This window comes from Apium graveolens, chromosome 7, assembly GCF_009905375.1.
Source record: "Apium graveolens cultivar Ventura chromosome 7, ASM990537v1, whole genome shotgun sequence".
Taxonomy (NCBI): Eukaryota; Viridiplantae; Streptophyta; class Magnoliopsida; order Apiales; family Apiaceae; genus Apium; species Apium graveolens.
The window spans coordinates 8,719,714-8,791,802 of NC_133653.1; the positions used below are offsets into that span (position 1 = coordinate 8,719,714).

Sequence of the window (72,089 nt, forward strand, 5' to 3'; positions counted from 1 at the left end):
TCTCCATCCTACATATAAATCAGATAGCTTCTGAAGACATTTAGTAAGTACCTTCTGAAGTAGATTATTTTTGAAGTACTTACCCTCTCCCCCCATTCTTCCCCCACACCTCATAATCTAAAAAGCATTCTTGATAGAAGTTGCTATTTGATTAAGCATTCTCCCCTGTGGTCATTTAAGACAAAGTGTTAGAAAAATGGAGTTTTAGATCATAGGTTTTATTATGTTCTTGATGTTAATTTCAAAATATAATGATTGGAAGTTGTTCCTTGATATGGGAACTTAAACTTTCATGTATGGGTTTAAGAATTTTTCTTAATGAAATCCATAGAGAAATAGAGTTGAAGTTAGTGGCTTGAAAGGGCTTGAAACGAGTATGTGTTATTTTGTGCCACGTTGAAATAAATAAAGGGGGTGTTGGCTTTATATTGTATCACACACATGGGTAGTGTACAACTACTAAGGTGTGTGATGGTGCATGGTGTTCTTGCGTGCTTCATGCGCCCCGCCGCCGCCCCGCCCCGTCCCGGGTCGAAGGGCGATTTGCGCGAATGTCTCGCCGTCTTGCGTACGCGAGATGACCTGGAAGAGGATTTTATTTATATGTGATTTAATTTTTTTAATTAGTATTAATTTATCAGTTGGGCTGGGTTATTGTTTCTGCTCGGCTCGATTTCAGATACATGTAATATATATTCAAAATTGTGGATTAAATATACAAGTTGTTATATTTTATTTAAATTCAAAATCAACAGTTTTGATTTATTTATTAAATGAGCAGTTTTGATTCTAATATTAATGCAGGGTGGATCAGTTACACTTAGCCTCTAGTATACCACACCTTACATTCTCTTCTTTTCCTCTCTACTTTCTCTGCTCTCCCAAACACAGTCAGTGATTTTTCCGGCGCCTGAGGTACTAGTCAAAGCTGAATTTGTTACTGTGAACACCAATCTCGGGGTTATTTTATCCTGGATGAGTTATTGCAAGCATTCCAACACAGCAAATGAGGGTAATTATCTCTTCAAGAGTAGTCAGCATCTTTGACGAGTCCTGGCAACTCAGCTGTTCTATTTATTTCTTTTTAATTTGTACATGTTAAACTGGATCATTTGTAGTCGTTTTAAATACTAATATGCACCCGCATATTTATAAAAAAGGAAAAATTCTAGAGTTTAAGAAATTAAATGAAGGGATAGACCTTGAACAAAGGAAGTACGTCTTCAGTGGTGTAATAAGAAGTAATAGTCTTAACACTATTGTTTCTTCAACTAATAATCTTAACCAGATTACAGGAAGATGTTTACTAGGAATCTACAACTTACTGTCCTATTTCAGACTAAGTAAAGATCCCAGTGAAAATTTTTCAAAATCACCTAATATATCTTCAACAGATATTTTACTTCTTTTAGAGGGGGAGTAATGTGGAAATAGAAATTCTAAGAGATATAAAAAAGCTCTTAGTAAAACAAAACGCTAATATTGAAAAATTAGAAGTTCAGTTGTCACAACTTAGAAACACTAAGTATGATACTGAAGTTATCGACTGCAAATTCAAAGAAATCATAGAATACCTTAAGAAAATCTTAGGATGAGCACTAAGGAACTACTAGATGATTTCGATAAGAATATTAAGCCACAAATAGGAGAAATCCTTAGGTTGCTTAAAAATCAACATGTTAATCATGTTACAGATAACATTGAGGCAGCAGCAGCAAAGTTTATTACTGAATTGAAAGCAACAATTCAAGAATGTCCTTGCAACCATGAAATCCTTTAAGCCCTCAAAGAAAGGCAGCAGAAAGGAAAAGAAATCATCACAACAAATGAAGATCCAGAGCACAAATCAAGAATCTGGAAATATAGTTACCCCAACTATAACGTCGGTAACGAAGAGCTAGGAACACGAAAAAATACTGGCAGTCTGACATGGCCATTCGGTGTTGATAAGAAATTAACATGAATTATATAAAAATGGTTGAAAAATTCTTCTGGGATAACATAGAAGAAGAAGAATTGCAGGTTAACGATGACAACAATAAAGTCCTCGAATAAGCAATCAGGATTAATGGAGTTAGATGATGAATCTAAAGCCAACCAAGAAATAGAAGACAGTAACGAATTAAAATCTTTATTTGGTTTTAATGATTACAACATTCTTAACACAATTGAAAGTTTAAGTTCTGAAGAACAGGAGGACCTTCAAGAAACAAAAGTTTATGAAACAGAAGTTGATAGTTCTGAAGATGAGGAAATCGAAAACCTCAGGATGGACACTCATCAAACTTCAGCACCTCCTTCACCAAAAAGAGAATTAGGAGAAACATCAGGTACAAAGAAACCTGAAGGAAACAGAAAAAGGAAAGGTAATTTCAATCATTTTAATAATTCTGAGGCTAAAGGAAATTCTAATATTTTTTGTAATAATATCTTAAATATTGATGGAAAGCCAAACAGGAAAGAGCTCATATACGCTTGGGCAAAAGAAATTAGTCTTATTATTCAAACTAACAAAGACGCTTATGATGATCAAAACATAGTTTTATTATTAATCGAACATAAGACTTTAGGTGTTGTTAATACTTTTATTAAAAATACCACTTGGGAGCCAGTCATGAGCCCCGCTACAGCCTTTGAAAATGTATTAGATGGCATCTATACAATATTCTTAGGAATTAATCAAGCATCAGATAAGCTGCAGGAGTTATTAAGGATAAAAGAAAAAGCAAGAACTAGGATCACTAATATGCAACTTTGCGATATATGTTTCCTAGATCAATTTTTCTGTGATTATGAAAAATATCTATACCAGTTAGATGACCAAGCGGAATATGTGAAGTATGTAAAATACTATCTCCTCAAAATTCCACTGGTGGGATTAAAAGCTCTAGAAAGATTTAATCTAGAAGCTACAGGTCCAGTAGAGTATAGTTTAGCTTATGCTCAAAGAATCGTTAAAGAGGAAATCTCAAAAATTTGTGATTTAACAAAGAAACAAAAGCAGTTGAAATCTTTTAACAAACAATGTTGTGAAAAGATTATTGAAAAACCATTTGAGTATGGATGTAGGAAATCTTCTTACAAAAAGCCCTACAGGAAGAAGTCTTATAAACATAAGACTAATTACAAGTTTATCAAGAAGAAAAAGACTTATAAATCAGGTAAGTATTTCAAGAAAAAATCTTCCAAGAAATTTTCTAATGATAAACAAAAGTATTGCCCAAAAGGCTAGAAAAATTGCAGGTGTTGGATCTGTAACGAAGAAGGACATTACGCGAATGAATGCCCTAATATGAAGAAGCATGACGGCAAGGTCCAAATGCTAGAACAAGTTTATTCTTTAGGATATATTCCTATTGAAGACCCTTATGAAGATACTCAAGAAGTATATTCAATTGAAGAATTGGACCCTGGACCAATAGAGTCAGATTCTAATGAATCAACTTCCTCAGAATCCGATTGAAGAAGAAGTGATGACCAACATCACTACTCCAAACTCTATTTATATCTCAGGTAAATTAAAATTTACAGGATATAAACAAATTGAATTACATTGTTATATTGATACAGGCTCCAGCCTTTGCATAGCAAGTAAGCATGTTATTCCACCAGAACATTGGATTAACGCAGAAAGACCTATACAAGCTAAAATTGTTAATGGCAGCACCATTACAATCAGCAAGGTATGTAAAGACCTTAATATACTAATAGCAGGTGAAATATTTCATATTCCTACTGTTTACCAACAGGAAGCTGGAATAGATTTTTTAATTGGTAATAATTTTTGCCAATTATATGAACCATTCACTCAGTATACAAAAATGATTATACTAACCCTTTCAGGTCAAGAAGTATATATCAGAAAAATAACAACAGCTCGTAAAGTTGGAGTTCCAGGTTTTTTGAAATCAATGAAAAAGAATTCTAATACCAAGAAACATGATGCTATTAATATCAGCACTAATAAAAATTTTCTTTTACAAAGGGGGAATGATGCTATTAAAAAATTCAAAGAATTAAATGATTGTAAAAATTTAGTTCTTGACATAGAAAAGAAGGCAATAATCGAAGGATTATTAGACTCTGTCTGCTCAGAAAATCCACTGGATCCGACAAAGACCAAGAAATGGATGAAAGCAGCAATCAAGCTCAAAGATCCTAAAACTGTAATCAAGGTTCGACCTATGAAATACAACCCACAAGATCGTAAAGAATTTGGCATACAAATTCAAGAGCTTCTGGATATGAAGATCATCATACCCAGCAAATCACCTCATATGTCTCCAGCATTTCTTATAGAAAATGAAGCTGAAAAGAGAAGAGGAAAAAAGAGAATGGTAGTCAACTATAAAGAAATCAATGATGCTACAATAGGAGACAGCCATAACCTACCAAATAAGGATGAACTTCTCACCCTTATCCTAGGTAAGAAAATGTTCAGTTCATTAGACTGTAAATCTGGTTTTTGGCAGGTATTGCTAGACGAAGAATCACATTTACTGACAGCATTTACATGTCCCCAAGGACATTACCAATGGAGCGTGGTGTCATTTGGTCTTAAACAGGCTCCTTCCATTTTTCAAAGACACATGCATGACACATTTAGGCCATTTGAAACATTTTGTTGCGCTTATGTTGATGATATCCTAATCTTTAGTGATAATGAACATGATCATTTAAGGCATTTAGCAGTAGTTCTAAAGAGATGTCAACATCTTGGCATAATTTTATCCAAGAAGAAAGCACAACTTCTTAAAATAAAGATTAATTTCTTAGGATTAGAAATTGATCAAGGAACGCACTGTTCTCAAGCTCATGTTCTGGAACATATTAATAAATTTCCGAACAAACTTGGAGACATAAAACAGTTGCAAAGGTTTTTAGGTATATTAACTTATGCATCTGATTATACTCCAAAACTTGCAGCCATTCGTGCACCTTTGCAGGTTAAGCTCAAGAAAGATATTCCATGGGAATGGAAAGATTCAGAGACTGATTACATTTGTAAGGTAAAAAAGAATCTCAAGGGTTTTCCAAAACTCTATCATCCGAAGCCGGATCACAAGCTTATCATTGAGACGGACGCTTAAAGCGAATACTGGAGAGGAGTTCTCAAAGCAGTTAATTCTGATAAAGAATTAATATGTAGATATGCTCCAGGAAGCTTTAAAGATGCCGAGAAAAATTATCATTCAAATGAAAAAGAATATCTGGCAGTCATTAGAGTCATTAACAAATTTTCTATTTATCTAACTCCAGTCAAATTTTTGGTTAGGACTGATAATAGAAACTTCACTTATTTTCTTCGTATTAAGTTACAGGGAAATAATAAGCAAGGAAGATTAGTAAGATGGCAGCAATGGTTATCTCGCTACAGTTTTGATGTAGAGCACATCGAAGGAGTTAAAAACTGCTTAGCATATTTTTTAACAAGAGAATTCTAGAAGGAACAGGTATAAAAAGCTAGTACTGTTCATACAGGAATCCAAGGTCACTTTTTTGGCTATAAATACAGAAGGAACTGAAAAACAAATCATAAAACATTTGTAAACACCTTCCTTCTTCATAAGTTTCTCTCAAAAGAAACAAATACCATTGCAGTTATAAAAACAATCTTCTTTCTTTGAAGATCTCATAAGCTAGTAGCTATGGAGAAGTTGCTTCTGGAAGAAACAATTCTTTTAAAAGAATGGTCAATTATCCAGGAAAGACTACACTTGGTGAGAGCCAAGATAGAGTTCGAAAAGAAATTCAATACTCCTCAAGAATAAAAGGTTATTTGTTCACCTTCCTCAACTCTGAGTGAAGAACAAACTAGCCCGGAGCAAACGGCTACCGGTAAAGGCTCAACAAATCCGTTGACACTTGTGAATTCGGTAAAAATTCAAACTGAGGAAATTACCTCACAACAAATGGTTACTTCATCACCATCTTCAGAAATGAACAAAGTTGATGTTAGTCCAGTGCAAACGGTTGCTGGTAAAGACATGTCAAATCCGTTCAAGGTTGTGAATTTACCAAAAATTCAGACTGAGGTACAAACCTCCACAACGTTGATTAGTCCTACGGATATAAATCTTAGGCCCAACGGGGGAATTAAAATCCCTAAAAAGACTGAAAGTCTAGATTCAGCAACCTCTTACGAGGAATTAGGTATTCAAAAGCCTAAAAATTACTATGTTATTTTTAATGGTCCTAATCCCGGAATCTACACAACATGGGAAATTGCGGAACAAGCGATGAAGCATGTTCCCGGAATCAAGCATAAGAAGTAAGAAGTACAAGTCTCTTCTAGAAGCCCAGATGGCCGGAAAGATTTTTACTACTTCTCAGATGACCCTACCTCTTGAGCTCATCAAAACGTCGGACTGTATAAAGCCAACTTATCAGTCTGTTCTAGCAAAAGCAAAGAACATAAAGACAGTCCTAGGTCACATTCCAGTTCAACAAACTCTTGAAGGAGAAGAAAACTTGGTATATGAACCTGAGTTTACCTCCTTTGACTACATCTACAAGCTGGGAAGAAGAGCCGCGGAGCAGACCTTCATTGAAGAAAGTTTTTCATCACTGATAAGAAAAACATTAGTTACTTCAACTGCTACCCTAATTCTCATCCAGAATTAGTGTACGAAGCTTTCAATTATGGATTATTATCCTTAGTTTATCCATCTAGTAATCTCCTGGAAATTTCAAAATTCTCAGAAAATTTCAGAAATGCCATAAAGACATACAGGACCAGGTATGCAAATGGAAAATAAATTTTCCTAAAATTCCAGAGTAGCATCATCTCCTGGAACGAGAAAGACGAGACTACACACCTAATTACCTTAATCCAGCTCGGAATTATTACGAAAAAAGATTATAGTCCAAGTCAGGCTAGTCCATGTTCAGTCGAGAAGCAAGATTTGCAAGAATTGGTTGTTCAGAAATTGATCATAATAGCAGAAAAGCTATTTGCGATTAACGAAGAGGCACACATTAAAGTTAATTACTGCTCCAGTAATTGCTTAATGACCTCCCACTTCCATCAAAAGATTAGTACTGAAGATCTCAACAAGATTCTTATCTTCAGAAGACCTTTTCTTAATGGAAAGATTGACGACATCCACTCAGACAGATTGTGCAATCAATTAAAGAAAATCGTGCCAAAGTCAGGGTATATGTTCAATTATCTTATCTGCTCTCACAAGCCAAAAGATAATGACAAAGCTAGCTCCAGCAAAAATAAAGAAATAGACATAGTGGATGATCCCACAACTACAGCTGAAGTACTTAAAATAGGGGAACTACTCAGAGCAAAACCGGGACATCATTTTTTAATGGAGCATCTTACCTTTTTGAAAAAAGGTAAGGAATCTAATTTAGGAAAAGCAGAAGGCATCTACTTTATGAAAAGTAGAAGGCATCTTCTAATAAAGCAGATGTCTTCTGCTTTTCATAAAGTAGATGCCTTCTGCTTTTCATAAAGAAGATGCCTTCTGCTTTTCATAAAGTAGATGCCTTCTGCTTTTCCTAAAGTAGATTCCTTCCCTTTTTTCAAAAAGGTAAGATGCTCCATTAAAAATGATGTCCCGGTTTTGCTCTGAGTAGTTCCCCTGTTTTAAGTACTTTAGTTGTAGTTGTGGGATCCTCCACTATGTCTGTTTCTTTATTTTTGTCGGAGCTAGCTTTGTCATTATTTTTTGGCTTGTGAGAGCAAATAAGAAAATTGAACATATACCCTGACTTTGGTACGATTTTCTTTAATCAATTACACAATCTGTCTGAGTGGATGTCGTCAATATTTCCATAAAGAAAAGGTCTTCTGAAGATAAGAATCTTGTTGAGATCTTCAGTACTAATCTTTTGATGGAAGTGGGAGGTCATTAAGCAATTACTAGAGCAGTAATTATTTTTAATGTGTGCCACTTCGTTGATCGCAAATAGCTTTTCTGCTATTATGATCAATTTCTGAACAACCAATTCTTGCAAATCTTGCTTCTCGACTGAACATGGACTAGCCTGACTTGGACTATAATCTTTTTCCTTAATAATTCTGAGTTGGATTAAGGTAATTGTGTGTATAGTCTCGTCTTTCTCGTTCCAGGTGATGATGCTACTCTGGAATTTTAGGAAAATTTCTTTTCCATTTGCATACCTGGTCCTGTATGTCTTTATGGCCTTTCTGTAATTTTCTGAGAATTTTGAAATTTCCAGAAGATTACTAGATGGATAAACTAAGGATTGAAAGGAATATGTCCTAAGTCCAATCATGTATTAAGATTTAGGAATAACTTTTATGTAATCTGTTTTGATTTCATTGATATTATTAAAAGACTTGTTTTGTTTTTATTACGGGCTCTATCTATTTAAGTGTTTAAATAAGATATACCATAGTTTAGAGTAAAGCTTTTTATGGATTATGATGAGATCATAATAGTGAGACCTAAAAGATGATAACTCTAAATTTAAATAGTTCCTGATCATAGGATTACTAACTGGTAATTAATAATCCGCAAAGATCGGTACATACTATGCTTGCTTCATTATGAAGGATGTCTGTTCTCATAGACATTTGTGTGGTGACACTATAGCTAGTATGTAGGTGCTTATTATAGAATAAGTTCACTGAACATGACTCGCACAGCTGAACAACTGATGGAGTTCACTCACGTGTCAGCAGTTGTTCACATAGTGATAGTTGTACAAGTATCCTTAGACTTGAGGTCATCATAGTCATCTTGAGTACACTGAACTATACTTTGGTTTAGTTCTTAGTCTTCAGGGACAATTATTAGGGCTCTACTGGGTATAGGAATTTGTACACGAAGATAGTGTATGATCAATAAAGGATCTACCTCTTTCAGTGAAGGAAGCGAATGTTCAAGGCTGATCCACTTATGCTAGTTCAGGAATCTCTGGCCAGAGTAAATGAAATTAGAAAGGAGTTTCTAATTTGCATAGAACTAAGCATAGTAAATGGTAAGCAAGTGATTAAATTAGATAGGCTTGACACGAGATCCATGCCTTGTATTTAATCGGGACATTGTAGGGTATAAGGAGTTTATTGTACGGTAACTATTCACTGAATATATTCTTGGTATTCTAAGCAGTGAATTCGTATTATCCAGATAGTCGCGATATGCTGAGAAGTATCCCTCACGATGTAGAATAAATGTGATTAATTAATTAATCATATTTAATAAATTAGAGAATTTATATAAATAATGATAAAATAGTTTTATTATTATTTATTTCTACTACCGGCTTAATATTGAACCTACAGAGTCACACCATAAAAAGAGAATGATTTAATGGTGGAGGAATTAATTAATAATGGCTAATAATTATTTATTTATGAAATAAATAATTAATTGGCAAATTTAATAATTGATTAAATGAGATTTAATTGATTATAAATTAATTAAGAAAAGTTCATAATATTATTAATTAAGGATTTAATTTTTGGAAATTAAATCAAGAGAGAGAATTATTTCTAAAGTGTTTAGAAAAAGGATTAATAATTAAAAGGTGTTTTAATTATTAATGAGAATAATAAATGGGATAATAATAATAATATTTATGGGAAAATTTCAGCTGAAAATTTTGCCTATAAATATACTATTATAAACCCTATTTTTATTCTAACCCGGAACCCCAAAATTTTATAAAACCTAATTCTCTCCACCTCCTCCTCCTCCTTAACGTCGTTTTCTTGGTGGATACCGGTGGAGTGTTTCACGTTTGAGGAGCAGCTGCTAAGGATCTCCGATCGTTACTTTTGGATCGCATATTAAAGGTTAGTAATCGATCCCTATGTTTTTACCACTATTTATATGCTTTTATTTGGATTTTGTATGTGTAAAAGTGTTTTACCATGCCTCCGCTGCGATTAAAATCCAACAATGGTATCAGAGTATAGGTTGTATGCATATAGATCTGTGGTAAAAATTTCAGAATTTTATGTGCTTGTATGAATTAATTATGATTTTTACAAGTTATATTATGGATTAATTATGTCTGATGAAAAATCATTTCTCAGAATAATTTTGAATGTTGATCTGGGTTCTACAAGTGTTGTAGATCGTCTGGGTATTTTTTTCATAATTTTATGATGTATAGATTTTTTATTATGAATTTTTGAAGATCTTGCAATTAAATTCGTAATTAAATAATCATATATATATATATATGAAATTGTAAGTATGTATATATATTTGTACATCTGTTGTGCTGCTGCTATTACCTGTTGACTGCTGCACGGAAATTAAAGAAGATAGACAGATACGGCGACACGGTGACCAAGAAAAAAAAACGGCGACTGACTGAAAAAGGAGGGAGGACCGCACGTCGACCATGCGCGCGTGGGGCTCACGCGCTCGTGCCACGCGTCAGATGACGTCATGTTGACGTCAGCATAGGGGGTTAGGCGCGTGACACGCGTGTGCGCGTGGGGGCGCGTGGGAGACCTTCTTTCGGCGCGTGCGGGCGCGTGGCAGCTCGGAATTGGGCGATTTTGGTGCCGTTGGATTCGTCTTTTCGAGACGCTTCTAATGGTATATTATATGATATTTTATGAAATTGTTTCGAACTGTTTATAGCTAACAGAAGTGTTTTTAAGCTATTTTTAACTGTTTTAATTGCTTTTAAATGCTTCATGTGATACATAGAGATGTATAATGCTTAAACTAATGTGCTAGATGATATAACATGCCTACCTTGATGTTTATTCATGTTTATATATGTGATATATGCTTAGTTTATCATGCGATGATAGATTTAGGTGAACTTTAATGAACATAAGGCGTTTGTTAGACAACCTAGTATAGTGGAATTGTTTCATAACCATAATAATAATATTATGAATACAATCATGAGATTCTTGTGTTTATGAAACACGTAATTGAATATGAATTTTCGATATGAGAGAAAGGATGATTCTGTCAACAACAGATTTCTATCTGTAAGAAAGGGTTATTAAGTGACGCCTCTTGACAATGCTCCACCCGATCTGGGAATCATCTGATTATTGATTATTGATTTGAAATATTTAATTTAAAAGGAAGAATCTCTTTATAATATGATTATGATTGTAACGTAATATAATCCCTCTAAAATTAAATAATATTAAGTAGTAATTGGCCAATGACACAACGGGCTTGTGTTGGTCATAGCCTTCCAACATGATAGAAAGTAGTTCTTATTTTTAAATCATTGTCGTTTCGTGCCACAGCCGAGGGCTTTGATTTCGAAATAAGAAATACTTGTCTATTACATAGAGATGTGTACATTGAATAAGAATCTAAAGGGCGTTACGTGCCACAGCCGTGGGCCTTTGGGGACTGATTCAATTGTACTGAATATTGGGTTATACTTGACTTAGAATATTGAGTTTGTCGTGCCACAGCCGTGACTCAATAATTCAAGAGGCTAAAGTTTGATTAGGGAATAACATTAGATGTAATTGACAAGAGTTGTCTGCCTATTGAACATTACATGGCGTTTCGTGCCACAGCCGGGGTTGTGTAATGGAATGTAGGAGCCCTATTCCCACTAGCATTATGAATGCTTAATTTTTCACGTAGGGGGTTGAATAAATTAGATAAACTAGTGGGAGCCACTTATGAATAAAGACCCGATTCATATAGTCTTTTAAAATGAAATCGAATATTTGCTAAGTGTTGTTATGTGTTTATCATTTACAGATTTACAATATACATTATGTCTTCTGCACTATCACTCAGGAGCATACTGGATGCTCACAAATTGACTGGTCCTAATTATGCTGACTGGCTTCGAAACTTGAGAATTGTTCTCAGGATTGAGAAGCTGGAATACGTGATTGACTCACCTAAGCCTACTGAACCTGCTAGTGATGCACATAATGATGAACATGTTGTGTATCGTAAGTGGATAGATGATGCAAATGTTGCTCAATGCATCATGCTAGCTTCCATGAACATTGAGCTACAGAAGCAACATGAGCATATGGATGCTCACACTATCCTCATGCATCTACAAGAGTTGTATGATGTGGCAGGGAGGACAGCTCAATATGAGATATCGAAGGAGCTGTTTGGTTGTAGGATGTCTGAGGGATCATCTGTGAATGACCATGTACTTAAGATGATCAATTTGATTGAATGTCTTGGACAACTTGGTTTTGCCATGGATGGGGAGCTGAGCCAAGACTTGGTCTTGCAATCACTTCCGAGTTCGTTCTCGCAGTTTGTTGTGAACTTTCACATGAATAAGTTGGATGTCAGCCTGCCTGAACTCCGCAACATGTTGAAGACTGCGGAATCGAATTTCCCCCCTAAGAAGAGTTATGTTCTTCTAATTGGTGAAGGTTCCAATCCTAAGAAAAGGAAGAGGAACCCTTCCAAGAAGAAGAAAGTAGGTGAAGAAAAGCCGGTTCCACCAAAAGCTGAAGACCCCAAGAGCAAAGTTATTTGCTTTCACTGTAACAAGGTGGGGCACTGGAAGAGGAACTGCAAGGTTTACCTTGCAGAATTAAAGAAGAAGAAGGGTAGTGAGACTACCGCTTCTGATTCAGGTATGTTCATGATAGAAGTGAATATGTCATTAAATCAAATTTCTACTTGGGTATTAGATACCGCTTGTGGTTCTCAAATCTGCAATTTGTTGCAGGGACTAAGGAGAAGTAGGACTCTTAAAGAAGAGGAGGTGATTCTACTGATGGGAAATGGAGCAAGAGTTGCTGCTAAAGATGTAGAATCATTTCATTTACATATGCCTACGGGCAAGACTATTGTTTTAAATAATTGTTATTTTGTTCCCTCGATTGTGAGGAATATTATTTCTATTCCCATGTTAGACTTGGCTGGATTTTCATTTATTATTGAGAATAATGAATGTTCTATTCTTAGAGATAATATTCTTTATGGACGTGGTACTTTAAATAATGGTTTGTATAAATGTGACATAATTTACTTCAGATTGAACAAACTAATAAAAGAAAAGGGATGATGAAAATCTCACTTAATAGTGGCACTGCAGTCTCCATTTAGTAGACATGGAGAGAGGACTGCAAATTTGCTAGGAATGGTACACACAGATGTATGTGGACCAATGTCCAAGCAAGCCATGGGTGGATTTTCATACTTCATTACTTTCATAGATGATAGATCTAGATTCGGATATGTGTTTGATGAAACACAAGTCTGAAGCCTTTGAAAAGTTCAAAGAGTATAAGTATGAAGTGGAGAAACAAACCAAACATAGTATTATAATTCTTCGATTAGATCGAGGTGGTGAATACTTGAATGGAGAGTTTCTGGATTATCTCAAAGTAAATGGTATAGTCTCCCAGTGGACGCCTCCAGATTGGTATCTGAAAGGAGAAATCGAACTTTGTTAGACATAGTTCGGTCCATGATGAGCTATGCAAATCTTCCAGTATTCCTATGGAGTTACGCATTGGAAACCTCAGCAAATTTACTGAATAAGGTGCTTTCCAAATCCGTTCCTCAGACTCCGTATGAGATATGGAAAGAAAGGAAACCAAGTCTTAAACACGTTAAGATTTGGGGATGTCTAGCTTATGTCAAGTAAGTTGACCCAGATAAGCTGGAATATCGATCCGTAAAATGTAGTTTTGTAGGATATCCTAAAGAGACTTTAGGGTATTACTTTTACACCGATCATCGGGTGTTTGTCTCCAGACATGCTACCTTCTTGGAAAAGGAGTTTATCCTTGAAGGAAACAGTGGGAGCAAAATTTGAACTTGATGAAGTTCAAGAAGCACAAACTACTACGGATCAAGTGGAAACACCTGTTCTGACTGAATAACCTTTTGTGGAACAGCCCATTCATAGAACAGGGAGAGTGTCTCGCCAACCTGAGAGGTAATATGGCCTTGTCATTAAGAATGACAATGAGTTGTCGATCATTGATGATGACGACCCTGTGACCTATAATGAGGCTATGAGTAGTGTTGACTCAGAGAAATGGCATAGTGCCATGAAATCCGAAAAGGAATCTATGTATACGGTATACGAAAGAATGATTAGAGCAGATGGCCAGGTGGAGACCTATAAGGCCAGGCTTGTGGCAAAAGGATTCAAACAAAGGCAATGGATTGACTTTGATGAAACCTTTTACCTGTAGCCCTGTTAAAATCAGTTCGGATTTTGCTTGCGATTGCTGCTTACTACGACTATGAGATCTGGCAAATGGCCAGATGGTTTTCTTTCCAAGGGAAATGAAAACCTAGTGTGTAAACTGCTGCGAACCATATGTGGTTTAAAGCAAGCTTCTCGTAAATGGAACATCCATTTTGATGAGACAATCAAAGAGTTTGGTTTTATCAAAAACGTAGATGAACCATGTGTCTACAAAAGGGTTAGTGGAAGCGCGATAACATTTCTTGTATTGTATTGAATTAGAGTTGACACACATAACAACATAGCAGACCCACTCACAAAGCTACTTTATGAAAGTCACTTTGATCGTCATAAAGACAAGATGGGTATTAGATACCAGAGTGATTGGCTTTAGTACAAGTGGGAGATTGAAAGGAATATGTCCTAAGTCCAATCATGTATTAGGATTTAGGAATAACTTTTATGTAATCTGTTTTGATTTCATTGATATTAATAAAAGACTTGTTTTGTTTTTATTACGGGCTCTATCTATTTAAGTGTTTAAATAAGATATACCATAGTTTAGAGTAAAGCTTTTTATGGATTATGATGAGATTATAATAGTGAGACCTAAAAGATGATAACTCTAAACTTAAATAGTTCCTGATCATAGGATTACTAACTGGTAATTAATAATCCGCAAAGATCGGTACATACTATGCTTGCTTCATTATGAAGGATGTCTGTTCTCATAGACATTTAAGTGGTGACACTATAGCTAGTATGTAGGTGCTTATTATAGAATAAGTTCACTGAACATGACTCACACAGCTGAACAACTGATGGAGTTCACTCACGTGTCAGCAGTTGTTCATATAGTGATAGTTGTACAAGTATCCTTAGACTTGAGGTCATCATAGTCATCTTGTGTACACTGAACTATGCTTTGGTTTAGTTCTTAGTCTCCAGGGACAATTATTAGGGCTCTACTGGGTATAGGAATTTGTACACGAAGATAGTGTATGATCAATAAAGGATCTACCCCTTCCATTGAAGGAAGCGAATGTTCAAGGCTGATCCACTTATGCTAGTTCAGGAATCTCTGGCCAGAGTAAATGAAATTAGAAAGGAGTTTCTAATTTGCATAGAACTAAGCATAGTAAATGGTAAGCAAGTGATTAAATTAGATAGGCTTGACACGAGATCCATGCCTTGTATTTAATCGGGACATTGCAGGGTAGAAGGAGTTTATTGTACGGTAACTATTCACTGAATAGGTTCTTGGTATTCTAAGCAGTGAATTCGTATTATCCGGATAGTCGCGATATGCTGAGAAGTATCCCTCATGATGTAGAATAAATGTGATTAATTAATTAATCATATTTAATAAATTAGAGAATTTATATAAATAATGATAAAATAGTTTTATTATTATTTATTTCTACTACCGGCTTAATATTGAACCTACAGAGTCACACCATAAAAAGAGAATGATTTAATGGTGGAGGAATTAATTAATAATGGCTAATAATTATTTATTTATGAAATAAATAATTAATTGGAAAATTTAATAATTGATTAAATGAGATTTAATTGATTATAAATTAATTAAGAAAAGTTCTTAATATTATTAATTAAGGATTTAATTTTTGGAAATTAAATCAAGAGAGATAATTATTTCTAAAGTGTTTAGAAAAAGGATTAATAATTAAAAGGTGTTTTAATTATTAATGAGAATAATAAATGGGATAATAATAATAATATTTATGGGAAAATTTCAGCTGAAAATTTTGCCTATAAATATACTATTATAAACCCTATTTTTATTCTAACCCGGAACCCCAAAATTTTATAAAACCTAATTCTCTCCACCTCCTCCTCCTCCTTAACGTCGTTTTCTTGGTGGATATCGGTGGAGTGCTTCACGTTTGAGGAGCAGCTGCTAAGGATCTCCAATCGTTACTTTTGGATCGCATATTAAAGGTTAGTAATCGATCCCTATGTTTTTACCACGATTTATATGCTTTTATTTGGATTTTGTATGTGTAAAAGTGTTTTACCATGCCTCCGTTGTGATTAAAATCCAACAAGGATAATAATCCGTAATTAAAAGCTTCGTACACTAATTCTGGATGAGAATTAGGGTAGCAGTTGAAGTAACTAATATTTTCCTTATCAGTGGTTGGGAACTTTTCTTCAACGAAGGTCTGCTCCGTGGCTCTTCTTCCCAGCTTGTAGATGTAGTCAAAGGAGGTAAACTCAGGTTCATATACCAAGTTCTCTTCTCCTTCAAGAGTTTGTTGAACTGGAATGTGACCTAGGACTGTCTTTATGTCCTTTGCTTTTGCTAGAACAGACTGATAAGTTGGCTTTATACAGTCTGACGTTTTGAGGAGCTCAAGAGGTGGGGTCATCTGAGAAGTAGCAAAAATCTTTCCGGCCATCTGGGCTTCTACAAGAGACTTGTACTTCTTACTTCTTATGCTTGATTCCTGGAACATGCTTCATCGCTTGTTCCGTAATTTCCCATGTTGTGTAGATTCCGGGATTAAGACCATTAAAAATAACATAGTAATTTTTAGGCTTTTGAATACCTAATTCCTCGTGAGAGGTTGCTGAAGCTAGACTTTCAGTCTTTTTAGGGATTTGTATTCCCCCGTTGGGCCTAAGGTTTATATCCATCGGACTAATCAACGTTGTGGAGGTTTGTACCTCAGTCTGAATTTTTGGTAAATTCACAACCTTGAACGCATTTGGCATGTCTTTACCAGCAACCGTTTGCACTGGACTAGCATCAACTTTGTTCATTTCTGAAGATGGTGATGAAGTAACCATTTGTTGTGAGTTAATTTTCTCAGTTTGAATTTTTACCAAATTCACAGGTGTCAACGAATTTGTTGAGCCTTTACCGGTAGCCGTTTGCTCCGGGCTAGTTTGTTCTTCACTTAGAGTTGAGGAAGGTGAACAAATAACCTTTTATTCTTGAGGAGTATTGAATTTCCTTTCGAACTCTATCTTGACTCTCACCAAGTGTAGTCTTTCCTGGATAATTGACCATTCTTTTAAAAGAATTATTTCTTCCAGAAACAACTTCTCCATAGCTACTAGCTTATGGGATCTTCAAAGAAAGAAGATTGTCTTTATACCCGCAATGGTATTTGTTTCTTTTGAGAGAAACTTATGAAGAAGGAAGGTGTTTACAAATGTTTTATGAATTGTTTTTCAGTTCCTTCTGTATTTATAGCCAAAAAAGTGACCTTGGATTCCTGTATGAACAATATTAGCTTTTTATACCTGTTCCTTCTAGAATTCTCTTGTTAAAAAATATGCTAAGCAGTTTTTAACTCCTTCGATGTGCTCTACATCAATACTGTAGCGAGATAACCATTGTTGCCATCTTACTAATCTTCCTTGCTTATTATCTCCCTGTAACTTAATACGAAGAAAATAAGTGAAGTTTCTATTATCAGTCCTAACCAAAAATTTGACTGGAGTTAGATAAATAGAAAATTTGTTAATGACTCTAATGACTGCCATATATTCTTTTTCATTTGAATGATAATTTTTCTCCGCATCTTTAAAGCTTCCTGAGGCATATCTACATATTAATTCTTTATCAGAATTATCTGCTTTGAGAACTCCTCTCCAGTATTCGCTTTAAGCGTTCATCTCAATGATAAGCTTGTCATCCGGCTTCGGATGATAGAGTTTTGGAAAACTCTTGAGATTCTTTTTTACCTTACAAATGTAATCAGTCTCTGAATCTTTCCATTCCCATGGAATATCTTTCTTGAGCTTAACCTGTAAAGGTGCACGAATGGCTGCAAGATTTGGAGTATAATCAGATGCATAAGTTAATATACCTAAAAACCTTTACAACTGTTTTATGTCTTCAAGTTTGTTCGGAAATTTATTAATATGTTCCAGAATATGAGCTTGAGAACAGTGTATTCCTTGATCAATTTCTAATCCTAAGAAATTAATCTTTGTTTTAAAAAGTTGTGCTTTCTTCTTGGATAAAATTATGCCAAGATGTTGACATCTCTTTAGAACTACTGCTAAATGCCTTAAATGATCCTGTTCATTATCACTAAAGATTAGGATATCATCAACATAAACGCAACAAAATGTTTCAAATGGCCTAAATGTGTCATGCATGTGTCTTTGAAAAATGGAAGGAGCCTGTTTAAGACCAAATGACACCACGCTCCATTGGTAATGTCCTTGGGGACATGTAAATACTGTCAGTAAATGTGATTCTTCTTCTAGCAATACCTGCCAAAAAACAGATTTACAGTCTAATGAACTGAACATTTTCTTACCTAGGATAAGGGTGAAAAGTTCATCCTTATTTGGTAGGTTATGGCTGTCTCCTATTGTAGCATCATTGATTTCTTTATAGTTGACTACCATTCTCTTTTTTCCTCTTCTCTTTTCAGCTTCATTTTCTACAAGAAATGCTGGAGACATATGAGGTGATTTGCTGGGTATGATGATCTTCATATCCAGAAGCTCTTGAATTTGTATGCCAAATTCTTTACGATCTTGTGGGTTGTATTTCATAGGTCGAACCTTGATTACAGTTTTAGGATCTTTGAGCTTGATTGCTGCTTTCATCCATTTCTTGGTCTTTGTCGGATCCAGTGGATTTTCTGAGCAGACAGAGTCTAATAATCCTTCGATTATTGCCTTCTTTTCTATGTCAAGAACTAAATTTTTACAATCATTTAATTCTTTGAATTTTTTAATAGCTTCCTTCACCCTTTGTAAAAGAAAAATTTTATTAGTGCTGATATTAATAGCATCAGATTTCTTGGTATTAGAATTCTTTTTCATTGATTTTAAAAAACCCGGAACTCCAACTTTATGAGCTGTTGTTATTTTTCTGATATATACTTCTTGACCTGAAAGGGTTAGTATAATCATTTTTGTATACTGAGTGAATGGTTCATATAATTGGCAAAAATAAAAATCTATTCCAGCTTCCTGTTGGTAAACAGTAGGAATATGAAATATTTCACCTGCTATTAGTATATTAAGGTCTTTACATACCTTGCTGATTGTAATGGTGCTCCCATTAGCAATTTTAGCTTGTATAGGTCTTTTTGCATTAATCCAATATTCTGGTGGAATAACATGCTTACTTACTATGCAAAGGCTAGAGCCTGTATCAATCTAACAATGTAATTCAATTTGTTTATATCCTGTAAATTTTAATTTACCTGAGATATAAATAGAGTTTGGATTAGTGATGTTGGTCATCACTTCTTCTTCTTCAATCGGATTCTGAGGAAGTTGATTCATTAGAATCTGACTCTATTGGTCCAGGGTCCAATTCTTCAATTGAATATACTTCTTGAGTATCTTCATAAGGGTCTTCAATAGGAATATATCCTAAAGAATAAACTTGTTCTAGCATTTGGACCTTGCCATCATGCTTCTTCCTATTAGGGCATTCATTCGCGTAATGTCCTTCTTCGTTACAGATCCAACACTTGCAATTTTTCTTGCTTTTTGGGAAATACTTTTGTTTATCATTAGAAAATTTCTTGGAAGATTTTTTTCTTGAAATACTTACCTGGTTTATAAGTCTTCTTCTTCTTGATAAACTTGTAATTAGTCTTATGTTTATCAGACTTCTTCCTGTAGGGCTTTTTGTAAGAAGATTTCCTACATCCATACACAAATGGTTTTTCAATGATCTTTTCACAACATTATTTACTAAAAGATTTCAACTGCTTTTGTTTCTTTGTTAAATCGTAAATTTTTGAGATTTCCTCTTTAACAATTCTTTGAGCATAAGCTAAACTATACTCTGCTGGACCTGTAGCTTCTAGATTAAATCTTTCTAGAGCTTTTAATCTCACCAGTGGAATTTTGAGGAGATAGTATTTTACATACTTCACATATTCCGCTTGGTCATCTAACTGGTATAGATATTTTTCATAATCACAGAAAAATTGATCTATGGAACATATATCGCAAAGCTGCATATTAGTGATCCTAGTTCTTGCTTTTTCTTTTATCCTTAATAACTCCTGCAGCTTATCTGATGCTTGATTAATTCCTAAGAACTTTGTATAGATGACATCTAATATATTTTCAAAGGCTGTAACGGGGCTCATGACTGGCTCCCAAGTGGTGTTTTTAATAAAAGTATTAACAACACCTAAAGTCTTATGTTCGATTAATAATAAAACTGTGTTTTGATCATTATAAGCGTCTTTGTTAGTCTGAATAATAAGACTAATTTCTTTTGCCCAAGCGTCTATGAGCTCTTTCCTGTTTGACTTTCCATCAATATTTAAGATATTATTACAAAAAATATTAGAATTTCCTTTAGCCTCAGAATTATTAAAAGGATAGAAATTACCTTTTCTTTTTCTGTTTCCTTCAGGTTTCTTTGTACCTGATGTTTCTCCTAATTCTCTTTTTGGTAAAGGACGTGCTGAAGTTTGATGAGTGCCCATCCTGAGGTTTTCCATTTCCTCATCTTCAGAACTATCAACTTCTGTTTCATAAACTTCTGTTTCTTGAAGGTCCTCCAGTTCTTCAGAACTGAAACTTTCAATTGTGTTAAGAATGTTGTAATCTTTAAAACCAAATAAAGATTTTAATTCGTTACTGTCTTCTATTTCTTGGTTGGCTTTAGATTCATCATCTAACTCCATTAGCCTGATTTCTTGTTCGAGGACTTTATAGTTGTCATCGTTAACCTGCAATTCTTCTTCTTCTATGTTATCCCAGAAGAATTTTTCTACCATTTTTATGTAATTCATGTTGATTTCTTATCAACACCGAATGGCCATGTCAGACTGCCAAGATTTTTTCGTGTTCCTAGCTCTTCGTTACCGACGCTATAGTTGGGGTAACTATATTTCCAGATTCTTGATTTGTGCTCTGGATCCTCATCTGTTGTGATGATTTCTTTTCCTTTCTGCTGCCTTTCTTTGAGGGCTTCAAAGATTTCATGGTTGCAAGGATATTCTTGAACTGTTGCTTTCAATTCAGTAATAATCTTTGATGCTGCTGCCTCAATGTTATCTGTAACAAGATTAACATTCTGATTTTTAAGCAACCTTAGGATTTCTCCTATTTGTGGCTTAATATTCTTATCGAAATCCTCTAGTAGTTCCTTAATGCTCATCCTAAGATTTTCTTAAGATATTCTATGATTTCTTTTAATTTGCAGTCGATAACTTCAGTATCATACTTAGTGTTTCTAAGTTGTGACAACTGAACTTCTAATTTTTCAATATTAACATTTTGTTTCACTAAGAGCTTTTTTATGTCTCTTAGAATTTCTATTTACACATTACTCCCCCCTCTAAAAGAAGTAGAATATCTGTTGAAGATACTAGGTGATTTTAAAAAATTTTCACTGGGATCTTTACTTAGTCCGAAATAGGACAGTAAGTTGTAGATTCCTAGTAAACATCTTCCTGTAATCTGGTTAAGATAATTAGTTGAAGAAACAATAGTGTTAAGACTATTACTTCCTATTACACCACTGAAGACGTACTTCCTTGGTTCAAGGTCTATCCCTTCATTTAATTTCTCAAACTCTAGAATTTTTCCTTTTTTATAAATATGCGGGTGCATATTAGTATTTAAAACGACTACAGATGATCCAGTTTATGACATAAATCATCAACTCTTGTGGACATGCTATGAAGTAATTCTTTATTATAGGTATTAGAAGATTCACCAACCTTTAAGGTTCTTCCTCTAAAACTCATTCTAGGTTTTTGTCCTAGAATTGGATTATTCTTTGCAATATCAATTGCCCAAGAATTATCTAAAGGACTGATATCCGAAAATTGTTTTTTCTTCCACATATCCTATTTCTGAGAATACATCGTCCAATTCGATATATTCATTTTTCTTATAGTCGATGGTATGATGACTATTGGTTAAAGCATAAGCAACAACATAAGTTAAGCTAAATACTTTATCACCTGCATTCATCAGATTATGTCTCTCAAAGTCGTGCACGAAAAATAATATCTGATCAATATTGTTAGTTTCTAAACTAAAACCAAATTTAGGATATACAGTAAACATGAATTTTTGGTATGCTAAATTACCTTTAGCAGCACCTAAAATACAATCTCTTCGGTCATTGATTCTATTATCTATTAAAGCCATTTTAATAGGAGAATCTATTCCTTCTTGAAATTTTGCTTTAAGCAAAATTTTTATAGCACCTAAGTGAACTACACTGAGGGGGCGTTTGGTTCATTTCGGGGAAACGGAATGGAATCGAGAAAGGGAAAGGAGAAGAAAGGAAAGTAAAGACCAAGAATTGTTTTACGTGTTTGGTTCAGATCCGGAAACGGAATGAAAATTTACATGATTACATTTATTTTTATTTTTTAATATTAAACAATCTCAATATAGTCAAATATATTTATATTATAATAGTATAATATATTAATATTATAATAGATAAACAAATTTAATTATTTAATAGCACAATTAACTTTTTTAATAAATTAACATATAAATTTATATCAAAATTATTTTTAATTTATAAAAACTAAATCATAAATCATTTTTAATTTTTAAAATTAATTTTTCATACTGATATATTTTTTGGTCCAAGATTTAAATTATAATTGAAATAAGAAAATAAAAGTGGGAAATGGTACCTAGTGGGAGGTGGGGAATGGAGTTTGAGGAATAAGGGGTAAACCTACAACTAAAAAAGGGGAAAGGGAATGATTGTTTTTACTAAACAAACATCAACAAAGAGAATGACCCCAATTCTTTCCCTTTCCCTTTATTGAATACCTTGTACCAAATGCCCCCTCAGAGTAGATCTTATCTTAGAGTCTATTTTCAACAAATTTTTGCGTATCTCTTCCTTAGTGATTAAAGGCAGATAAACTAAACCTGTAGTATCTTTTATATCTACATGCATTTCTTTGGTAGAGATATAATAAAAGATACTGTTTTCCCTTTTAAAACGATTTAACATAGGAATGTTAAATATTTTTTCTTTTCTTAAATCGAGTCTGCTACTTTTGATTTTAGAAAGAATTTCTTGCTTTATCAAAAAGCTTGCTTGAAAACCTTTTTCATTTTCTGAAAACTCGATTTCCAAATTGTTTTCATCTTGAGTTTCCTCGGGAAATTTTTATATTATAAAACTCATTTACAGATTCTTAATAAGATCATAACTGAGAATTCTTTTAAGAGAAGATATCTCTATTTCTATTTGCATAGAATATCTATTATAAAATCGAATTTCTTCAGTTTTAAATTCTTCTAGATCCTAGATAAGAAATCTAATCCTTCTATTGTCTTTGTTACTGACAATCTTTCTAGAAACCTGTAAAAGGTGTTCTAAGTATTGATGGTTATTCATGGAAATCATGGCATTTTCAGATATATTTACTAACCACGGATGATGATTATTGCTACTCATGAAATGAGAAGATTTTAAAAAGATTTAAAACTTATTAAAAATACAGAATTCTAAGCATTTGTATTTGTAGTAAGGTTCAATAATATTATACCTAATTTTGACATACCTGAGTCTCTGTAAGATATGATCCGAGCATTCATTCAATTCTGTAGTTAACCTGGGTGTTGATTACTCCAAGAATGCACCTGCTTTTTCCCTCAACGACCACATGCCTAAACGGTACTTCACTATGACTTACTCCCTCCAGGATATAATCAAACCTTGATACTGAAGAATTAAATAAACAACAAGGCTCTGATACCAAAACGCGGAACACCAAATAAGTATTGTCAAAAAGTCAAATATTATTTATTTTTCAAACCCTTACATAATACATAGCTTAAAACCTCGTTGGGGTTACTACTCACAAGACATTACAGGTTCTCTCTCGATTTAAGAAAGTGTCTTCGTTGTAAAATATAAGATGATCTTTCCTAAAATTTAGCTCCCCTTTTATAGAGTAAGGAAGAGATTCTATTATAAGACTAGTCGTCTTCTAATTATTCATAAAATAGATGTCTTATGCTTTTCATAAAGTAGATGTCTTCTGCTTTTCATATGTAAAACAGTCCAGATGCGGAAATTTCTTACATTGGTAATCAAATTAAAGTTTCCCTCCTTTAGTACCTCCTTCAAATTACAGTGATCCGCTCCGCCTTGGGGGCAAGATTGCATCTCCTAGTATCACAAAATAAAAGTAACTTTACTGAAGTCCAGCCCAAAGAGCAACCAGAAATAAATCAAGTTGAGCAAACAAACTCAACAGACTCCAAGAAAGAACATATATACATGATGAACGTGTGCCGCGAGCGCGCAGTGCAAACAATTTTCCTAAGCAAGCAATACTTCGTTTAAATCTTTGTGGATAATGACAAAGAGAGTTAGTAATACACAGTTACAACTTACAAAACAGAAAAAAATTTACTGGTTGTAAATGAGCTTAGATATTATCACCTGGATCGGAACGACGAGAGTGCAAAATATGGAGAAACTGAGATCAGAACTTATCTGCGTCAATGGCTTCAAACTCCTCCATTTTTGTGTTTTGACAGCAACAGTGAAGACACCACTTCAACTGTAAAGTCTGCTGGCTGATATAGAGAGGTGGCCTGTAAGGCCATTCTGCTTAAAATAGTAAATTAAACCCATCTGGTGTCATTTAGATTTTTACATGAATTTGTTCTGTAACTTGCACATTCTCGCCATTTTTTTGATTCTTTTACAGTCTTTACGCATACATAATGTTTACATATTTTTATATAAAGTATGAAATATCATGCTGACTCTAAATTGAACATAAAGACCATATACAATCGTCAATGTTCATAAAATTTGACAAAAGCAACATTAAAATAATCAGTTCATTTTTTTAATATAGCTGATAAATCTCGGGTGAGTGGAAATCGAACCCGAACCTGGGCTGACAAAAGCTTAACTCTTATCACTTGAGCAAATACAGATACAAATAATAATAAGCAGTTCGAATTTACAATGCAGACATAACACACAACTTGAATAAAATACAAAGTTCCTCATATGCTATACTTTAAGCGTGAAGTTACAATCTAAAATACAATAACTGAATCAAGGGAACAACATAAAATTCTAAGAACACGACAGTATTCACACAATGTCGAGAAAAAGACTAAACTTTGAGATACTTGTCAAACCAATCACTAGCTTCTTTTACCATCAAAGCTGTCATTTGGTGCCCAATTCCTGGTTCTGCTATTAACTGCAGATTAAAGCAGAAAGCAAACAATAATAGTTGAGAGATACTGCAAGGTTTAAAAAAGAAGGATTTTATTGACTAAACTTGGAATATTAGACCAATATAAAGAGTGGGTGAATAACTTTGTAAAATATTAGTTAGTGTTGCACATGTATTATATGGAGCAGTTCAATTATTGTGCTAGCGGATCCTTTTTGTCTAGCAATTTGGACCATAACTGTAGTTAAATATGCAGTAAAACGCGAAAGTTAAAACTGTATTGTAACTTGCAATCCTGACAGCGTCTTAAGATAGCTCATTACCTTGAAATTTTCTGGACAACAAGTATTTTCATATGCCTCGACTGTTTTTTGCTTGGGAAACTCAAGACCTGCAATTGGGCAACGTGGATCTTCTTCCCCTGCATGCATGAAAGATGTTTTAGTCCCTGAACTAAGTTAAATGGAACTCATACATTGTTGAAAATGTAAGAAATGGTTATACCATTTAAAATTAAGAGAGGTCGTGGTACAATCATATGAACGGTGTAGGGTGCATCAAACTCTGAGGCGAGTCCTGGAGCAATTCTATCCCAAACCTGCATAATAAAATAAATTACAAGATGTGGTCACTTTCCACGCGTATTGCAAAAAAGGAGAGAGAGAAAACTCAATATGCAATCTTTGAAGTAAAAACTGTTGCGCAATTATATCTGGTAAGCCACAACATATTGTTGATAAGTCTTCAAAACCGAAACTAAGCATTAGATTTGTGAAAGATTGACATCACTTTGTATTTTAGTTTTGAGAAAATAACAACGAAAGAAAGATATATAATCTACTGACCTTTTCTACCACTTCTTTATCGATTGCACTTTTGTTCAAATCAATTCGTGCTTCTGCAACCAAGAATCACTAGTTAATATTAAAGTACACAATCTTTACAGAAATTAAGAAAAACACAATTGTTGCCCACATATGCTAAATCGTTATTCTTAGGACATTTAACAATTTATAAAACAAATTTTTAATAAATCTTGGCCACAAAAGTCTTACATGTTTCATGTCACTTTAAGCATTAGAAAAAGGTAAAATCATTACAAAAGTAAGCCAGGAAAAAAAGCATTTAGGATATTCTACATAAAAAAAATTGATGACTAATCTATTTCATCTACACATTCTCTAAACGTTTCCTCACCTTCAAATACTGCCTTTATACTGTTTACTCGGGGAAGCCATTTATCATTATCTATAGCCCACCGAAATCCCTACAATCATAATGCTTAAAAGATCAATTTATTAACAATATAACATATTACCACACTGCAAAAACTAAGAATAAACAATAAAAATTAAAAAAAACCAACCTGAACACCAATTATGGGAACAATTACAGAGTAACGTGTATCAGCCGCAGCAGCAAACCATGAATGCATTCCTGCACAGCAAGGTTATATCACCAAATCAGCACACAATAGCAAGAATTACATCGATGTTCTTATATTATCAAGTTTCATGTCCTAAACCTCCAAGTGATTCCCCAGTAATTCCAATCCTTGAGGGATCTATATCATCCCTTTGTGAAAGATAATCAGCTAGTTTTATCAAGTCCCAGACCTGCAAAAACCACAGAACTCTATCAAATGTAACACAGTACAGGAAAACTAGAACAAAGTGGATACACTAGTTATACGTCTCTTCACATATTCTTCTATAGCTTGAAAGATTTCTATAACATTTCATATGTAGTCCTATTTCTAAATAGACAGAATCTCACCGTGTCGAAGATGAATGGCATTGTATCACCTTTTTTCCATGCCGATACTAGAGACTGCAAAAGAGTAAACTTAATAAGGAATCAGTGTTTTAACAAGATACTGTGTACAATTGCTGCAAGTTAAATTTAGCCACCAGACCATCCGAAGAGGATATATTTGTTTTGAAATATAACTGTCAACTTTATTTTAGCCTAAGCCAGATATCTATATATTACACATTAATGCTTCACATTCAACTGCATATCAATAGTATAACATACTTATTAATGTTAAGATTTTTTTGGGGGTGAAAAATATATAGTCAAACCAAGAAACAGAAAAAGATTCAGTACGAACTTCGCGATAGGTCGTTAAACTGCTGGCACGCTCCCCATGGTAACGAGAATCGATGGCAATAGCTATGTAACCGCGTGAAGCATATGCCTAAACCATAAAAATGCATCAGAAAATTTGATAACCTTGTCAATCTAAGATAGAAAGCTTAAAAAAAATGGAAATCAGTCTTACCTCAAGCAAAGGGCGTAACCATTCTTTACACTTGTTTGTGCTATGAAGAAAAACAATAGCCGGCCTTTTTTGAGGAATGCTTTCTTCCATACTCAATATTAGCACAGGCAATCTCCCTTGTTCACCTTCCTGCTTGTGCATATATCATCTGGTAAGTCCTTTGAATCTCAAAATTCCATGTACAGATAATAGACATACCTTCTAAAGTACATGAAATACAATCGTCGCCATTGAATTGAATCTAGATTGGCACACTTAACTCACTATATAAATAGCCTATATAAGTATGTCTTAACCTGGCTTTTAGCAACCAAGTTACCTTTCTACTTTCTAACAAAGAAACAAAAAAGCAGTATGATAATTAACGTTACAAGTGATATTTTCTGGTTAAAAAAATCTTCTAACCTCAGTTGTCAAGTATAAGTTCTCCTCCTTAAGTACCTCCTTGAAATTTGGAATATTTGCCTTTGGGCAAGATTCCATTGCCTGGTATCACATTGGTTAGTTAACTTTGGAACAAGACTTCAACATCTAGCAATAGTTTAATAAATATGAAAGAAGATTTCAACCTCACTGAATAGTGGCTTGGGAGTCTCTTGATACATGGGTTCTGACACCGGTTTTCCAGGTTCCACAGTAAGAGGAACTGAAATGTAAAATCAGGTTAAATAAAAAATTTGCTCTCATCTGACCGACTTCTTAAAGAAAGACAATACACAAACACACCAAAACAAGCAAAAGATTGAGAAAAGTTCGATTGCATTTCTAAGTCCATTCACGGCCCTATCTCTTTCAATCTTCCTAACAATACAATGGTGCTGAAATGCATTAATTCAACCTCATTCATTATGCCTGACAATACAACATAGGTTTGTGGACTGAAATAGTTCTGTCGTAAAATCATCCATTCCTCTAACCTTACACATTCATTATCATCAAATCAAACACTTCCATTAACTCTTAAAACCACCATAATCTAACACTCAAAGAAACACGAACACGACTTGAAACCTGAAAGTCCTAAAAAATGAACAATCCAGCAAGCACAAATTAGAAACAAAACAAAGTAGACAAAACAATAATCATACAAACACAACTACAACTACCTTAAAAAACAGCTTAAACTGATTTCAAACACAAATGTAATTCAGAATCATACACATATATTTAAATATGACGTAAAAATATTATTATGTGCATATATAATAAAAAGACCTTGAGGAGATCGACGAGTGGTTAAGAGATGAATGAACTGAGACCGGAGCTTCATAGTATCATCACCGGCGTCAACTTCTCCGGTCATTTTCCGATGAGTGATTCCGATGGTTCCTTTAAGCTTGACTTTGTATTGATTAATATAGGAGACAGATGAAAGTGAAAAGAGTGGCAGTTGAGTTGGCACGTGCTTAGGAACATGGCACACGTGTGAGCGACAACTATAACTACTTCTCATCACCATTGACATTGTACTTCCTTTTATTACACTTTCTTATCATCGTATTGTTTTTTTATTTCATATCATTTTATTTTCGGAAATTCGTAAATAGTTTCGATAATATTCTATGAGTCCGATTAACGAGAATCGATTACTTTTTTTTGTCGATTCAAACTGGGCGGATTTTAAAGACTTGGATGTATGCTGTAGCTAACAACTATACTTTTCTTACATTTAATAGAAATATTTTTTCAATAATTCAAGAACAACAAAAACAAATCATGTAAATATGGCATGAAAATTGATAAGTGCGCTGTAAAAAAGCCCAATTACACAAATGCACTGAAGTAAAGCCCAGTCCAGTTTTCATAGTCCAACAACAACAAATGTAAAAATATCCAACAAAAATATACTATTGTTCAGTTTATTTCTAATATATCACCCTTTCTGCAGAACTATATGAAATTTCGTCAAGCTGACTAATTAAGAATTTTTACCAAATAAAAACATTTCACCGTTGGTCGGATTCTCAGCCAATACACGGCCCTAACAATATTAGAATTTAAGTTACCAAAATTTATGATAGAAAAACTGAAATTCCCTCTGGATCGTTGTGCTCTGCTCTTCAATTTTCATGATAAAAAATAAATTAACATTTGCATCACCTGAAAGGACTGCAGCAACAGTCGGAGTCATCTAGACAAAAGCATGGCTTTACAGTCAAAAGTTATCTGAGATGCAACAGAACTATGAGTTGCTGCTCCAAGTACACTGGGTGTACCATCAATGCAGATGGTTGAAACCTATCTGAGATGCAATTGAACCATGAGTAGTGCTGCAAGTGCACTGGGTTCCCATCAGTGCAGATGGTCACGGCTTCTTTGCAGCTCGTAATCTTTCATGGCACTCTGCAGGGGTTCTCGTTGACCCTCTCTTTCTGTTTGAGATGATGAAGGATGCATTACTGCATGAGTGTGAAAAATCAATTGTTTAGATTATTGAGAAATATACCATTTCAAAAATCATTATTGACATTAACAAAATATTCTTAAGAATTAAGATAACTTTGCTCCTCTAATGACAAGTTTGACAATATGTTTTAAATGTTTAATATAACGACAAATTAGATATTCTATCACATTTCAAAGAATCTAACATAAGATGGAAATAGATCTAACCTCATTAAATTGAGGAAAATATTGATGCGCTGAACCTATGATTTTATTTCATTCCATTAAAACAGTTACTTAAGATAATAAGGAGACATATTAACAAGTTAAAGGAACCCCAAACATATCTCTTTCTTAATTCTCTCACCCTTTTATTATTAGAATTATTCACACTACACATAGAAAACTAATTTCATGATTAAAATTAGAAAGGAAGTAACCTTGTATGCTTCCAGAAGTGACAAGCTTGTTGAGACAATTCAAGAAATTAGTCAAGACGAGTCTTTCTTGCTCCACATAGATGTCAGTACAACCCTCTGTACAAGATGAATTCATTTTGGGTTGTTTACTACAGCCTGCAACCACACTAGGAGATTGAGCTTCCAGGAATGTTCGATCTTGCTCATCACACATTAGTTCAAGTGTTCCAGGAGACATCGCCCGGTCATGTTGGATATCAACTGGACCTGACCCAGTGGCATCCGTCTGGACTTTATTCCCTCCAGATGATACCTGGACTCCACCTACCAATTTATCTTCATGTAGCTGATTTGATGAAGCAACAGAGGCCTCGCACTGATCCATCTGTGCATCTTCATTTGTTGTGTGTTTTTTGCCTAAAGAAATTTCCAACTTTAGGACTTTAAACAGACAGAGCAACACATGATAAGTTGGACAGCAATCAAATGAAATGTGAAGCTTATTGCAAGATATTGTAGTATACGGGGTTGGTTAGAATAAATATGCATAACTCTAGCTGATAAAGAAAATTCATTTCTTTTCTGGTAGGTAAGGTAGTACAGGGAATTCACATTTGGGGTTCCTTATCATTCTGCAAAGGTTTGACCTTCACTTCCCTAAATTAACAGAATACTTTACCGCCATGTGAGGAAAAACATAACTATTTACAATTCCCTCCTCCAATTCGAACATCATGAAACAGATCTATTGATGCTATGTTACTAAGAGCATCACCAAATTCATTTAGAAAATATGTTAGTTTGACAACTGGATTAAATTTGCATTTCCAGTCATAAAGTGAGACATTGGAAAAAAAAATTATATCCAAGGAGAATTTACAGATAAATCTCAACAACAGTACTACTTTTCAGTTTTTAATGCTAAGACCGAAACATAGTATCAAACCATAACATTAGAGTCAGGTAAGAAGGAATTAATTTATAACATTAACAATGAGGAACATTTTTTTTTTGCTAGATAACGAGGAACATTTAAGTACAAGAGAAGACAGCAAAAAGTATGTACAAACAGTAGTACAGATATCTAAAAATATAAGCATTGATCAAAGCAAATCAGGAGACCCGAAAGTGATCAAACTAGTAAATTAGCCCTCAAAGTAATAAATATATAAGTGCCATGAACTAACCAGCTAATTTGCTTGAAGCTTCTGCTGAAACTACAACCAAACGTGAGCAAAGCTCCTTCGCATCTTTTAATCCACGGATAGCTGCTACTTGTGACCTTCAGGAGGGAATAAGTACATGATTAACTATGAAAGGAGAATACTTCTTATTCCTCCCTATACTAAACTTCCAGAAAAATTACAGAATGGCTTCCTACTCAACAATATACACCATTTAGAACAGATATGTCATCAGAATGTTGTAGCTCCTATGTGCAAACAAATTGGAAATCACGTAATAAACAACATACCTATATATGGAGTCTGAAGATCCTAAAATTGTCTCTGGGGCAGCCGCATGAAGAGGGATAAATGGAAGGTGAGACCTCGAATTACTCGGAGATGTCAGATAAGTTTCCTAATAGTAAACGATATTTTATCTTCAGTTTCCATTACAAGTTGAAGACAGGGTTGAAACCCCATAAAAGTTTGCATTACTACAAAACAAAGAGGTGCTAACTGATAACTAAAGAAAAATAACATATAAATTACCTAGAACTTCATTAAAAGAAAAAAAATGAGAGTAAAGAAACAACTAAAAAGACCTGATTGTGCTTTTGTGTTCGATTATCTAGGATATCAGTGGGTGCCTCTCCCATGAATAGGTTCTGATATTTCCTTTTCTTAATTGCTTGAGGAATATAACCAAAAGGCTGAACACTCCCATGTTGCATAAATGGCCTAACATTGGCATGTTCACCTTGGCGAAGGACTCTTCCCTCTTCACTTCCTTCACAATTCTTGCAGTCTATGCATCTACAATTCTCCGAGCACATAATATTGGCTTGGAAGCACTCACAATACTTCTTAAGGCACCAAGATTTCTTGCAGTTGCATCCTTTATTGTGCTTTCCTACGGCTGGAATCTCACCTGCCTCATTCTGTGTCTAAAAAAATTGCATGCATTTCAATATAACAATAAGAAATTGTGTTATGACTAAGCAAAAAAGACAAAGATGTGGTGAAATATCAGCAGTACAGTAAGCCCTGTGTCATAAAATATAAATTCCTTCCATCCAATATCCAATTCATGTACACTTAATTTCATGTAAGAAACAAGTTAAAATGGAAATATAGTACATCATTAAACATTCAGCACGAGTTCATTAAATACCACCAGAGACTGATCCGGTATATATTATCCAGTATATTAACAACCATTATTTAAAGAAGACTGTCAATTGAGGGTAACAATCTGCACATATCTATACTAAAAAACAGTGTTTCTGGTACCCAGAGACCCATCTTACATACCCTATTATCTTGAGATCTATGTGGACTTTTAGCAATCTTCGATCTGAAGGCATTAGGATTTCTCTCCAATGTTGCCCCAACTGCCTCTCGCCTAGCAGACTCGTTCTCAACATTATTGTGACAGTTTGTGCAGTTACAACCATTGCAATATATGCCAGCAGCAAAGCACTCGCAGTACCTGGTTTATCGCATGAGAAAAATAAATCAAGCAGTACTAATATACTGTCCACATATAAAATACAAGCTAATTGTCTTTTAAATGAGAAAGGTAAGCCAATAAATTTTTTGTAGGTACACAGTCGGAAATAGGTCAAATTCATGGGAAGGACTTGATCCCAAAAAAAATTTAGTATCTGACAGGTGGATCTCAAATTTGAAAATTAAATAAAATAATCCAAATCAGTATATACTATGTACTTTGTCACTATTTTGACAAGCCTTTAGATTTTAATGCAAGATCATAAATTATTTCTTACAACTTTCAAGAATTAAAATTTTAGGTGAAGAAGAAAGAATATAAAACTAGCATCGTAAAACAAAGCATATTGCTCATTTAAACTTACAAAGACAAATAAAAGATGCATGCCATGAGCTCCTACAAGACTCAATAATAGAAGAGTACTCACAACTTTAAGCATCGAGAATTTTTGCAGTTGCACTGTTTCTGTTTCTTTAAAGTACCATCCTTAAATTCTACACTACTTTGTTGGCGCAATTTCGGAGATTCGGTCTTTTTAAATTCCACAGTAGTTGGCTGTCGTGATCTAGGAGATTCTGTCTTCTTCAGTTCCACATTACTATATTGTCGTGGTCTTGGAGATTCTGTTTTCTTCATTTCGGCATGAACATGTTGGCGTGGTCTTGCTAATTCCGCATGACTCTGCTGTCCTGGTCTTACTAATTCTGACTGAATATGTTGTCGTGATTTTAATAATTCTGCATGACTATGTTGTTGCGGCTTTGGAGATTCTATCTTGCTGTCAACACTAATGCAAGTGAGTGTTCACATGCATCACAGCATCACTAAATTAAAAATTTTATAAACACGTAAATTTACAAATACACCAAAAAAACAACGTTTATGCATTCAAATTTTACCCCATCTAACTAATCCATCACCACCAACAAAAAGTAGTTGAAATATCAGTTCACAATTATCCAAAGATGCAGACAGAATCCATCCACACTTCATGCAAAAATTTCTATTCTAACCTCTTCTCCTATCATTCCAGAAAACACATGCATACAAATTTACAAAATTAAAATATATTTCTCGATAAATTCAATCCCACATTGACCATCTCAACACATCTCCAAGCCAATGCACAAGACTACAACCAAGATCCCTACATACATTCCAATTTACATAAACACACCATTTTAAAATTCTGGAACCTAAACTTCAGCTAGTAAACCCAACCATCCAATAAAATCTACAACATTCTCCTCGAAAACTCGAACTAATTCTCAACCACATCAAATCCTTACACCAAACAAACTAATTCAATCACACTACTACCAACATCAAATCACAAACCCACATTCAAATCACACATAAGAAAATACCCAAATCAAAAAATCCAAACTTTAACAAGAAAAACACAACCCCACATAAAAATTCAAACCCCACAATCAAGAACCACAAAAAACACACAAACACACACTAAAAACACACACTAAAAACACACACATATACAATCAATACACACACATTATACCTCAAACTACCCTTTTCAGCACTACCCTCAACACCCTTCTGCTTGACCTTCAAATCCCCATTTTCAGCCGGGTCGGATCTCGGGTCGGGTCCATTAGGCTGCGCTTCAGCTTGTCTTTTCAAAGCCAAAGCCAACAACTTGGATTGCAATTGAGCTTGTGGATGGTCCGGCAAGATCGCCGTCGCCGCCGACGCACGGCAAATGGCGGTGAAGTCCAATTGACGCGCCGCCGTTTTAACGGGTCCGGGTTCGGGTTTATTACTATTGTTATCCATGATTTGTTTGAAATGAGAATTTGAAAATTGGGTTTGTGTGTGTGAGTTGTGTGTGTTTTTATACTAGGGGTTTGGGTTTGAATGATTGGATGAAATGGACGGCGGAGATTGAAAGATGTGGGGTTTGATTGGACGGCTGAGATTGAGTCAAAAAGAGTAGAGTGAGGCTTTTTTGAGTGGAGGATTGTGATTGTTCGTGTGTTTGGCGCTTGTTTGGTTTTGGGATAGTTTTGTATTGCAATTTTTCCAAATTATTTTATTTTATTTTATATATTTTTCATCTAGAAATGAAAATACATAAAAATGTAAAAAATTAAAGGTAAAACATGTGAAAAGTCAAAGGAACATTTGTTTTGGAACTTGGAATAATTTATTTAAATTTGATTGCAAGTTCGAATTTTAAATGATTTATTAATTATGCTAAACAATGCCGTATTCAAGTATACGATAATAAAAATATATGATTTTAGAAATAATTTTAGGTGTGTCGTTTATGCAATATTTTTGTATCGAGATTTGGATTTTTAAATTTTTTGTTCATGTTCAATTGCAACGAGGATGCAATCTTTTATTTTTATTTTTTTGTGGGAGGGGATGCATCTTTTAAATTTGAGCACTTAACTTTTTTTTTCTTTTCTTTTTTTTTTAAATAGTTTGAGCACTTGACTTGAATTTTTTTAGTCATCTTTAATCTCAAGTTCGTGTAATTTTGAGTTTTTATTTGATTTCCTAGGCATGCTTCGAGATATATCACACTTATATTTTTTGCGAGTTAAGTGTCAAAATTTTCCCAATATTAATCTAAGTATTTGTTAATACCTTCCAGACTAATGATTTCCGCATTACAACTTATTTGTTGTTCTTAAATTTGATGACATAAATATTAGATATTATTATATTGTTGAGATTTAAATATTAAATGTATTTATAATATATAAATTATGTGTTATGCCCCTGGGCTCTAAGCAGGCCTATCATAGATTTTCTCAAAATTAGTCCCAGCAGGTCGAGTAAGTGTTCCAGCCCACTTCACATAATATAAAATATTAGGTTCAATCTAATTAAGACATTAAAGATAGAAGAAAACCATAATGACATACGTTAAATCTAGGCAAACGGAGCAGGTGCTCTAGCCCATTATTCTAGAAGAAGTTTCAGTCCACCACTCTAAAGAACTCGAACTCACTTCTATAAGGGTCCGACCTCACCTCTCTAAGGGATTCCATCCCACCTCTCTAGCAGAGATTCCGGCTAACCTCTCTCAAGTAGGGATGACAATTTGTACCGAACCGATTGATATCCGATTTGTACCGATCCGATCGGGTTTTACTGAACTTGAATATTTTGGGTTTGTGTTTGGGTTTGATTTTTAAACCCGGACTCTTTTTGGATTGGATTTGGGTTTAAGGCAATCCATTTCGAAGTCGATCGGAACCCGATCGAAACCCGTGTTAATATATAAATAAAATTTTACATTTTGAAAGTATTAATATAATATAAAATATCATACATTGCTAATATTAGTACTAAATAAGGTTATACTTTGTACAAACTCCTACATTAAAGTCTAATATCACTAGACTATTATCGTTAAACATGCTTTCAGCAGTAGGGTGCGATACAAGTATACTATAGGTTTCTAATTCAACCCCATAAAATTCAATATCGTCAGACCTATGAGCCCTTTACTCGAATCAGATCCTAGTAATCTTTCACCAGAGTCTGTGGGAATCAAAGTAAAATTTGGTAGATATTTACAAACCCAAACCCGAACCGAACTGAATCTAAACAAAACCCGAACCCGACGGGTTCAGGTTTGGTAATTCGGGTTTTTTCGGGTTTGGGTTTGGCAAAGAAAATCGGGTTCGGATTTGGTTTTTGCTAATATAATTGTGCTAAAATAGGAAAATTATGTGGATATTAAGAATCAAACACCTAGCATCCTACAAGTAAACTGATCTCATAATCATTATGCTGCAAAGATCTTTGAGTTTATTTTAACATTCTTATTAAATAAAGCACATTCTTTCTTTCTGTCCTAATTTCTTATATTATTTTAACTTTGAACAAATAAATTATTGATTATATTCTTAGATAATTCCATTTTTTCAATTTTCATAGTTTTATATATAATTATAAATTCAATCATCTTTTATAAATTTTAGTACCCTTAAATTGTTTTTGATTAAATAATGCTAAACATATTTTTAATTATTATAATAGTATTTTATGTATTTTATTTAAATTAGTCATGTTACTGATAGGTAGTGTAAAGTGGGGTGAAACCAAACAAATTCATACTCAAGAATGAGATCATTTTAATTTGTAATGTCTATATTTGAATTTAATATAATTTGATTCGAATATAATGTAGTCTCGGATATTATAAATCAGATTTAAACCGAATGTGAGCATTATTATATAATTTCTCGTACTAACCGAATAGTATGTGATGTCTCGTATACTTGGCAAATATCATCTAATAACATAAAATGTGATTTTTATTTAAGGTATTGATAACTAATAACCTAAAAAAATTGATTTTTTTACCGGCCAACAGTAACATCAAAAATTTCTACAAAAATTTAACAAACAAATATTGAAAAGCGCAAATAAATAGTTTATAATAGATGACCACTAATTAAATATATTAAATTATATGACAAAAAATGTACAGTCTGATTACGGTATGTCCGTCCTATCTATTTCTTATTAATCTTTCTCACAGTGTACACTCGTTAAAATGACATGTCATTATTAATTAATTTTGGTATTTATTTCACTCTCACTAATTCAATGACTTTTTTTAATAAAATATTCACACTTCTCAACTTTCTAACTCTCCATATTTACCATATTCACCCTAAATGTGAATAACTAGGTTGAGATTCTGAAATATAAGATATCGCAAACATAAAAGAAATTATCATCGATTAAACATTCTACTGTCTTTTTGTAAATTTAAATAAGAAAAAACTTATAAAATTGGAATGAAAAAATGTGCGTATTTCATAACAGCTTTTTATAAGATATATTAGACTGAAACACAAAGGTATATCAATCAATTTGCTAAATCAAATACTAAATGTGTGGACAATCAGTGAACTTTTTTTTTACATATACATTATTTTTTAATTATTTTTTGTACTTAAAGTAATGTGTGTGTGTATTACAATCAATTCAAAGATATATTAGACTGAAACACAAAGGTATATCAATCAATTTGCTAAATCAAATACTAAATGTGTGGACAATCAGTGAACTTTTTTTTTTACATATACATTATTTTTTAATTATTTTTTGTACTTAAAGTAATGTGTGTGTGTATTACAGTCAATTCAAAGATTATTACCTTTGTTTATAAATTTATTAATAACATAATTAAAAAAATACACAAATATTCAAAAAAATAACAAAAATTGCAGTAAATTTGAGTTAAAATGAGTTAAAAATTTAGATTTTAAAGTATGTATAATACTGTTGGGAATAAGTTGAGTACTTGATGATAAGTTAAACAAAATACTTAGTTAATTAGTGATTTTGTAGCCTTCAACGGATGATCACTTTAACATCCGTTGAAAGGGTAGCTTATGTTACAATAAGATTAGTTGTACATTTCTGCATACTGCAATGCCATAGAGAACTAAATGTTATAAAATATTTTAAGTCATGTTGACTACTAGATTGATATGTAAGATATGTTGGCTAATTGTAAATATTAGATGTCTTGTAATCTTGTATAAGTGAAATGGAGTTAACTGTTATGAAGATAGTCTCAACGGATGTTCCACAAGGCTTCAACGGATGATCAACTAAAGCTTCAACGGATGATTAACCAGACTCTTAACGAATGATCCAACAGACTCTCATCGGATGATCCAACAGACTCTCATCGGATGATCCAACAAAGTCTCAACGGATGATCCCACAGAGTTTCAACGGATGATCTAACTGAGTTTCAACGGATGAACAAATTCAAAAGAGCAGTTGATAGTGACTTGACAGTCACATGCGTTGATTATATGCAAATGGAATGCGACAGCCTATTTACAGGGTTTAGAGAACAAAGAAACATTTCCATTTTCATGCTAAACTGAAGATATTCAAAGATGCTGGATAGAGAAATGAAGAAGCATGAAATTAGACTAGATATATTTTGTCTTATTTGTTTGTCTTTTTATCATGTAACTTGGTAATATATAAATCAAGTATAGCAAGTAGAACATTATCTAAGTAAGTAAGCAATTACCAGAGAAATAGAAAAAGCTACATCTGTAAAAGAATTTCTCTGTTCTTTGTAAGTTCAACTTGTAAGCAGCTGTGTGCGGACATTGCATCACAGAGTTCTCATATTAATATATATCTCTGGTGGAAAAGTTAAATCCACCAGAAAATTTTTAAATACTTGTATTTGATTACTTTGTATTTTGATTTCATCAATTCTTTCATTCCGCACCTTAGCCAAATCAAACACAGTTATATATTCATAGTAGATCTGTTCTTAAAATTAAAAAGGAGCCAAAATTACATTCAACCCCCCTTCTGTAATTCTTTGTTAGATTGTTAGGGAATAACAAATACTTCGCTTAGAACAATGTATGATGAACTTGATATATATAACTGTGTACTTGAGTTCATCCAGACCCGATGTTATCAGAAATAGACGAGGGTCAAGTGGTAAATTTTGAAAAGAATATTAATATTTATCAAGCGGTCATTAAAGATGTATATAAATATTATCTTAGGGGAATTAACCGATGTCTTATACATAGTTAAACAAAGTGAAATAATTCCAAGAATGACTATTAGGGGTGCTCGTGGATCGAGTTGGGCGGATTAAATGTAAACCCCTAAGTCAACCCATTTAATTCAGTTTTAATAATTTTTAACCCAATTAAAGCTCAGATTAATCATGTTATGGGAGGTTGAATAGAAAGATTCAACTCAAATTGTATTATTACAAATAGTAGAGGAGCGGGTCGCGTTAGAATGAGAGAGTTACACACAAAATCCTAACCAAACTCAATAATTCGTTTTTATTCATTTTTAACTAGATTAAAGTTCATTTTGAATTTTTTGGACTGGGTTAGGGTTGTTTCGGGTCGGTTAGGTCGGGTATTGTATAAAATTATGAAATTTTGTAATATGTCTCTAAGCGGTCAAAATTTATATTTTACAAATATATTATAATTATATTAATATCACACGAGTTTACGTGCACCAATGTCAAATATGACTATTATACTTAAATAACAATTTAAACGTACTCAATTGTTTAATTTAATAAAGTTGATTTAAAGTCATTTGAATCTAAAATATTTTTTTTTACCAAATTTGAATTTATGGTATGTCTTTTGTGGTATTGATATTTATTCAAATTTTATGAAATAAAATCTAACAAAAAAAATTGATTTATGAAAAGAATATGTGATGTTACAAAATTAATATACAATATAAGATAAAAGGAAAAAAAACATTTCCCCATTTTCGAATTATAATTTTTTTAATACATATAAATTTATTCGAGAAATTATTTCCGTTATGCTAGTTTGAGTTTAAATAACAACACTCGGAGCTTATTTAACAATTCTCAATATATATCAAACGAATTAATAAATTATATGCACAAATTATATTAAAAAAATATTTCTCACTCTTATTAGGATCATACACCCCCGCACTCTACAAGACTCAGATTGATATTCTTTAAAAAATTTATATATACTTGTTAATTGATTTATTGATATATTTTTCTTTCATATCCAATATTTTTTTTGAAAGTTTTGTAATTAGGAAAATAAAAAATTAAATATAATTTTAGTAATAATTTATTTTTATTGTAAACAAATTAGTGTATTATAATTATAATTTAGATAAAACTATGAGTTGTATATATTAAATTACCAAATTAACCTTCTACATCTTGTAAAAAAACTAACAATTCAGGTAAACAAAGTGCCTGGTATCAAAGTGCAAAGTGCAAAAGTCAGATACTATACAAAGACAGACATTGCTCAATAAACTCAAAAAACAACGGATCACAACCATTATTAACTAAACAAATGCTATAGGAATAAACTAGATAAAACTAGAAAACCAAACTAATCAACATAAGGTAAGGACAAAGTGATCACTGCAACAAGAACTGCAGCAGAAGGTAGTTCATGTCATAATATGCATAAGGTCTTAAGCCAATAATTCAGTCTAGATTTTCACATAATATCTGAATGCATTAGAAAGTGGCCCTGACACAGTTAATTGTCAATGATCAAGTACGAAATAGCTCGTTTCTCAACATGACTCTTTTCTCTTCTTGCTCTTTGAAAACCTTCGTAGGAATTCTGCGCATTCATCTAAAGTTGCCTTCCTTCCTTGTGCAAAGTTCCATAACTCGGGGACAGGGCACCTCCAACATGGATTATACTCATTCATCTCTGTTAACATTGTCACCACTATGTCGTATACTTCAGCGCCCCACTCTTTCTTTTTGGCTTTTATGAAATCATCCTCTTCATCAATAACTTCCTGAACATGTCACATCCAAACAAAGAATAAATGAGGAATCGAGAGAAAGATGAGGGTTAAAGGAATGATTAGTTAATGCTCTAGGAACTGTAGAGTTAACAAACAGTACAATGTCAGTGTGCAATTTTCAGGGATATTAAATGATATCGGATAGAATGACAGATTAAATACAGGAATATAGTAACAGCTACGCTTGGTCTGCACAGAAGAGGAGTTTACAAGTATGATACAGAATACTTGCCTTCTGGTCTTTACCAACCATTAAAATCTTAAAAGGGTACCAGTCTGGATCCTTGAGTTTGTCAAGTAAAAGATTAGTCCATTCCGTTGCTTTCTCTTTTGCTTCTTCTGCAGGATACCTTTTTTTTGCAGCAGCCAGAATCTGGTCACAATCAATATCTCCCATTATCTTGATGCCAATGCTGGCCTTTGAGTTAGGCATGTCCTTCAAACACTATTAAATAAAGAGGGAAAAAGGCGTCTAGCTGAATAATCCATCTGATTAAGGATGCATGCATATAAGATGTTGAATCAACACTTGCAAGTATGCTTCATAAATTCTTTAACTTCTTAATGATCACTGTAACCTGCAACCAGTTCATAAGATATGTGCTACTTTGTTCCGAAAAATTACATATTTAACAAACTGCTTTTCAATATTCAAAGCCAGACCAGCAGATATCTGCTGACTTACAGAACCAAAACAGTTGTGCATGGTTTTGAGTACAGGCTAAGTTGAGTTATCTGAGCTTAGTGTTAGCAAGTGTTTGAACCTGTTGATCAAGACATTAAACAGATACATCATATGTGTTCATGAAAAGTCATGACGGTGTATTTTGTTCTTAACAGTGTACCTTATGATATAGTCATTCGAAGAACATATGTTTACCTATGAGGAACTGTAAAGACCAGACTATGATATCCTATCTTAAGCAAAAAGATTCAGATTAACCCTTACACTTGGGTTCGAGTCTGTTTCTTATAAATTCAAAGCATTTTTTTATGCTAAGCGTAAATTCAACATATTCTGATTTTATAATTGCAGCTAAGGGTAAATTATTACAACTACATAATTCCCTAATTAAGGATCATATTATCTACGATAACTAATTCTGAATTATGCTCAACTTACTTCTAATTAAAGTCAACCAATCTAATCTTAAAAACAGTTCACCAAAACTGTAACTCTACAATCCCGGTCTTCCGAATGCCGTTGTTTGTATCAAAGCAAGAGGAAATGACTGTAGAAGGGTACTTTCAATTAATATGACAAGCAATCATGCACATAGAGGCGATGAAAACAAACTTACATCAATCAATACTTTTCGAGCATATTGGAACTCGTCATTCATTTTCTTCTCCTTGACGATCAAAGCTTGATTTAATTCTTCAAGAGACTCAATAAGTTCATCCTTCTCCTTCAGGTTTTTCTTCAAGGACTCTAACTTTTTCTTGGTGTCCACATTCTTGCCCCCTCCCTCAAAATGCTGCTTGTCTTCTGGTTTAATCTGCAGTTGTATAATCCATAGTTAAAGTTTATTATTCTTTTTCTACCATTTCAAACAATCATATGCAGTATAAGATATTAGATAATTTAAATTTCAAAATTTATTAGTATACAGTAGAATCTCAATAACTAAATAATCTGGTTAAATGAACAGATTTCCAACAATAATGAACACATTCCCAACATAAGGAGATTGTATATTTTTAAACTCGATAAAGGAATAATCCCACGGAATGAATAAAATTCAGCTAGTTACAGAAATATTTCAAAATGTAAATCACCTTCTTAGCTTCTGTCAACTTTGTGATACTTTCCTGAAAATTGATTGGTTCCATGATTTCTTTCTCAATCTACAAGAGCAGATAGATATAAGAACTCTGAAACATAAGCATTTAAGAATTTAATGCTTACATAGCTACATGTATTGCGAATAATTTGATGCAGATTTTGAGATTTTTTTTTTTGTGAATTTCAAAAAATTAAGGGGTTCAGATTGATAACATAAAAATCAGATACTTATAAGAAATTTCAAAGAATATTTCGAAATTTTATTGTTTTTAGATAAGATTTTTATGTAATCCGTCAATTCAAATACTTAAACAACGGTTATTCTTTCGGGTGATGGTTCAGTTTCATACCAGGTTAGAGTACCGGACTGTTGTCATACAAATAAAACAAAACCTGGACCAGAAAAAATAAATGATTTACCCAATCTCAAGATATTGTGCTAGTGTGCCCCTAAATATTAAATATTTCATATACCGTTTTCCGACAATTAAAGCCAGACTAGCAGATATCAGCTGAAATTCACTAATGACAGTGTTGTGAATGGTCTGCGTACAGGTTAAGTCAGTTTATCTTAGGCTCTTAGCTCAGTTATAGCACTAAAGTATGAACCTTTTGATCAAGATATTAACATAAAAATCATAAAATTAAAAATATATGTTCATGAATAGTCATGACACTTCATTTTGTTTACAACAGTGTACCTTATGATTTAGTCATTCGAAGAACATATGTATCAATGAGAAACTGTAGAGACCAGACTTTACTGTTTAAAGGAAAAGATTCACAGATTACCCCTTACCCCTTGGGTTTGAGTCACTAATATTATGATTTGAATGTGTTTTTTATGCGAAGCGTAAATTCAATACATTCTGTTCTTATAATTGCAGCTGAGGGTAAACTATTGCAACTATATTTGCAGCTACCCGTACACCTCTACACAAACAGACTTTCTCCTGGCCCTTGATTATCTAACTCATAACAGGATCCGCTAATGAACCGCATTACAATAAGCATGATAATTAAGGATCATATTATCTACAATAATAATTATGAAATATGCTTAACTTCCAAATTCCAATTAAAGTCTATTAATGCTTAGCGGTGCATGACGTCCACTCAACATCTAGCATAAAGAGAAATGATAAGTTACAGATTTGCAGCTTAGCTACATTCAAAGACTATTAAGTTTTAACTGCTCATGGCTAAACAAAAAAATCCAATAAGAAGTCCGTTGTTTATGTAGTACCTACAATCTAATCCTAAAAACAGTTCTACAAGACTTTAACTCTATAATATTGGTCTTCCAAATGCGACTATTTGTATCAAACCAAGAGAAACAACAATAGAAGGGTACTTTCTTTAAAAACGACTCCAATTATGCACATTAGGAGAAGAAACGAAAAACAAACTTACATCAATCAATAATTGTCGAGCATGCTCGAGCTCGTCATTGATTTTCTTTTCCTTGATGATCAAAGCTACATTCAATTCTTCAAGATCCTCAATGTGTTTATCTTTCCTCTTCAGGATTTCCTTTAAGGACTCTATTTGTTTCTTGGCTTCCGCATCCACATCCCCGCCTCCTCCCTCAAAAATAGGTCTCAGGTCTTCAACACCGCTACTCATTTGTTCTATCTCCAGTTCTAAACGCTGCTTGACTTTGAGTTTTTTCTGTAGTTGTATAATCCGTAGGTTAAGCCTCTGCTTCTCTTTCTGCTATTTGAAACAATCACATGCCTCAGACGATGTTACACTTCTAATAATTATTAGTACTCCTACAGTAGAATCTCGGTAAATAAAAAAATATGGTAAAACGAACAAAGTGCCAACATACTGGAAATACTAAATAGTATAGTTTTAACCACGACAAATGAATAATTTCAAGAAATAAATCAAAAAAAAATCTGCAAGTTGAACTGTTCCGAAAATTTTCAAAATGTAAATCACCTTGTGAGCTTGTGCCAACTTTGACATACGTTCCTGAAAATTCCTTGGTTCCATGATTTCTGTTGTCAAATCTACAAAAGCAACTAGATACTATTAGAACTCCAAAATCTAAACCCTAAGAATTTTAAGAGTTTAATGCCTAACGGGGATTCCAAAATGATATTTTCAAATGTTAAAAATTTAAAGGTATTCAGATGGACATTTAACATAAAAGTCAACTGAAGTGATTAGTAACCAGAAACTTATAATTACACAACCATCAATTTCTTGAGGTCAGAAGTTCGACTCATGTCTGATTGTACTTGTGTAATCAATTAGCAAAATTTTTTTTAACCCACCATGACATTAAAAAATAACTATCCATACAAATTCAAGATTAATTTAACAATTCCCACTAATTTTTACAGCATCCTAGTTTTATATTTTAAATTTCTTATTCTTAACAAAATTAATCAAAACTCAAGAAGCATCTTAGAATAACCCAAACTATCCTGACCTCCGTCCATTCTGGCTCACCCCGAAATTTCCTTAAACATGCATAACATATGTACTAAAAAAAAAAAATCAAAACTCAAGCATAAATAAAACAAACAAAAACACATACAGACAGTAACAGACAACCCCACACACATCTCCGGCGGCGTCGCCGGTCAAAAACACATTAAACTTGAGTACCAACACTTTCTAAGATTTCTTACCTTACAGTTTTTCTCTGCGAAATTCAACGATTTGATATTTAAATCGAAGCTCTAATTTTACTAATTTCGAATATATGATTGCATGCACGATCCACCAATTCTTTGATTTTATATGAATTTTTGAACTTGTAAAACTGATACATAATATATATATGGACTACGGAGAGAAATGTAAATTACAAGTTCTGCTTATTTAACATTTTGTATTGGAATTTGAAGGGTTTAAACTATTTCTATTCGCTGGCAGGACCTGCTAAAAGAATTATAAGACAAGCTTCCTATCTCAGAGCGAGTCCAACAGTATGGGTTACTTATAAATATTATAAAATATTAATTTTTAGTGATTTTTAAGACATAATTTTGAATTTCAACTCCAATAATGATCCTTATTTTCCTTCCTTATCATTATTATATTAAATAAATTTGAAAAGATATGGACAAAAAATGAAACAAAGAGAGAGAGAAATAAATTTTTTATTGTTAAAAATGTTGTAAGGGGGGAGAACTAGAAGTCCCTTAAAGATAAATAATGAAGTTCATGTCTTAGTGATATAAAAGAGTACTAATCGGAGTGTCTTTTTTTGTCAAAATCCTTATAATTGAACTTAAGAGTGAGCTGTTGGACTTGCTCTTATATCTTATATTCTTATCACATCTCCAAGAAACTCTTAACCCACTCTTTAAAAATAATTTAAAAAATTAGCTCTCAGGAATATAATATAGGTTTTCTCCAATAATAGTTTTTAAATTCACTCTTTATTTATTATTTTATAATTAAAAGTACATTGAAGTTATAAAAGGACAAAAGAAGAAGGACGAGAAAGAAAGTGGAGAGATTATTTTAATATAAAATGTAAGTTAAAAGTTAGTTAGAGCAAGTTCAACAGTGTGCTAGTAGTTTCCTTATAAATATAATAAAATAATAACTCTTAGTAAGTTAGGACATGATTTTATATTTCAACTCCAACAATGATCTCTAGACCCATCCCTAATTATTATTATAATAATAAATTTGAAAAAGATATGAACAAAAAGTGGAAGAAAGAGAAAGAAAAAAAGTGGAAGAAAGAGTGAGAAATGAATATTTTATTAATAAAAATGATATAAGGGATAACTAGTTGTTCCTTAAAGATAAGGCATGAAGGTGATGTATTAGTGATTTAAGGAACCACTAAGACAATGTTGGAGTGCAAATTTAAGCCAAGTTCCTTATATTTGAAGTTAAGAGCCCATTTAAGGAAGCTGTTGGACTTGCTCTTAGAAACTTTTAGAATTGAGGAGAGAGAAGAGAGAGGATTTTAAGCTTTTAAGAGTAAGTCCAAGAGTGCCCTAAATTCATGTCCTAAACTAGAATTTAAGGAATTTTGTTTAAATGAGTGCTCCAACAATGTCCTAGTGGTGCCTTAAAACACTAGGACATGAATCAAATGCCTCATTTTTAAGGCATCACTAGGTATGCCCTATTTAATTTATATCAATAAAAAATTCCTTTCCCTTTTTTTTTACACATCTCTTCTCTCTCATCTTTTCTTTCCCTCCAAATATAATTCAAATATAATATTATACTAATAATAAGGCACCATTATAAGGCATATTGTTGGAGTTAATATGCAAAATTCATGTCTTAAATCACTAGGACATTATATTTTATTATATTTATAAGGCATCTAGTAGGACATTGTTGAACTTGCTCTAAATAGTCTCCCTCTTGGAGCTCAAATTTTAGCAACACTCTCTATTTTTAAACTTAAGAGCCCATATAGAGAGCTGTTGGAGATGCTATTATATCGTATTTCTGCCAAAAAATGATAATTGAGCCCTTATAAATTAATGGGCTTTGAATTGAATTAATATGTAACATGGGTTATACTCTTTGGTTTAGTGTATTTTAATGTGAGTAAGAAAATTTTAAATTTAGTGGTTTTTGTAGTTGTCACAAAATAGTAAAAAGTAGTTATCAAGTTTCACCAAACTCGGCACAAGTTATGTAGGTATTTAATATAAAAATATTAATTACTTATTAAAATTAACTACATAATTTCTAGTTATATATCAATAAATCAAATACTTATATTTTAAATATCTTGGAACTTGTAATTGTAATTTAGTTACGGGAAAATTTAAATTTCTATATAATTATAAAAGTTGACGAAATAAATGAGGCCATGATTGATTTGGGTTCTCATAACATCGACTACAATTAAAAAATCTTACTAATCATTACCTAAGCTTGTAAAAATTGTGAATGAGTTCGAACTCGTGATTGTTCACGAATAATGATATGAGTGCTCGAATAATTACTCGAACAAGAATGACAGGAAAAGGTTGTTCGTATCATAATATGCGTAATAGCAAGTCCAACGGCTCCCTTAAACATACTCTTAAATCCAAATATAATAACGATCTTTCTAATGTATTCTCATAGGCACACAATAAACACTAAATTTTATGAGTTTGCTGCATTTTTATTGGTGGAGTTGTTGTAAATGCAGGGGTCCATCAATATTTATGATTAGAGGACCAATCAAAATGCACCAAACTCATCGGAGTTAGTGTTTATTGTGTGCCCTTGGACACACATTAGAAAACCCGATATAAAAAATATGATAAACAATTACACTCTAACAGTATCTTAGTGATTCCTTATACCACTAACACACCTCTCTCATACTTATTTTTTAAGGAACCACAAGTCATCACTTATTTCATTTTTATCAATAAAAAATCGATTTCTCTCTCTTCTTTTTAGTTCTTTTCTCTCTCTTCCTTTTATATGTCATTCAAATTTATAATTATTATAATAATGAATGAAGATAAGGATCATTGTTGGAGTCCAAATTCAAAATCTTGTCTTAAATTACTAAAAGTTAATATTTTATCATTTTTATAGGAAACCTATTAAGAGACCGTTGGACTTGCTGTAAGGTCTATAATTCAGTCCTGATTTTCATATAATATACGAGCGTTGACTGCATTGTAGAGAACGGTCCTGATAATCGATCAAGTATAACATTTATAGGAATTGTACGCATTCATCTCAAGTTGCACCCCAGCTGCACAGATCATTGTCTGGAGAAAAAAGAGCTACTATACATAGATTTGGAGAGATATCACTTTCTGCGGTCTCTGTATATGATTGTCGTGTATGACCTCCTCCTTGACTTGTAATTTTCTCTCAATAGACATGTAATTTAATGTGTGAAGAACGACTATTAAAGAGCCTCATCATGGTCAGCTGTAACTTCATTCCGTTTGCTCTTCTTCATAATTATTTCTTGCAGATGTGTGAAACTGCAGTTACCTAAAACTCAGGTTGCTTTTTTGTTCTTCTGCAAGTGATCATTAAGTGATTTAAGGTCAAGACTGTTGTCATTGTGATATATAACCAATAAATAAAACAAAAACACTATGTCTACCTATTATGTAGTAGTATACATTGTTAGAAAATGTAAAGTTTGAGGCTGTTATGGATAAAAAACTAAGGTTATTATTTGCTGTATTTATTGCTAAGGTTTGGGAGCTCAAGACATTTAATGGCTGCTCTCGTATTTCGTAGCTTAACTCTGCCTTTACGAGATACCCACGTATCTCTGTGAATTAGAGAATCAAGCCAAAAAACGTAGTTCTGATTTGTGGGGTGAGACCCCTTATATAGATGTTGGTGGTCCTTGAATTGAACTTGGTATAGAAGACTTGGTAGCCAAGTCTCAGAATTAGAATGGACTTTGGAGTCCTATATAGTAGGAAACTGATTCCTTATCCTTCTAGGTCCCTAGAGGCTAATCTGCAAGAATTTATGTCCTTATGGGGACTCTTCTCAGTAGCTGATTTTTCCCTTATTAATTAATTACGAAATTAATTAATATTCAGGGTTTTTGGGTCTTCTTTGTTCCATCAGGCCTGATCTGGTCCATCAGGCCTGATCAATGTATTAACCTTTTTGGTATGAATGTCATACATGTTCTTATTGGGCCTAACAACCCAAATCATGTATAATTAATATGATATTTAATTACACAATCAGGATTTATTTATCCCTATCATTTGCCACCCAACTTTTGGGAAACCGTATAAGATTCCACAAAAGTTAAGTTCGTTCATTCCCTTTCAGGGTATCGTTTTGCGTAAAGTGTGGAGCGACCTACACGTTTACAACGATTTGCCTTGTACGCGGCTTCAGGGTCGTTTAAAAACTTCCCTTTCTATTTTCTTACCTTCTCCCTATTTTTAGAAATTTTCTGGTATTTTTTTCAGGAATTTTCCTTTTTTCCCGAGATTTTTCCAAATTTTCTGCAATTTTTCACAAATATTCTCAAATTTTCAGCCCTTTTTCGACCAGGATCCTAGTCGAAATTTCGACCTGGATTCTAGTCGATTTTTGGGCCAGCTTTTCAATCCTGCTCGAAGGACTTCGACTAGGATCCACGACCTGGATTTCGACCAGGATCCTAGTCGAACCTTCGACCTGAATTTTGGTCGAAAACTTGTGTCTTTCTTTGCTTCCTGGTCGTTAGGTTTCGACTAGGATCCACGACCTGGGTTTCGACCAGGATCCTAGTCGAACCTTTGACCTAGATCTTAGTCGAGACTTCTGTGCTTATTTGCTTCATGGTCGTTAGATTTCGACTAGGATCCACGACCTGGGTTTCGACCAGGATCCTAGTCGATTCTTCAACCTGGATTTTAGTCTAGGTTTCTGCACCTATTCTTGAAAAATATTGTGCTTGATTCAGGAATTCGACCTCAATCCTGGTCTGGCTTTCGACCTCAATCCTGTTCTATTATACCCGTAATTTTCGGATGTCTGTTTGAAAGAATTCGAACAGAATTCACGACCTGAAATTCGATCTCAATCCTGGTCTATTACACCCGTAATTTTCGGGTGTCTGTTCGAAAAAATTCAAGCAGAATTCACGACCTAGAATTCAGCTCAATCCTGGTCTTATTGGGCTTCATTCTCATCTAATTTGGATTGGGCCTTGTTTGGGCCTCATCTTTTTTAGGGCTTTGATTTGGGCCTTCTATTTTTCCAAATCCTAATTGGATTTGGGCCTTCTATTTTCCAAATCCTAATTGAATTTGGGCCTTCTTTTTTCCAAATCTTAATTGGATTTGGGCCTTTTATTTTTCCAAATCCTAACTGGATTTGGGCCTCCTATTAGGCCTCTTATTAATCTGGGCTTTAATATATTAAAACACCTTCTTTAGAATTCTCTAGAATTCTCGGGAATTTTTATTTAATTTCTTTGGAATTCCTTGGAATATTCTGGAATGTTCCATTTCTGGGCTTTTTTCTTTGGGCCTTTATTTTTACTGGGCTTCTTGTCCCTTCAACTTCACTTTTTCTCCTATATAAAGGAGTGAGTAGAGTCTATTGCTCCTCACTTTCTCCTTCTTTTTTTTCTTCTGTTAAGAATCTCAGAAAAATAACAGTAGGTCGGAGAATTTTAAGCCCCAAAGCCTTTTTTTAGGAGCATTACTTCAGGTAACACTTCTCCCTTTTTCTTCTTGTGCTTGTTTTTGCATAGTCTGCGTTTTAAAATTATCTCCTTATGTGCCCTTTTTTCAGATGGCTGATAAGAAAATGACTCGTTTGGCCAAGATGAATGTGGCCAGAAAGTCCAATGAATTCCTCATTCGATCAAGGTACACTTCCTTGATCGATATGATCAATACCCGAGGGGACGATTACCCGTCTGATGCGCATCTAGACGCGCACGACCATATGAGTGCTTTGCGGTATCCAAAGGAGCTGGACAAGTTGAGTGGTTGTTTCAAAATTAAGGATCCTTTCAAGCTAGTTCTTGCAGGTCCGGCCGACAGGGCCTGTCAGTGGAGGAAGGACGCACTATGCGTCTACAGGGATACTCTAAGGGCAGGTATTAGACTCCCCTTTCACCCATTTATCCCTGTTTTGCTGGCTGATGTGGGCATCAGCCATTGCCAACTCCCTCCTAACTCTTGGAAGTTGATTCTGTGCTATCTGTCGCAATGCGCCAAGCACAATGTCCCTACCTCTGTTGCTGTTTTCAGAAAGATTTTCCAGTTCAAGAATAGTCCTGACAAGAATCCGGGGTGGGTTTCTTTAAACCAGCGCCCAACCGTTCCCCACATAGTGAACGGGAAGTCTATCCCTGACAACAATTTGGGGTGGAAGAAAGATTTTCTGTACGTCATTTGGGAGGGTGGCGATTGGGGCACCCTATTTCACTCGTCTTTCGGGCTAGCCGTAGATGGGAGCCCTAATGATATAGTTTTGTCTGAGGAGGAAATCAGAGCTTTCAACCTCCTTACTCAAGATAATGGGACTTACCATTCTTGAGATCTTATCAGGGAGACTGTTCTTGTAGAACGCGGCCTTTCTCTCGTTCCTAAAAAGAGTATATTTCCTTCATTCTCTAGTTGTCTTTATTTCTTCCATTTTCCACTTTGCTAATTTCTCAACTCACTTATCTTATTTGTTGCAGTGGCTGAGAAGATTGAGGAGGCTACAAAGCCTAAAGACCTGGAAACGACCAGAATGAAGCGTGCTGGAAAGGTCTTTAAAGACCCGCACCTTGGGGATCATTTCCCGGAGTTCCTACTCCAGGAAAAGGAACCAGGCGAGGAAGGCCCCAACCAAGTTTTACGTACCAAACAAAAACCAGGGTCTTTCTTCCAACCTGCTTGGGGAATCCGGGGCAAGGATTCGATTGTTGGCAACACGGTGCTTGCCAAGGAATGGTCCATGCATTCCATTTCCCCGGTTGACTACCAAGACTTTGTCATTCAACATGACTTGGAGGCTAACGAGCTTTTCGGAGCTCAGGCTTTGGCGACGGTACATCTTTTTCCTTTGCCATTCATAGTTTTTTGCCTTTTTAATTTTTCCCATTTCTTACTTTTGTTGTGTATCTTGTAGGCGAACGCCCATTTTCAAGGGGCGATTCACTAAGCCAAGGCTTGGAAAGTTGGCCTCGAGGATGCGAACAAAAAGCTGGAGGAGGCCAACCAAAGAATAGAGGCCCTTGAAGCCCAACTTGCCTCATCAACTTCTGACTTGGAAACGGCCCGGGCTGAGAATGTTATCCTCAAGGCTCAAAAGGACAAGGCCTTTGCCGACTGGAAGGATACTCAGGAATTCAAGGATTTAATGGTGGAGCATGATGCCCTCCTTCATCCAGTTAGCTACAAGGAAGGTTGGGATGCCGCTGTGGAGGCTATTCATGACGAGTTTCCAGAAGTCCTTGAACAGTCTTCCTTCCCTTGTCATGTGCGAGTTCCAGCACTTGGGGGCGTCGCAGATAAGCTCGCCGATTTGATCAAGGACGGCCCATCGGGGAGTCAAGGCCAAGGCCAAAAGAGGATGGAGCTCGAGTCTAGCTCTGAAGAGGAGGAATCTTCTTATGAGGAGGAGCCTGAGCCCGTTATAAAGAAGGCCAGGGTAGAAGAGCCTCTAAAGACAGCGTCTCCTAAACCAGTGTCTCCTACAACATCCAAAGCGTCCGAAGATAGTTCTGAGGGAACCTCTGCGGAGACTTCCGAGGGGACTTTCGAGGGACCGACTGAAGAGACATCCGAGGAGACTTCGGATAGTAGTTTCAAAGAATCCTAGCCTTCCAAGGCCTAAGTTTTTATGTATTCCTTCTTTCTTAGAAAATATTGAACTTTGTAATTGACTTTTATTATTTTCAGTCATATTTTGCCCAAGTATCGTCGTATTTTTCTTTCGATTTTTCAAACTCAAGTTTATAACTCGGTTTTATCTTTCACAATGCATCAATCTAATAGGCTAAGATTAAGTCGAAGGCTTTATATTATAACTTGGTATTTTTGATACCTTACATGAAATGGGTTCAACCCTGATAAAATCTAAACATATCTTCTATATAGAAAAATCCTAAGCAATCAAAGCTTCAAGGTGCTTTTAAACCTACTTGTCATTTTGACAAGTGAGAATCGTGCTTTAACTATTTTACACATAGTAAACCTTCAGGTTTTGCACATGCCAAGTTCTCGAGACTTCAAAACCATCCATAGTCTCCAGCTTGTAGGTTCCTCTACCCTGAACGCTCTTGACTTTGTATGGCCCTTCCCAATTTGGGGAAAGTTTCCCTTTCTGCCCTACACCAGAAGCTTCCACTTTCCTCAAGATTAAGTCACCTTGTTTGAAGAACCCTTCTTTAACCCTTAGGTTGTAGTAGAACGAAGCTTTTTTCTGATATTCCACTATCTTCGCATGTGCCACATCTCGTACTTCATCAATTAGATCCAGGGATAACCTTTGCCCTTCTTCATTTTTATCAGCATTAAAAGCTTGAATCCTGGGGGAGGAATGTGATATCTCTACAGGAACAACTGCTTCCGTACCATATGCTAACATGAAGGGAGTTACTCCAGTCGTGACTCTACAGGTAGTCCTATAGGCCCATAGTATGGGGAGTATTTCATCCACCCAGTTATTCCTTGACTTCTCGATCCTCTTCTTTATTCCATCCAGGATTATTCGATTTGCCACTTCCGCTTGCCCATTGGCTTGCGGCTGAGCCACAGATGTGAATCACAACTCAATTTCATTTTCCTCACAATACTTCTTGAATTCCTCGTTGTTGAACTGTGTTCCATTGTTAGTGACTAGGATGCGGGGAATCCCATACCGACACACAATACTTTCCCACAGGAATTGTGCAACCTGCTTAGTTGTGATCTTGGCCAAGGGTTTGGCTTCAATCCACTTGGTGAAATAATCAATGGCTATAATCAGAAACTTCCTTTGTGTCGTGGCCATGGGGAAATGCCCTAGTATATCCATTCTCCACATAGCAAAGGGGATGGGCGAGTTGATAGAGGTCAACATCTCGGGGGGTTGTCTAACAACTGGTGTGTGCTTCTGACAACGGTCACATTTTTTTCACATATTCGTTGACATCAACCATCATTTCTGGTCAATAAAAGCCCAAACGGGTTATCTTATGAGCCAAGGCCCTGCCCCCAAGTGTTGCCCACATATGCCTTCATGTACTTCTTCAAGAGCCAAGCGAGCTTCATCGGGCCTGAGACATCTTAAGTAGGGAACCACGAAAGATCTTTTATACAGAATTCCATCTATTAAAGAGTATCTTAGTGCTCGAACAGCCAATTTTCGTGCTTCAGTAGCATCGTTTGGTAACCAACCGGTTTGAATGTGAGCCTTAATGGGATCAATCCATGATGTCCCCAGGCCTATAGGAGCCACATGCTTAACATCAATGCTCCGTGTTTTCAAAACGCGATAGTATACACTTCCAGAACTTTCTTCCATCTCAGATTAAGCAAACTTTGACAACGCATCTGCCTTAGCATTTTCCTCCCTTGGAATGTGCTCAACATGGCATTCATCAAATTGGGTTATCACGGACCTTACTAGGCGGACATACTTAGCCATCGTTTCATCCCTTGCCTCAAACTCTCTATTCACCTGGGATATGACCAACTTTGAGTCTCCATAGACTTTTAAGTTCTTGACTCTAAGTGTCCATGCTAAGCCAAGACCAGCTATCAGAGCTTCATATTCTGCCTCATTGTTTGTGGTTGGGAAGTCTAACTTCATGGGATACTCAACTAAGAACCCATCAGGGCTTTGTAAAACCAAACCTGCTCCACTTGAATTCGTTTTTGATGCTCCATCAAAATAGAGAACCCAGTATTCTTTTTCCTTATTAACCTTCTCTTTATCCCCCTTATCAACTTCCTTATCTTGAGGTATGTTATCTTCCTGCCCCTCGACTTCTTGGTTGGGTATGGTACATTCCACCACGAAGTCAGCTAATGTCTGGGCTTTTATTGCCGTTCGTGGCTTATACTTGATGTCGAACTCTCCCAACTCTATTGCCCACTTGATCAATCTCCCATTAGCCTTGGGACTATGAATGATATTTCTCAGGGGCTGATTCGTTAGCACCTCAATTTGATGAGCCTGAAAGTAAGGTCGTAACTTTCTTGAAGCCATTACCAAGGCTAGAGCAAATTTCTCAATAGTTGAATAATTTAACTCCGCACCATGCAGAATTTTGCTGACATAGTATACGGGTTTCTGGATTTTCAGTTCCTCCTTAACAATACAGCGCTCAAGGCACTCTCTGAAACAGCTAAGTACAAGAATAAAACTTCATTCAAAGCTGGCTTGGCCAACAACGGGGCCTGGGCCATATATTTATTTAATTCCTCGAATGCCTTCTATTTTTTCTCATTCCATACAAAGTCCTTAATGTTCTTTAGTGACTTGAAGAATGACAAGCATTTGTCTCCTGACTTGGAGATGAATCGTCCCAGCGCAGCAACCCTTCTCGTGAGCTTCTGAACATCCTTGACAATTTTTGGTGGTTCCATGTCCAGGATTTCCTTTATTTTATCGGGGTTAGCCTCGATCCCTCTCTTGGAGACCATCAATCCCAAAAATTTTCCAGACCCTACTCCGAAAGCACACTTTGTAGGATTTAACATCATCTTGTGGTACCTCAGGACCTCAAAAGCTTCCCTCAAATGGGTTATATGGTCAGCCTTTACTAGACTTTTGACTAACATGTCATCGATATAAACTTCCATAGTCTTGCCAATAAGATTCTTAAAAATTTTATTTACCAACCTTTGATAGGTGGCTCCTGCATTCTTAAGACCAAATGCCATAACTAGATAACAATAAACACCAAAGTCAGTGATGAATGATACCTTTGGAATGTCATCCTTGTGCATTTTGATCTGATTATATCCACTGAATCCATCCATGAAGCTCAGCATTTCATGCCCAGCAGTGGTATCTATCAAAGTATCGATCCTTGGTAACGGGAAATAGTCCTTAGGACATGCATCATTTAGATCAGTAAAGTCCACACACATCCTCCATTTTCCATTGGTCTTCTTCACCATTACAGGGTTTGCTAACCACTCTGGAAATTGAATATCCTCAATGAAACCAGCCTCCAAGAGCTTCTCCACTTCCTGTTTTATAGCTTCTTGCCTTTCTGGAGCAAAACTTCTTTTCTTTTATTTCACTGTCTTCCGATTTGGGTCCATATTCAGCTTATGAGTAATCAGTTCCGGGTCTATGCCTGGCATATCAGCTGCTGACCATGCAAATACGTCACTATTTTCTTGCAAAAATTTCTCCAACTTCCCTCTAAGGGGCTCCTCGAGCGTTGCTCCAATAAAAGTCACCTTCTCAGGATCTTCGGGGGCTAAAGGAATTGAAACCAAGTCTTCTAATGACTTTCCTCTTTTCTCATCATTCTTTTAGATATCCAGATCTTCAATAGGAAGAACCTGCCCCCCAACTCCATCTGCCCTCAAAAAGGCCACATAACAGCTTCTAGCCATTTTATAGTCTCCTCTCTCTTCTCCGATCCCATCCCGAGTAGGAAACTTCATAACTGAATGGTAGGAAGAAGGGACTGCCTTTAAGGTGTGTATCCATGTTCTTCCCATGATAGCTTTGTAAGTCGAACTGGCCTTCACCACCACGAAGTCCAACATCTGAGTTGCTTGCCTTGGTTCCTGTCCTATGGTTGTTGACAACTTGATTATCCCTTCTACGGGGCACTCCACTCCCGCAAACCCATATATTGGCATGTCGGTTGGGGTCAATTGGGAGTCATTATATCCCATCCTCAAAAAGGTGTCATAGAGCAAGATATCCACTGAAGCCCCATTATCCACAAGGACCCTTCTCACTAGGCTGTTCCCTATTATCGGGGTTATAACCAACGGATCGTCATGGGGAAATTTCACACCCTCCAGATCATAATCATCAAAAGACATTGTTACTCCTGTCCTGGCCCTCTTCGGGGCTTCCCCAACAATATGCATAACTTCTCGGGCATACGCTTTCCTGGAGTTCTTGGATAACCCAGCAGCAGTTGGTCCTCCAAAGATTATGTTTATCACAGGCCCTCGGGGTTGTGACCCTCCGAAGATTGTATTTATCACAGGTCCCCTAGGCTGGGGGATTCCGCCCCTGATCATCTTGGTCCCTCCTACGATCTTCAAAGTTCTTTCTTCCATTGTTATTCCTATCCCCTCATTCTCCAGCGTATTTGTTCAATCTTCCTTTTCGAATGAGGAACTCAATTTTATCTTTCAGCTGTCTACACTCATCGGTGTCATGACCAACATCTTTGTGAAATCTGCAATACTTGCTTTTATCTAGCTTTGCAGGATTAGTCTTCAAGGGCTTAGGTGTAATAACCCCAAATTTTTGGAAATTTTTGAAACCCTTATGAATAGTGATTTTGCAGATTATGCTGAATGAGAAAACTTTTCATGCCACACTATGTAGGGGTTCTGTTATTGATCTTCTGGGATATTATTAGTACTCTATGTGGTATATAAGTGTATGTAAAGATCGTCAGAATCCAATTCCGAACACTTTGATTTTTCCCGGAAATCCACTAGATACGGAAAGAATTGAGTATAAGGTAACAGGATAAAAATGATTTAAATTAAAGGATTATAAGAGGGGATCATAAAAGGAATATAATGTATTGAGAAAGGTTAAGGGAACCCAAGTAATAAGATCCCGGGTATGATCCCTCAAACGATAAACGAGAACGAAAGTTAAGCGAACCGTATAACAGATCAGCGGTCATTAGGCAAACAATTAGGAAGTTAATCAAGGAGGTTAGGGATGATGAGGTCATCCAACCAATAAGAAGAGGGCAAGTAAGGGATGATGACATCATAAAGTGACATAAACATGACATAGGAGGGAAGGAGGTGTGGATGAATGATAACCACACAAAGTCAAGGTTAGAAAGGTAATTACCCAAAAACAAAACAAAAACAACCAACCAAAAAACAAATCAAAGCAAAAAACACAAAAATCTCTCTTTCTTCCAAGCTTGCTCTCGGCTTTTCTTCTTTTTCAAAGAAGAAATTTCCAAAATTCAAGATCCAAGGCTTGTTAATTAGTGAGGTAATTATCTAAGGTTCCTTGTACATATATATGGATATCCTATAAGTTTAAGCTTCTAATTCCTTCACAATCTCTTCCAATAAATCATGGAAGAAGATGGTGAATAGTGTTTTTCAAGAACTAAAATTTTTGTTCTTGAAGTTTTGTTTAGTTTAAGCTTGGATAAGGACTTTAAGGGTGATTCCAAGCCATTCTCTTGATTCTCCACTCTCCAAGGAAGGTATAAACTCCAAACCCTAGCTTTAGTTTTGAGTAATTAGGAATGAATATGATTGATATAGTATATGTGAAGTATGATGCTTGTTTGTTTAAAGTTTGGTTGAGTTTGTAGAGATTAGTGGGTTTTGTGGTGTTTTTGGAGTTGTAAATCTTGATAATTAGTTAAAGAACTGAAGTAAAGCTTTTAGTTCATGTGGGGAATAAGTATAAATTGTTAATGTTGAGTTGTTGGGGCTGTTATGATGTAGTATGGATGGAGTTTTGATTTGGTTGTGATTGTGGATTGATTGGTGGTTGAATTGGAATGGTATAAAATTTGGGAAATCGCGTAAACATAGCCGTCGTAATGCCCGATTTACCGTAGACTGTTTTTGTTCTTAACATCAGAACCCTTGAACTCACTGTTAGGTTTTTACCATTGCCATGTTTAGATAGTTCATGTTACGAGCTTCGTTTTGATATGTGGTTCGTTTGATTCCGATGTACGGTTTAGGAGAAACGGCCGTTTTAAGTAACGACGTTTCGCGAACGAAACATTACCCCTCGACTTACTTTGAAACCTTGGTTAAGGACCTTAAATGACTAATTGGGGTAAGAAACAATTATGTAAAGTTGATTAGGCAGTTGGTAAGGTACTCGCAAAAGAATCGCCTTAAAACCCTTAATGGTTAATTTATTAAAAATGGTGGAGCCGAGGGTACTCGAGCGACTTAAGTAAATCATTAAGCGCGAAAGCGAACATTAGGACTCTAAATGGTTAAAGTCTAGTTTCTTAAGCGACCGGGGTCTAATTCCGACTTATGTTGTTGTTCATAGGTTATCGGACCCACTCTAAGCTTAAGCCTATCCGGGAGCACTCAGGCAAGTTTTCTATCCGTTATACTGTTGTTGTGAAGTATACACTTGTATATGCATTATCTTGTGATAGATGCATGGTGGTTAAATTAGAAAATTCTTGCGATATATTGTAGCATGTGATATGGTACATATGCATGCCTGTTTCGTATTATTGCCATATATATCTATTGGTTCAGTTGATAATACCTATGCTAGAGAATAGCGGTAATTTGCATATACCCTTAGTATAGGGACCCAAAGGTGAAAACATTTTCTAAAACCGGGAGTCGAGGATCCCGAGTAGATTTTATATATATATATATATATGGTTATAGTTTTCAAAACTATTAATCGAATAAGGTTTATTCGATAACTTTATATTATTTAATGAATATTATTTCGAATATTCATTCGAGGGCTTATGACTCAGCTTATTTTATTTATTGAATATTATTTCGAATATTCATTCGAGGGCTTATGACTCAGCTTATTTTATTTATTGAATATTATTTGAATATTCATTTGAGGATCTATGACTCCGATTATTTGCTGAGATATATTCTTTATTTTATTAAAGAATAAGGTGTCGATAATCAAACTTATCTTTGATGATTCAAATAAAGATAGTACTTTCGTATAAGTATATCTTTGGTTATTTAATACCCATTGCAAGTATAAGTTTTACAACATCTACTTCAATTATTTTTATAAAGATTATTCTTTATGGGAATATTATTTAAATAATAATATTCAGATATTTTCTAATATATTGGGACTGATTTATTTTGTTAAATCAGCATCACTCCAAACATTCTTAAAAATGTTTTGCGAGTCTTCAAAATGATTTTTAAAAGTTAGAGCGGATCCCAAAACTCATTTTTATATTTAAGATCCTCCTTTCGAAGGGGATTTAAATACTCGCTCAAAATCTGAGGGATCCGGCTCTGTGGTGTGTTTTATATTCGCAACAAGGTTGCTGTCTTGATAAAAGAGTTATTGATTACTTACCCAAATCTCGGGAAGTAAAATTCTTGGAACAAGTTAATCCATAACAGGCATCGCTTGGGAAATATTGGTGAGTTTTCCTTTCCATCTAGATACGACTTCTTAGTGGAGTCGTATCAACAAGTTTCTACTTGGGGAAAGGGAGAACGAGCTTTACGTTTCAGGGTCATGGATTTCATCTGAACTAGGAGTGGCGTAAGTGGTCGAGTAGCACCGGCCCAACCTTATTATATTGGCCCAAATGGCCTGGAAGTTCCGCTAAGACGGTACATTCCTTAGGAGTCCAGTGTTCGGTTGACAAGTAAATCCGACAGGTTCTCCTCTACATGTAGAAAATGGTGGGGTTGCACTACTACGACTGATCATCGTAAGTGGTCTTCCTGGCGCGGTAAACTCCCGTAATGAGTTCATCATCCAATTGGATATTTCTGCAACACTACCCAGAGCACTTCGATAGAAAGGCTACGGTTGGGCGTTTGTTGAGTGTTGGCAGGGTCAAGTTTTCAAAATGATGTTTGCATCAAATGAAGTATCTCATAACTTCATTTTATTTTGATGATATTTTAAAGATTGAATCTATTCAAGTATTATCTTGTAGTCTCATCTATGTGATGAACTTTTGAACTAATTATAACTTGAACGGTGCTGGTTCAAGTAGTATTTGGAAAAGATATAAGTATATTGGAGTATCTCGTAACTTCATCTTTTAAACTTATATCTAGTAAATGATTATCTTATGCATGTCAAAGATTTTCAGAAAAACGTTGAGACAAGGTTAGATATATGAGATCACCTTGCAACGATAGTTTTATACAGTTATAAACTGAAACTCTGTGTATATTATGCATGGAAGAGGACTTCCAAGATTTTGAAAAGTATATATGTATATATACTGAATATTTTGCGACTTCATCGCATTAAGATATCAAACTTGGTTCATTTCTTTTGACCAAGACTTTCATGAGTACTATGAGAAGGCTCATATACTGTAAATCATTATACATATTATTTTGGTGGGCTTGCTGCTCACCCTTGCTTTCTTCTTTCATCACACAACAACAGATAGAAAAGATGAACAGGACCAAGCTCCCAATTCGCGAGCGGATAGGAAACGTTCCGCAGTTTCCTATAGGCATTGATGTCGCTGTAGCTGAGGTAGGAACTACCAATAGGCTAGGCTTCAACTTTTGATGTACCAGATTTATGTATATTTATGAATTGTAATAATGGAAAAGAAATATAAATTTATTCAGAAACCCTTTTAAGGTGTGTATTGGCATATAATTGTGGAATAAAACGACTTGTGTTATTTTTGGATATTCATCTCAGTTAGGTCCCAATGTGTTTGTAGAAGGGGGGGTTGAATACAAACAGTACCAAATAATCGAATAAATGTGAAACAAAATTCAAGTTAAATAAGAATATTATTAAACTTGAAGGGTGTTACAACAACTGTATCGATTACAAGGAATTAATCTCAAATCAATTATCACAAATCTAGAATAAATTCGACATGAACTTTTTCTATTTTTGCAATAATTAGAATCAAATGCTAAACGCGATTTGAGATTAAGTTCTAGGGATTTTGATCCGCTAGATTGTTACACAAGAACAAGATAAAGATTTCTAGTTGATTGGATTTAACTTTGCAATCTAGAAATTGATCTTTGAAATAAGCAGATGGAAAATGAAATATTTGTTGCGGCTGCTGTGTTCTTGTTTTTTTTGTTTGTTGGATGATTTTTGCTTTCTGCTGCTTCTTTTTCTTTTTAATTCATTCAACAGAATTGAATTGAACTGGAATGACAATCCTGAGCTCAGCAAGACTTTCGGTATGACAATCAAATGAACTAGCAGAATGAACTAGCAAGACAATCTCTTAGCTGCTAGGACATTCGGTGAGACTATTGAAAATGGCCTAGCATGACAATCGGTATGACAATCCTGATTGTCATGCTAGTTCATTTTCAATTGTCTTGCTGATTTAATGCAGATTTTAATCCAATTAAAATTCTGAAAAACCTTAATATTAATTCAGAATTAATTAATCAATTAATTTAATTAATCAATAAATTAATCTTTGCAGATATAATTTATTTTCTTAATTAAATTATATGACTTAATTAATTAATAGAGAATTAATACTAATCTTGAGCAGCAACCATTCTTCTGAAGATCTTCTGAAAATCACTGAAATATATGAATCAATTCCACCACTTCAACGTTGACACTCGATGTACTGTCTGGTTCATGAGTGACTAACTTCCGTGATGTTTCTTCATGTCTTGACTTTGATACTTTGATTTTCTTCAGATTAAATCCTTGTAATTAATGATACTCTGACGAGATCTCTGTCACTTGATTAAATCCACACTCTTGATTTATATCACCGAGACATGATCAATTTTTTGAACTTCTTCCAGTGAATTAATTCCTCAAGTCTGTAGATGAACCTTGTTTCTGAATCCTTTGACAGATATTACTCTGTGAGATCTCTTTTGACGGTAGATCCACTATTTACTTATTACATTCTTATTTGAGTTGAGTTGAATCCTCGAATATACAAATAGGCTATGACATATGACTTACAATCTCCCCCTATTTGTTTGTTAGACAATAACACACAAATACCTAGAGGATAACTCAACTAACAAATAAGAAAAAGATATAAAAAGAAATACAAAGTAAATAGTAGAAAAGTTCTGGACCAGATTTAACATTTTCCAGATTCCAAGTAGATGTTCCTCTAGACTGAACATATCTTCAAGTAGTTCCATCTTCATTTGTACAACCACATTTCCTGTTGAGAAGCCCATATCTCTCTTGCTTCTCCCCCTATGAGAATCAACTGATTAAAGAAGATCACCTTTGTTTACCACCTCTCCCGTACAATAGGAACCGCAGATAAAAGCCAATGGTACTCCCCTTTTTAAAACAGCTTCTTCCCTTACTTAGAAAATCACCTTGTGTTTACCACCTCTCCCGTACAATAGGATCCGTAGTTACAAACAACAATGGTGTGGTGTAGTGTACATATGTAGGATCTTTTTCTTACTCCCTGCTATTTCTCCCCCTTAGTTGAGGAATCCTCCAAAATATTACTTAAGCTTTTATCTCCCCCTTAAAGAAGGAATGTATGATGTCGTCTGAAGGAGTTCTCATATTTCACTTGGTTGGAAAAAAAATAACAAGTAGTTTCTCTTTCTTCCTCACTGTGAGTGTGTGATTCTGTTTAGTGTACCTCACATGTGTTTCACTCTTCTCTCCACTCGTGTTTACACTCATTCTCACAAGTGTATCACTCTTCTCTCATAGCTCCATAATTCAGCTGTACCTGCAAGGAAAATCACCTTAGCCATCCTTAAGGAGGTCATAGGTGGTGCAATGGGAGTTCGCAAATCCCCATCCTTGTTAAACTCGTCAGATGAATCTGAGTCATAATCTACAAGTTACTAGTTTCCCTTTTAGGGTTCCAGATTTGAATTCTGGGAAGGTAAACAATGATCCAATGAATTTAGCATAAAGATCAAAGTTCCCTTAATGTCTGTGAAGACATTTCCTTGTGACTCATCAGGTAATATTTGAATCATTATCAATAAGTTGCCGATCTGCGCCTATGTCAGATCCACTATCCGCAGATGCATCCAGGGGATTTAAGTCTGGGGAGGTAGACACTGACCACTGACATATGGCTTTTGGATCAGTATCCTCTCCTAACACCTGTAAAGGTAATTGGTCCATTAACGAACCTTAAACAATCGAATCTGACCTTAAAATGGTCGAAACTCTTGTTTCCGTCAACTCATCCTTTGTGTGTGTAACCTCTCCTTGTGCATCAAGAATTGTTTATGTTTGAAGTGGTGACACTACATCGGATGCCTTGGCCGATAGGCAAAATTCAATAGACGCACCCTGTTGAGAGAATGAATCTAGTAACAATTTTGTGCCTTTTCAGCCATTACATCTTTTTGAGAAGATGTATGGGGGCTAGCAGTTGTCTCGGTTTAAATACTACTCATCTATGTAGGAGACAGAGCTACTGGGTTGACTACAGAACCTTCCTTATGTGGTGCACTAAGGCACTATCTCCCTCACGCTCATTCATACTACATTTAGTGGTAAGAGAGTGTTGGTTGGTTCTGTTTCTGTGTTTGTCTTTACAGTCTGGGATAGACGTTGTGGGTTTTCAACCTCATGACTGTCAATGAAAGAAAGTCAATGGAGACTGAACCTGTATCATAGAACATATGGTACTAGAGAGAAAATGATTTACAATAGTGATTTCAAAAGATTTTACATGAAATAAGAAATCACTAATGTAGAAAGAAGTTTGAGTTCAATGATAGCATTATCACTATATCACTGCACATATAAAATAATATGTTTGTGCCTAGTGATAAGATAGTTATTAATATGACGACTCTACTTATTCATATAAAACTGTAACTGCAGTTAGAGTGCCATACCATGTCCTTGACGATTGCTTGAGCAGTATACTAGTTCATACCAATCTGAAGTGAGATTGTAAAGAAGAGATTGCATAGTCCAATAGATCTGCAGCTGCAAAGTCCATGAACTGTGGTGCACTGACTTCCTCTTTTAACTCACCAACCAGGAGTACACTTATACACATCTTACTAGAGTATAATTCCAAGTGTAATGTGCAGCAGGTGCCTGATATGTCGTAATATTCTCACGTCTCGTCACTGGTGCTATATGTTAGATACTGCTTCCTGATAATAACCTAGCACAATATACAAAATTACAATGATAACATTCCCAGCTTGCAAACAGCCATATCCCTCGGATAAACCTTTGCTGTTATCTCCAAAGGTAACCAGGGGGCCAGCTTTCTCAATCCACATTTGATAGCAGGGCTCTATCTCCGGTCATATGTCTTGATGATCCATTGTCAAGAATCCACACTTCCGGTTTCACCTGTTTTAATGCCCTGCAACACAAATGGATTAACCCTTCTTCGGAACCCAAACTTGGTTGGGCCCGACATACTTGTAGAACTGTCCTTTGTCAGGCAAAACAACATTTTTAATCTTAATTGTCTCAACTTTCTCAATGACTGAACATTTGACCTTGTAAACAGCCTTAACAAATTTCTATTTAAGCCTAGGCACAAATGTCTCCTTTCTAGCCTTAGAAGGACTAGCAGTCTTAGACCTATCATGCTTCTTGTTATTCACATGCTGACGAGGAGTAGTCTTATCATTAGAAACATGCTTACCATTAAAATAAGCATACATCATATTAAAAGCACAAGACATACAATTAGAAACACCACATACTTTATGAGAGATATTAACAGCAGGCAATTTATGCATGGTAGACATGACATTTTTGTTATCCAACTCATGTGTGTCTGAGTTAGTCTCAGTTGCTTTTACAACTTTGACTGGAACTTTCGACTCACTCGACTTGGAAACAACCTTCTCATTAGCAAGATATTCAACACGTATTTCTTCCTGAATAACAGAAGAGGTCGCATCAAATGGTTCAGCAATTGATGGTTTATAGAGGGGTTCATCAACACCCTTAAGCACATGTGGTACTTCCCTCCCTTTAGCACAGACACGAGGAGGGGAGTTTATGCCTAATTCTCCAATAGCAACATTGTAATCATAACCTATTCCAGATGTTTGATTAACAGATTGCTTACTGTAGAACTCTTTAGCCTTCGAACAAGAATTGAAGTAGGCTCTAACCTTATTCTCAAGACCGGTGATCTTGTCTTTGAGAATAGTTTCGAGTTTTCTATAACAGTCAACTCTATTCTCTAGAAAAGATACTTGTTCTTTTAATTTGTCTTGATTAATGTGCACAAGTCTTAATTCATTGACCTCTTTCTCAAGGTCTGTGATCTGTAAACTTAACAGTTCATTATCACGACGTGCACAATCTAAGTTACCTCTTAGATGATAAACCATTTCAGCATCAGAAAGTTTTACCTCTATTCTTGACGATGAAGCTTTTCCATCAATAGCCATAAGAGCAAGATTTCCTTCATCTTCATCTTCACTGTCAGTATCATCCCAGCTTCTTCCCTTTGCCAGATAAGCCCTTTCAGAGTTCTTTCTTACTTGCTTTGGCTTCCTACATTCTGTGGCAAAGTGTCCCAACTCATTGCAGTTATAGCATCTGATGGTGCTCCGATCAACCATCCCTGTTTTGTATCCACCACTGCTGGTGTTAGAGGATGAAGATCCACCTTTCTGGAATTTGTTGTAGTTGGACTTGTACTTAAGCTTGGGATTCCTCTTGAATCTGACATGGGAGAATCTCTTGACAATTTGGGCCATTGACTCGTCTTCCAATTGCTCCAGCTCTTCCAAGGAATAAAAATCATCACTTGATTGATTTGTAGTAGGAGGATCATATTCTGCTACTAACATATTTTCCTCAGCCTTGGAACACTGTACCATTCTCTCCAATTGTTGAGATTGCTGTTGTTGTTGACCTTTAGCTACAAGTGCAGTAGATGTGCTAACCATTCTATCCTTCCCGTAGACTTCCTTCTGTTGAATCTGCTCCAACTCATAGGTTTTTAACACTCCATAGAGCCTGTCCAAAGAAATCTCACTCAGATCTCTAGCTTCTCTAATGGCAGTGATTCTATGTTCAAGATGAGTTGGCAGTGTTAAAAGGAACTTTTTGTTGACCTCCCTGATTGAATAATATTTCCCATTTATGTTCAGGTTGTTGATCAACGCATTGTACCTCTCAAACACTTCAGTAATTCCTTCTCCTGGATTTGATTTAAAATATTCATACTCAGAGGTTAGGATCTCCAACTTGTTCTCCCTAACTTCCTCTGTGCCTTTATTAATCACCTCAATAGTTTCCCACATGTGTTTGGAATTTTTACAGTTCATCACATGTCTGTTCATCAAGGGATCAAGGGAATCAATTAATATTAATTGAAGGCTGACATCCAAGGAGGCTTCTTCCTTCTCAGCAGGAGTAAAATCTTCAGGCTCTTTTGGATATGTTCTAGCTTTGGTAATCACAACATCATCTACTATCACCTCTGGTTCAATAACCATCGGAGTTTTTAGACCCTTCTTTAACAAGTTCAGATATTTTGGATTTGCAACTTGTAAAAATAATAACATCTTCTTCTTCCACATAATATAATTTTCTTTATCAAATAGTGGAATTTTAACGGTTCCAACTTTTTGTGAAGTCATTATGAATTTTTGAATAAATAAAAATCCAAGGAGTTGAAAAATCACAAAAGTCTAGGATCTTGATTTGTTCGTTAATCAGAAGGCTCTGATACCAATTGTTAGGTCCCAATGTGTTTGTAGAAGGGGGGTTGAATACAAACAGTACCAAATAATCGAATAAATGCGGAATAAAAAATGTGAAACAAAATTCAAGTTAAATAAGTATATTATTAAACTTGAAGGGTGTTACAACAACTGTATCGATTACAAGGAATTAATCTCAAATCAATTATCACAAATCTAGAATAAATTCGACATGAACTTTTTCTATTTTTGCAATAATTAGAATCAAATGCTAAACGCGATTTGAGATTAAGTTCTAGGGATTTTGATCCGCTAGATTGTTACACAAGAACAAGATAAAGATTTCTAGTTGATTGGATTTAACTTTGCAATCTAGAAATTGATCTTTGAAATAAGCAGATGAAAAATGAAATATTTGTTGCGGCTGCTGTGTTCTTGTTTTTTTTTGTTGGATGATTTTTGCTTTCTGCTGCTTATTTTTCTTTTTAATTCATTCAACAGAATTGAATTGAACTGGAATGACAATCCTGAGCTCAGCAAGACTTTCGGTATGACAATCAAATGAACTAGCAGAATGAACTAGCAAGACAATCTCTTAGCTGCTAGGACATTCGGTGAGACTATTGAAAATGGCCTAGCATGACAATCGGTATGACAATCCTGATTGTCATGCTAGTTCATTTTCAATTATCTTGTTGATTTAATGCAGATTTTAATCCAATTAAAATTCTGAAAAACCTTAATATTAATTCAGAATTAATTAATCAATTAATTTAATTAATCAATAAATTAATCTTTGCAGATATAATTTATTTTCTTAATTAAATTATATGACTTAATTAATTAATAGAGAATTAATACTAATCTTGAGCAGCAACCATTCTTCTGAAGATCTTCTGAAAATCACTGAAATATATGAATCAATTCCACCACTTCAACGTTGACACTCGATGTACTGTCTGGTTCATGAGTGACTAACTTCCGTGACGTTTCTTCATGTCTTGACTTTGATACTTTGATTTTCTTCAGATTAAATCCTTGTAATTAATGATACTCTGACGAGATCTCTGTCACTTGATTAAATCCACACTCTTGATTTATATCACCGAGGCATGATCAATTTCTTGAACTTCTTCCAGTGAATTAATTCCTCAAGTCTGTAGATGAACCTTGTTTCTGAATCCTTTGACAGATATTACTCTGTGAGATCTCTTTTGACGGTAGATCCACTATTTACTTATTACATTCTTATTTGAGTTGAGTTGAATCCTCGAATATACAAATAGGCTATGACATATGACTTACAATCTCTGAGACTATAACTTGTGGTGTGTGTGTTTATTGTGGGGTCACAGTACAGAGTAGTTGATTGTTTATTAAGATTGGGTGTTATTAAGGGAAATGGAACTCGTGACAACCCGGATCCCCGACCCCGGATTTGGGGGTGTTATATTAGGCCAACGAATATCTCTATCTTTCTCGATTTCCATCAAGATCTGGCTTCTAGGAGCATTCAGCTTAGCGTATTCAGTGAACTTTTGCCCAGGTCCTCCCTTCTTGGAGGTTGAATCAGGGTTTTGCTCGGTTCCAGGATACTTGTCCTTAGCGATATACTCCAGATCATTTTTTCGCTTCTTGCCTATAGTGGGCTCATTACTCACTACGGTCTTCCTCATGCTCTCTTCCACCTTGATGTATTTCCCTGCCCTATCCTGGAGCTGCAACATGCTTTCAGGGGGGCGTTTGGCTAAGAACATCTTGAAAAACTCATCCATAGTTCTTTGTTGCAGTGCTATCATGGCTATCTTATCATCAAGGTCTGGGACTTTTAAAGCCTCCTTTGTGAAACAATTCAGGTAGTCTCTCAAGGATTTCTTTTCTCCCTGCACAATGCTCATGAGGGATGCTGAACTTTTCTCATGCACTCTCCCACTGATGAACTATTTAATGAAAGCCTGACTTAACTCTCTGAACAACCCAATAGAGTTTGGGGGCAAACGACTATACCACCTTTGAGCCATACCCGACAGGGTTTGAGGAAAGGCCCGACACTTAATAGCATCATTCACGGGCTGTAACAGCAGTGCATTAGAGAATGTTCTAACATGATTAGCGGGATCTCCCGTGCCATCATAAGCTTTTATAGTTGGCATCTTGAACTTCCTTGAGATATGTGCATTCATTATATCTTCAGTGAAGGGCGGAGTAGGATCATCAAGATCTCCAAGGGGAAGAAGATTGCTTGGATCAGCCCTTGGGACAACAATCCTTCTCTGCACTGGACCATCCAGGTCTATGATAGGAGGAGGATTTCTCCCCCTAGGAGGTACCGGGGGTCTGGTGGTTTGGTGCGCCTCCAAGTCGCGTCTTAGCCTTTGAATCTCAGCCTCGTGAGCCCTGATTCTTTCCTTCACTTCTTGGGGATTCGCTTCTTGGGTGCTTTGAGGGCATTGGCTACCATTAGCCATCGGCTCTTTACCAGCACGTCTCCTTCTTGGGGCTACTTCCTCATCCGAAGATTCAGAGTCTCTCTCAATGTAAGGACCAGAAAATTCTTGATCCTCAGGGATATGAGCCAAACCTCATATGTATGGGGGCGAGCGCCCTCGTGCTTCACTACGTCCAGCATGTCCACTTCCTCCAACCTCGGGGTAAAGGGGCATCCCATAAGGGGGGTTAGTAGTAACAATAGTTGAATATTCATACCCGATAGGTCGAGAATTCACAGGTGCATGTACTTGTTGAACTTGGGGATTCGTACCTTGAGTAGCCGAGGGAATCGTCCCTTGTGGCTGAGGTTCAGTTGCCCCTATCTGGGCTTCTCCTTGCGTGGTTGCATAGGTTGAATGAGGAGGTACCTCCATAGTTAAAGAAATCACTTGGGTTGTCCCCATTGGTGTTCCTCCTCCAAGGGCTCTAACTGTTCTCCGTATTTTCGCCATAGTTATTGTTGTGCTTTCCCACAGACGACGCCAAATGTTATGGATAAAAAACTAAGGTTATTATTTGCTGTATTTATTGCTAAGGTTCGGGAGCTCAAGGCCTTTAATGGCTGCTCTCGTGTTTCGTAGCTTAACTCTGCCTTTACGAGATGCCTACGTATATCTGTGAATTAGAGAATCAAGCAAAAAAATGTAGTTCTGATTTGTGGGGTGAGACCCCTTATATAGATGTTGGTGGTCCTTGAATTGGACTTGGTATAGGAGACTTGGTAGCCAAGTCTCAGAATTAGAATGGACTTTGGAGTCCTATATAGTAGGAAACTGATTTCTTATCCTTCTAGGTCCCTTAGAGGCTAATCTGCAAGAATTTATGTCCTTATGGGGACTCTTCTCAGTAGCTGATTTTTCCCTTATTAATTAATTACGAAATTAATTAATATTCAGGGTTTTTGGGTCTTGTTTGTTCCATCAGGCCTGATCTGGTCCATCAGGTCTGATCAATGTGTTAACCTTTTTGGTCTGAATGTCATACATCTTCTTATTGGGCCTAGCAGCCCAAATCATGTATAATTACTATGATATTTAATTACACAATCAGGATTTATTTATCCCTATCAGAGGCATATTTTATATATGTTCTTGATATGATTTCTGGAAGCTAACACTTGGAGGTTGTTCCTTGACATGAGGACTTAAACTTTCATATTTGGATCTAAAACATTTTCTTACTGGAATCCATAAATATATTGAGACAAAGTTGCTTGTTTGAAATGAGATGTGGGGATTTTGTCCCACATTGATATTGTAAAAGAAAGATATTGAGTTTATATAGCATCTTGTGTTAGTATTTTTTGCAACTACTAGCATAAGTGGAATGCTTGTGTGTAGGGCTGTCAATGGATCGGATATCCGATCCGATCCGATCCGATCCGAGAGCCAATGGAGCGGATATGGATCACTTAAAATAAAATCCGATTCGAAAATAATCCGATCCGATATACATAAGATATGGATTTAATAAGATCCGATCCGTAAATAATCCGATCCGAATATATAAATAAATAAATATATATATATAATTACATTGTTAAATTAAGCTATTTTGAAAATA

At 35.0% G+C, this 72,089-nt stretch overlaps 3 protein-coding genes and 1 pseudogene across 6 annotated transcripts; all 4 read right to left on the reverse strand.

Annotated features, from left to right (window-relative positions):
* Positions 1 to 96, reverse strand: part of LOC141673212 (uncharacterized) — a 5,973-nt pseudogene extending 5,877 nt beyond the window's left edge.
* Positions 97 to 24,999: 24,903 nt separating this feature from the next.
* Positions 25,000 to 29,093, reverse strand: LOC141671466 (uncharacterized). Its single transcript, XM_074477732.1, has 13 exons — positions 28,765 to 29,093; positions 28,119 to 28,195; positions 27,955 to 28,035; positions 27,550 to 27,678; positions 27,379 to 27,465; positions 27,042 to 27,095; positions 26,791 to 26,881; positions 26,632 to 26,702; positions 26,463 to 26,532; positions 26,111 to 26,163; positions 25,770 to 25,863; positions 25,589 to 25,686; positions 25,000 to 25,289 (listed from the first exon to the last, which is right to left on the reverse strand). Exons 1-13 carry the CDS (start codon positions 29,012 to 29,014, stop codon positions 25,200 to 25,202), a joined length of 1,245 nt encoding a protein of 414 aa, XP_074333833.1. The 5' UTR covers positions 29,015 to 29,093; the 3' UTR covers positions 25,000 to 25,199.
* A 181-nt stretch (positions 29,094 to 29,274) lies between these two features.
* Positions 29,275 to 34,874, reverse strand: LOC141671465 (protein tesmin/TSO1-like CXC 6). 4 transcript variants are annotated; one of them, XM_074477729.1, is made up of 8 exons: positions 34,549 to 34,874; positions 33,457 to 33,816; positions 32,831 to 33,008; positions 32,122 to 32,457; positions 31,828 to 31,934; positions 31,541 to 31,635; positions 30,375 to 30,770; positions 29,275 to 29,948 (listed from the first exon to the last, which is right to left on the reverse strand). In XM_074477729.1, the coding sequence occupies exons 1-8, from the start codon at positions 34,821 to 34,823 to the stop codon at positions 29,842 to 29,844; spliced, it is 1,854 nt and encodes a 617-aa protein (XP_074333830.1). In that variant the 5' UTR covers positions 34,824 to 34,874; the 3' UTR covers positions 29,275 to 29,841. The 4 variants fall into 4 exon arrangements, with proteins under 4 accessions (XP_074333830.1, XP_074333831.1, XP_074333829.1 ...); XM_074477730.1 differs by having other exon boundaries at positions 32,122 to 32,463; positions 33,457 to 33,807; positions 34,549 to 34,869; XM_074477728.1 differs by having other exon boundaries at positions 32,122 to 32,463; positions 34,549 to 34,869.
* A 6,147-nt stretch (positions 34,875 to 41,021) lies between these two features.
* On the reverse strand, positions 41,022 to 45,958 carry LOC141675159 (factor of DNA methylation 5-like). The gene is made up of 7 exons (XM_074481875.1): positions 45,789 to 45,958; positions 45,091 to 45,161; positions 44,557 to 44,856; positions 43,137 to 43,205; positions 42,659 to 42,856; positions 41,590 to 41,802; positions 41,022 to 41,348 (listed from the first exon to the last, which is right to left on the reverse strand). Exons 2-7 carry the CDS (start codon positions 45,142 to 45,144, stop codon positions 41,115 to 41,117), a joined length of 1,068 nt encoding a protein of 355 aa, XP_074337976.1. The 5' UTR covers positions 45,145 to 45,161; positions 45,789 to 45,958; the 3' UTR covers positions 41,022 to 41,114.
* Between the last annotated feature and the right edge of the window lie 26,131 nt (positions 45,959 to 72,089).

Bases quoted from the DNA above. Each gene is read 5' to 3' on its own strand.
- LOC141671466 (XM_074477732.1), bottom strand. From the start codon at position 29,014: ATGTCAATGGTGATGAGAAGTAGTTATAGTTGTCGCTCACACGTGTGC. The intron at 26,533-26,631 runs GTTGGTTTTTTT...TTATGATTGTAG, and splicing joins TTCCCATAATTGGTGTTCAG to GGATTTCGGTGGGCTATAGA. The intron at 26,164-26,462 runs GTGAGGAAACGT...TCTTGGTTGCAG, and splicing joins TATAAAGGCAGTATTTGAAG to AAGCACGAATTGATTTGAAC.
- LOC141671465 (XM_074477728.1), bottom strand. From the start codon at position 34,823: ATGGATAACAATAGTAATAAACCCGAACCCGGACCCGTTAAAACGGCG. The intron at 31,636-31,827 runs GTATGTTGTTTA...TCCCTCCTGAAG, and splicing joins TCTTCAGACTCCATATATAG to GTCACAAGTAGCAGCTATCC. The intron at 30,771-31,540 runs GTTAGTTCATGG...AAATTTCTTTAG, and splicing joins AGCTTCAAGCAAATTAGCTG to GCAAAAAACACACAACAAAT.
- LOC141675159 (XM_074481875.1), bottom strand. From the start codon at position 45,144: ATGGAACCAAGGAATTTTCAGGAACGTATGTCAAAGTTGGCACAAGCT. The intron at 43,206-44,556 runs GTAAGTTTGTTT...CTGCTCTTGTAG, and splicing joins CTCGACAATTATTGATTGAT to ATTGAGAAAGAAATCATGGA. The intron at 41,803-42,658 runs GTAAGTTTGTTT...TTTATTTAATAG, and splicing joins CTCGAAAAGTATTGATTGAT to TGTTTGAAGGACATGCCTAA.